General features: G+C 35.4%; 1 protein-coding gene and 1 long non-coding RNA gene across 3 annotated transcripts; one reads left to right on the top strand and one right to left on the bottom strand.

The window, feature by feature from the left end:
• Positions 1-26,351: 26,351 nt before the first annotated feature.
• Positions 26,352-29,240, bottom strand: LOC145621553 (uncharacterized). Of its 2 annotated transcripts, XR_014108439.1 has the most exons (4): positions 29,132-29,240; positions 28,649-28,744; positions 28,447-28,554; positions 26,352-26,704 (listed from the first exon to the last, which is right to left on the bottom strand). It is a non-coding gene; the product is annotated as an uncharacterized LOC145621553 (long non-coding RNA). The 2 variants fall into 2 exon arrangements; XR_014108438.1 differs by having other exon boundaries at positions 28,649-29,237.
• Positions 29,241-36,582: 7,342 nt separating this feature from the next.
• Positions 36,583-68,189, top strand: LOC145619054 (two pore calcium channel protein 1B-like). Its single transcript, XM_081673653.1, has 24 exons — positions 36,583-36,898; positions 40,575-40,718; positions 40,871-40,978; positions 41,072-41,167; positions 41,998-42,128; positions 50,223-50,283; positions 50,486-50,652; positions 51,828-51,933; positions 52,039-52,116; positions 53,683-53,744; positions 57,345-57,417; positions 57,551-57,616; positions 57,714-57,857; positions 57,973-58,030; positions 59,136-59,243; positions 59,689-59,752; positions 61,611-61,779; positions 62,290-62,354; positions 62,510-62,600; positions 64,259-64,345; positions 65,402-65,479; positions 67,628-67,662; positions 67,757-67,862; positions 68,025-68,189. Exons 1-23 carry the CDS (start codon positions 36,785-36,787, stop codon positions 67,860-67,862), a joined length of 2,211 nt encoding a protein of 736 aa, XP_081529779.1. The 5' UTR covers positions 36,583-36,784; the 3' UTR covers positions 68,025-68,189.
• The last annotated feature ends 3,900 nt before the right edge of the window (positions 68,190-72,089 follow it).

Genomic DNA, 72,089 nt, shown 5'->3' with positions numbered 1-72,089 from the left:
CCGATTAGTTTTTCATTTGATTCGATCTGCAATCCCCATGTATAACAATGTTCATTCGTATTAACAATGAGATTAGAAGAGAAAAATAGTTAAGAAGACAAATCAAGTGTTACAACTAAGTAATACCTAATATCAAAGTGTTACATTAAAGTGTTACATAATATTAATGTGTTACAAAAAATGTTACCTTATACCACATTGTTAAAAAAGTATTACGTAAAAATCAAACAATCTTGAAAATTTTAAAGTGTTACCAATAGGTATTACTTAAAAGCTAATTTTGTAGTAGTGCTTGAAGAGTTCAAAGCAGAGCACTGTTGTATACCCAATATCCGAATATGTGTATTAAACTATAGTAAGATAGTTAGAGAGGAAGTTCGAATTAGAATGTCATGTGACTAACAAGTCACCTTTGCCCAAGAACTGATGTGTATCATAAATGGCACACATTTGATGAGCATTTAGGTCCTTTCTATTCTCTTTTCATAGCTTTCACGCTTAATAAATGCTTAGTTTTATGCTTTGTTGCTTAGTTTTACCTTTCCTCTCTTATTTTCTAGATTTTGTGCATTTCGTTGGTTTTCTAGCCTTTTCTTCTTTATTTGCTCTATTTTCGTGGTTGTAGGTATTGAACAAGGTTCGGGTCTTGATTTTGGTGATCCACTATGGTGGAGGAAGCTTTTGGATCAAGTTTATGGCAATCGGGAAGCTCAAGATGCAAAGAAGTGGAAGTTTCAAGTCTTGGCTCTTCTCTTGTGCTCGCTTGCGGTGCTCCCTTCAAAGGGAGTGTGTGCCTACCAATATTAAGCCTTAGCTACTGCCACTCCTAGTGCTCATCACCATCATAAATCATGTGTACACCCCTTGTGTTTGAAGAGTTGAAGAATCGAAGAAACCCAGCTAGGTGCGACCGCACGCGCGGATGGTGCGGCCGCACAAGAGGGATGTGCGGCCGCACACCATGCGTGTGCAGGCGCACACCATGGTGGTGCGGGCGCAAATCTCTTGTTGTGCGGCCGCACCGGCGTGGGTCTTTTCCGATCGGATTCTGACGATTTTCTCTCTCTTTATATACCTTTTTTAACCCAATTTTTGTAAGCAAGTTTCATAATAGAATTATATCATATTCTTAGCTTAGTTGAGAGCTTTTCTCTCTAGATCTAGGGGTTAGTTTTAGGAGTAGATTTTAGAGAGAGAAAGTGAAGAATTTCAATGGTGATTGAGAGATTGAAGATTTAATGGTGACAATCGTATTGGAGATCTACTCTATTATCAATGAGCATTTCTAAACTCTATCTCATTTATTGTTTTGTTTAGTATTCATGTTTGGATTGTTTGATTTTGATTGGATTTTGATGATTTGATGATTGATGTTTGATTAGAGTAATTGTTCTTCTTTGATTGTTGATTCTTTGATTGTTGATTTTTGATTACTTTAGTTGTTTGTTGAATTGATGATGTTGCTAGAGTAGTTGTTTGGTTAGGGATTTGATGAAGCTTATATTATGTAATGTATTGATGTATATTGGGGATTTTGATGGAGTTTATGATGTGATTAAATTGGTTAATTGATTTTGTGCATGTGTGTGTTTGATTTAGGCTTGATCACCCTAGCTATTCACACTAAATTGCATTGTAAGTTCACATTGATACGGACCATTGATTTGTAGCTTGCATTTACACGATTGAGGTGTCTTGTGATGTTTCCTAGCTAGAGTTTATCGTAGTTGACGCTAGTTAGACCTCTAGGAGAATAGCTTGATATGCTCTTTTGGTTGCATAATTGATCTTCCCTCACATTGCTTGACTTAGTCAACTTCCTAAACCAATTTGCATTGTTCATTGTAATTATAGATGAATCCTAATCCCTGGCACTTTATTTGTTTGGTTTTTTTGTCTTAGTAGTTGTTAGTGTCCTCTTTTACCCTTCGTCTTCGACCTAGCTTAGGCACATAATTGGAAGCACTCAGGCATTACCGTTCCTTTGGCTTCGACCCTTGAGTTACCTCTATACTTGTATTTAGGTTTGTTGAGTGTTTATAAATTTTGTTTGGCTTAGGAGGATTAGTCCAACGACCTAATTTTCCCATGTCAAGAACAAAGAAGCTAGGGTCACATCACAAAATCCAAACAAAAGGATATGAGAAATCACCTCAATTATGAGATCATTGACCAGCGGAAGGTCATGTTCTGCAAAGTTTTATTATGAGTGAGAAATCACCAAACCCCTTCCATAGACTAAGGTATGAGAGTCAATTTAAAGTCTTAGGATTGAAGCAAGTTATGTAATTTAAGTTGTGTATGTTTTGAGATAACATATTACATGAGAAATGCATCAATTTGCAGAATTATGTTTAAACAGAAATTGTTATTTCTCTTATTTAATTATGGTTTTGGAAATTAAATAAAATGTCCAAAATAATAATGAATTGATGGGCTCATCAGGTTGATGACCTTGTAAATTGAAACCCCACAGGTGAACAAAATTCATATATTATTAAAGTTCCTAGTTTGAGATCATTAAAGTGGACGTAAATGATTTCAATAAATGGACTAGCATGTAAGATTGATTGGATAGTGCAGTTTCATGGGCTATAGGGGCATCATGATGCTCGGTCAATCACTTGGATATGCATGAATGATGCATGATCAAACTAATGACCTACTTTGAAGTTCAAGTATAGAGCTTCCGTATATATTATTGGATTCCTTTGACATGAGTGGAACATTGATTTCATTCAATGGATGTTATGACTGTGTACACTCAAACGTCTAGCCATAACTGGAGATTGTAAAGGGTGTTTCCTAGTCATTTCAGAAGTTGAGTGGGAGGCTTGTTGTCACAAGATTGGATAGAGTCTACCTATTAAATTAGGAAATGTGTCATGGCCGCTTGAAGAGGGAGAATTCAGAAAATACGTGGCCGCGTTCAAATGCATTACACAGTAATCAATTGGTTTTGTAATTCTAACTCAGATTTCAAGAAACGATTTGTAGATTAATATGATCTCGACATGTGATGCAATCATATTATCAAATCGACACATATATTGACTTAAGGAATTTGAATATTGCACCCTTGTCCTAGACAAGTGGGAGATTGAAGGAGTTATGTCTTCGTCGTGTGCAATTACTAGATTTATAAATGGATCAAATTATGGAGATAATTAAGTTCGTACATTTGGGTCGTTGTTAAGCCATAGCTAGAGGTACTAACGATCATTGGACTAGTAAAATAGGCTAAAGCTCAATTGGACGGATCCTATAAGGTCACACAAAGGGCCTAGATCGAGCACGAGAGGACGAGCAAGGCCCATCATGGGCCTCATCCCCTATAGTGGCCGTCCATGAGGAGGGGTTTGAGAGGTTTTGAACTTCTTAACCTAGTCTAATTATAATATGATTATAAGTAGACTAGGTGCCTAGGTTATTCAAGAGAACAGTTTTACTGTTAAGTTGAAACCCTAATTAGCAAACACGAAACTAGCCCTCTCAAACTCTATCTCTCTCTCTCACGGCTCTCTCTCCTCCTTCGGCGCCGGTGTGGTGGTTCGTGGTGGTGGTGATTCGTGGTGGTCGGTCCTTGTCCCGAAAAGGTGGTGATCGCGGTTTTCCTCAATCACTCGACCAATCTAGTATTGGTGGACGGCTCGTTCGAATCTCGTGGACTAAGTAGGAGCAACACTTGGGGCTCTATTCTCTCCCTAATTTGCCTGTCGAATAGCTACGTGGAATTCACGCTACAAAGGTATGATTATGTGTCTTGTGTGTTATGCATGTGATTCTTGGGATTAGGTGCTTAATTGAATATGATTCATATTATTTCCGCTGCATAGTACCTATAAATTCCAACATCATCAGCATCAATTGAAATCAAACTAAATCAATCAAACAATCAATAAATTTGAACAATTAACAAAACAATTTAAATCAAAACTATAGATTGAATTAAGGTAAAGGAAATTCTTACAAACTTGATCAAAATCAAAGAAATTGTACTTGAAATCATCCAATTGCAACATTCATCAAGTAACAATCATTAATCTTCAAGTTTCTCTCTGTACAAAACTAAGAACTAGAGTTTCTCTCTCTAAAAAAACTAACCTAAAACTAAAACTAAAAACCTCTCTCTCTCTAAAATTAGAAGGAAAAACTATATATAATAAAACTAAGAAAGAGAAGGTAGTTAGGTCATCCAAAGGAACCCGTACAGGCGTGGCCATCACCAAAGAAAATGCGCGGCCGCTTATAAAAGGGTACGGAATAGAGACCCCAGGAGCCGCGCCTGTAGGGAATATTTCAAGCATTATGATCCCAAACTTGAACCCCACTGTGATCATACACTAGAGTATGGTGGCGTTCCAAAGGGAAAGAAGAGTGCAAAAGAGTCGCCAACAAGTTTTAGGAACTTGTAAACCCAAAAGACAATCCAAAAGGACCATCAACTCCATAAGGTCTTGAACCAAACAGGGTTCGGGGATGAGGGTAAGAATCCAATCTACAAAAGAAAGGACCCGCCCTATAAAATAGGCCTCTACTTTGTTCTGCTCGTATTCATGTGCGCTTTTCGAATAACATGCAAACATTATATTAAACCTACCCTGTTTATCTATGTTGGTTGAATATTAATGCACAAATAAACTATTATTGGCGATCACTTGAATTAAAATCACATTAGCCTAAACAAGATTATTATTTATCTTATTAAACGTGATTTCAAGTACAAATTCCCTTTAGCAATCATAAAAGGTGTGATCAAGCAATAACAATAATATATAAATAATATCAAGCAATATAATAAACATAATCATAATAATGAAGAGCATGTTAATAATAAAGCTTAATAATAGCAAGATCCTAGGCATGATACTAACAAGATTAATAACAAACCCTAGCATGTCACTAAGCAATAAAGATCAAAGCTTTAAACCTAACATGGCACTAACATGATATTAGAAAGAGTAAAAGCACCCTAAACATGAAACTAGAAAGCATTAAAAACATCCTAACATGATACTAGGAATTAAACAATAATAAACACGCTTTCTACATTGAAAGAGAGTAATAATATTACATACTTTGAAGTCTCGTACCTCTTTCTAATAACAAAATACATAAGTTAGTAAACTTCAATGAAAATAATAAATCAAAGAATTAAATTAAATTATTGGAAGAAAGAGTTAAAAAGTTTAGACTGGATTTTGGACTAAACCCTCGGAAAAGTATAAATCTTTCACGTCTAGGGCGAAGACAACTTCGAACTTGGCTAGGTGATTCTAAGTCTTGTGTATGCGGTATTTTGTTTGAAAGGTTGGTTTAGAAAGAGAGAGAGAATAAGAATTGAATAATTCTTGAGAGAGAATAGAGAGAATTGATGAGAGTTGATGAATAAAAACAGAGGTCGAGGACCCTATTTATAGGAAAATAGTCCGGAAAATCATAGAATTTGATAAGGAATAAAACTCCACTCTGTCGCCAGAAAACTAGACCTGTCGCCAGAAAATTTTTCTTGTTGCCAGGCGACAGGGTCTGTCGCGAGGCGACAAACCTGTCGTTTCGCGACAGAGACAATTTTTTGCGGATTTTGTTTTTATCATATCTTTTGATCTAGAAATCCAAATAAGTCATATAATATGTCGTTGGAAAGCTCTAGAAGTATACTTTATAATGCAATTAGAATCAGATTAAAATCTTTTGTATATAAAAAGATATGGCCGAAATAGTGAAAGAATATCAGTTTTGGATAGAGTTTCGTATTTCTTTCATATCTTTTTTGTTATAGCTCGGATTTAATATTATAATATATCATTGGAAAAATAATTTCAAGATCTATCCAACCATATTAGATTTGGATAAAAAGTATGAGGCACAAAAATAATATCTGACTATCTTTGAACATGTTTAAATCCGAATAGAATTAGGAAAGTTTTATATTTAAATCAAATTCCATGATCTTATCTTTTCAAAAAAGGATAATTAAGATATTTTAGAAACTTATAGAAGATTCTAATCAATCCTAATTAGTTTAGGAATAGGATTAAACCTTTGGACCCTTCTCATGATCATTGGGTCGTAGGTAAAATCCGGTTTGGGCCCAGTTTAGTATTTTGGCCATAACTTTCTCATTATTCATCGGAATTGGGCTTATAATATATCGTTGGAAAGGTCTTTTCAAGCCCCATCCAACTACACCATTATTGGACCCTTATCATAGACCAAACTAAACTGGATTGGACGTTTTTACAAAATAGAGTGGGTTTTCGAAAACAGAAAGAAAGATTTTTAATAAAAACTAATTGCAACACTTGACTTTTCACACTTTCACCTCATTCGATTATGGTTTGACGTGAAAGGTATTCATCACTAGGTTTGGTTTTGGGGAGACACAAATAGGTGTCTACAGCGCCCCTCCTGCTGCTCCCATTTTAATGCGCGGCCGCTTATAAAAGGGTACGACCATCACCAGGCTGCGCACCCGCGCCATGGTCGTGCGCTGCGCCCGCGCTTGGGAGAAAGGCAGCTTCCTTCTCTCTCAACCTTGCTCTTCCTCGTGCGGACCACTTGATGATGTTTATGAACACGAAAGGTGGCAGTCTTAAAATAGCCCCCACGGTGGGTTCAACACCAAAAATGGTGCCCCCACCGCTTAAAAGCACGGGCTAAGACTCTTATATTTTGCACCCACTTCAAACTTGGACTTCAAATGGCGGTCACAAGGCATCTCAAGCGTTGTAAGGCTAGGAAAGGAAACTCAGGAATCCTCAGAATGTGATCACAACCTGAAAAATGAACCAAAAACAAATAAATAAAGGGAAAACTCGCATAATAAACTAAGAAATGCAAGAAAATAGAAAATCGACTAAGAGAAATGCAAACTAAAGAAATAAAGAGCAAAACCAAGAGAAAGCTAAAGAAAAGAGATATAGAATAGCATGAATTTTACCCTAAAGAGGATCAAATGAGTGCCATAAATGACACTCATCAAGTATCACCTAAGGAAGAGCATGTTCCAATCTCCTTAAAGTTAGATTTCGATGTTACTAACAACGCTACGGAATATGAAGCATGCGTGGTAGCCTCGAAACAGCCTTGGTATTGGAAGTAAAGAAACTTCGAACATTTGGAGATTCTTCCTTGATCGTCAACTAAATCTCTAAAAGATGGAAAGTAAGGAGTGAAAGCTTGGCCCATTACCAAACAAATCTTGAAACTCTCACTAATCAACTAGAAAAGGTAGAATAAGGATATTTACCTCGAGAGGAAAACCAATTTGTTGATGCGTTGGCAAGACTAGCCTCAATGGTTAGAATTCCTACGAAAATCGAGCAAATGCCTTTAACAATAAAAAAAAGAGGCATAAAATAGCTTACATTCAAGCTATAGAGGATGATGAACTGGTCCAAGAAGAAGAGGAAGAAGAGGAACCTTGGTATACGGACATCCTTAATTATGTCACCAAAGGAGAATATCCTCTCCATGCTGACAAAAAGAGCAAAATGAGCCTTAAGACTTTTGGCTTCCCAATATGTGCTCATAGACAACGAGTTACACCAAAGGGCACCTAAAGGTCGAGCCCTTCTATGTGTAGGCAAAAAGGAAGCCCAAAGGGTTATGAGAATAGTCCATGAAGGAGTATATGGAACACATGTAAATTGCAAAATGCTAGTCCAAAAGATAATGCGAGAAGGGTATTATTGGACTACCATGAATAGGGATTGTCATCAATATGTAAAAAGATGCCGTAAATGCCAGATATATGCTAATTTACAACATGTTCCTCCATCTCTCCTCTACACCTACACATCACTATGGGGAATGAATATCATTGGAAAAATTACTCCTCCCGAAACAGGGTGTCATGAATACATCTTAGTGGCAATTGATTACTTCACTAAATGGGTTGAAGCAGCGTAATATGCAAAACTCACTGAAAAACATGTAGCACTCTTTATCGAAAGAAATATCATTTGTTGATATGGAGTCCCACATGAAATGATGAGTGACAAAGGAACTCACTTCCAAGCAGAATGTGAAGAATTGCTCCAAAATATGGTATTCAACATCATCATTCTTCTCCATACAGACCTCAAGAAAATGGTGCAGTTGAGGCAACCAATAAGAATTTAAAGACTATCATCGAGAAAATGACAATAAATTACAGGGATTGACCTGACAAACTCCGCTTTACTCTCTAGGGTTATCGCACGTCAATTCGCTCATCAACAGGAAATACGCCAATTTCCTTAGTCTATGGAATGGATGTCGTACAACCTGTAGAGCTAGAAATACCTTCCCTACGCATCGCGTTGGAAAGTACACTTGATGAAGTCGAATGGACTAGAGCAAGATATGAGAAGCTAATTCTACTTGATGAAATGCGACTAGAAGCTCTACATCATACTCAATGCTATCAAACTCGTATGGCTAGATACTTTAATAAGAGGGTCAAGACAAGAAACATCAAAGTAGGAGACTTGGTGTTAAAATCAAGGAAAAATGTTTTGGATCCAAGAGGCAAGTTTAGGCCTAATTGGTCTGGACCATATATTGTCAAAACTATCCTATCATGAGGTGCCGCAAAACTAACTGATATGGATGGTAATTAATTTTCAAACATGACAAATATTGACCAACTTAAGAAGTACTACCCATAATTACTTGAGTAGGACACTCAAGAGAGCTACGTTAGGCCTGATTCCTTAGGAAAGGAAACGTAAGCAACCCTTAGCAGGGTGCGGCCACTTTAATTTCTACAAATTTTGGATCCTAGCATCGATGATTCAGAATTCAAGACCAGCGCAACATAAAAAACTTGTCGCCTGACGACAGAACTCAGCGTCTGGTGACAGACATTAGCATCTAGCGACAGAAACAAAATTGTAGCGCCAGTTTTCTGCGATAATCAAGGGGAATTTCGGTGTATTTCGGAAATTTTCGACTTCCGTCTCGAATGATTTTCAGAATGAATGTTTTCATTGCATTAAAAAAATTTAAATGAAAATTTTGATTTAATTTTAAAAGCTGAAAATTGCATTAATAAAATAAAGTAAAATTACATTATTGATGGAATTTAAATAAAGCTTAAAAAAATAAAATTGATTTAAATATTAAATTTGTCTAATAAATTGAAAGCAAAGCAATGCTCTAATCTTCCTTCTCCTTTCTAGCTCTCTTCCAGTTCTTGTTAGTATCTTCCTCTTCATCCATCACTTTTGCTAGTAGACATCCTTTAGAGGATCTACATTCAACCTTTAGTATGGATAGTTTCCCCTTCAGCCATCACTCCAATTTTCTTTTCTACCCACACTTTCTTTTCTGTAGAGTCAACTTTTCTTTTCCCTATACCTTTAGTAGTTCTTTTCTTCTTAGGCATAACAGAAGTCTTAAATTCAACTCTTTCACATAGGCGTTCCTTAGAGGGTATTTTCGTGTCTCCTAGGCGATTCTTCACATTGGTCTTATTTTGAACTTTGTTCTTGTCCTTTTTATATCTACCAAGTAGCCAATGCTTCACATCCTTAAACAAAGAAGGTGGAACCTTTTGGGTAACAACTTCCCATAAAGGCCTAGCACACCAATAATTGTCAAATCTCTCAACATCTTGTGAAACAAGAAATTCATGAGGGTGACGAAGATCACTAGAAAAAATAGTTTGAGCAAGGCCATATTGTCTTTTGAACCTAGAGGGGTAATAAAAGGTCAACTTTGTCAAACTAAGAAGACGGCAAAAGGGTTGATTGTTGACACCAATCATCTTCTCGATTCTCCACCAAGGAACGACCCACTTGATGGAAAAATTACAAGATTCAAAGATTCTACTCCACTCCCGACGGCCCATCTTTATGGAAAAGCGTTTCTTTCGACGTGCAAAGAAATTTAGTGTATATTTGTCAACATTGTCAGGAAGATTAATTAATTCTAGCATCTCCATTAGCCAAAACTGCAAAAAATTCATGGCAAATAATTAGTATTACTATACAAAAATACATATTTTGATTTCTGTAATCAAAAAAATTGTTTTTCTACCTTTAATAATTGGAGAGCGTCGAAGAGGTGCTTTTGGATTTTTCTTTAATTCATCTAAGCTAAGCATAGTCTCTCCAACAATTAGTGGCATTGGATTTCTCCTAGATTCAATTTGTTCCATCACAGAGACTAATATTGCTTGACCCTCATGATTATTACCATTAGTGAAAAGATATTGATTAAGCATGCAAAAGATGAAAGCTCTCCTCCTATAAACATGAAAAGACTCAGAGCGTGGTATAATGACGTGCAAATTCTTTCAAATTAACAACATTCCCGTGCACAATATTTTTTTTAGATCCCTATCCCTAAGGTTAAGGAAACGCTCAAAATCTTTATAGTAATATTCACTCACTTTAGGAATTACAGCAAGACCAAAAGAAGGGAAGCGTAGGATGGCACCAAATTCTTCCGGTAAAGGACTATTTCATCATAGCCTAGTATAAAGCAATGAGTGTCCGGGTCCCAATATCCTAAGGCGGTATGAATAAAATCTATATCAATATCTACCCCCTTAATACCATAAATACCCCCCATGTGGAAAAAGTCAAGTTCTTTCCTCTCCTTAGCAGTCAAAGACCGACACCACTCACGAGTAAAATCGCTAATACTCTTATACATGACTGCTTGTTGAGAAACTAAGATTATGATTATTCTTAATCTGTTCGAATTATACAGAAATCAGCAGATTAGGGGGCTATTTATGCACAAAACTGGTATAGTTTAATCCCAAAAGGATTTGGAGAAAATGGCTTGTCGCCAGGCGACAGGTGTAGCGCCTAGCGACAAAGCCTGACGCTTGGCGACAATGGTCAGCGCCTGGCGACATAAAGGCGGTTGGCGCCAGCATCACCCGTTATGTAAATTGCGTCGACTATGACTCGAATTTGTACAATGACTTTACGGTTTTGACCTCTTGTTTCAAAGCCTTATCCAATTAAATTCCAACATTACCTCACACATCTTTTTTTTTTATTAATCTGGGCTTAATTAATTTTGGTCTTATTTTAGTCAAAGTTTATTTTATTTTTCATTTTTTTCTTTTGGGGATGAAAGTAGAATACCCTCCATTGATAATAAAAATGATGGAATTTTTGCGCAAAATTAGTCACAATTTTCCACACACTCACATGCGCATAAAATGAAAAATAAAATGCAAAGATAAAATAAGCATAATAAATAAAAAGTTTGTATATACGATGTGTCTAGTATAGAAGTCATATAATACAAACTAGCAAAGTCCTACAAAGTCAAAATAAATAAGTGTACAGGTACAACTACGGTGCTGGAGGACGCAAATGAGGAGGAATGTTTAATGCGTCGAAGAACAATACAGACCGAGGAGTATGCCCCTCACCAACTCCAAGATCGCTAGTAGTCGGGATCAATAAGTTAGGGCCAGCCCATCCAAGCTCACCCTAATACTGAATCCCCAAGGCTGAGGCTGCTGCGGCTGCTACGACAACGAGCCAACCTTGTACGTCCCACCACCCATCAAAGGAGCCGATGTTATGCCTCCTTAGCCTGTCGGCCTAACTGATGCACCCTCAGATGAAGAGCTCGAAATCTCCAACCGCTTAGTAGGAGCCGTATCTGACCGACCACCCTGGCTCCCAAAAGAAGCACGACGACGTCTCGAACCGGATCTTTCTCTCCTGGCCTTGGGTCTCGACCGAATACGTGACGGAGGAATAGGCTACCCCTGCAAAAATAAATCAATTTGGATACAGAAAACATGATAAATCAACATGAGATGAAGATGAGAAAAATAGCTTGATCTCTCATTCTCACCAGCTGATGACGAAAGGCGTCCATACCCCTCGCCATCAACGTCACCACCTCGTGAGAAAACTATCAAGAGACAAAATTAGTAGCAGTCAAAGATAAATGCAAGTAAACAGTAAACAAATAACTCACCCAGGTCTGATGTTATGGAATCAACTACTCGATGAAGCGTTGATCCGGAGGAGTTAGAGGAATCATCTCCTCAACCGAACCATACATCCCCTGGTAACTGATAATACTAGTGGAGGAACAAACTCTACAGGCGCAGTCTGGCAAAATAAGTCCAAGTAATTAGAATCTACTTGGGGGCTATCTAAAAAGCAAATACAAGAGATAAGGGATATACCTATGCCTCCTTCGACAAATAGGGCGGTGGAGCACAACGTGGCAGCGAATCCTCGCTGTAGCTCCGCTCCAGGCGGCACCACCCCGCCAAGGTATACCCGCATGCGACTTACTCACCAAATCTCTCAGCCTCGCCTGATCAAACATATGCTTAGGTGGGCGAGCAGGAACAATGAAAATCTGTGAAGAGTGCTGAATAGGCACTCTCTTACCTAAGTACACCACAGCATCATACATCCTCTAGAAGTACTGAAGCTCAGTAGTGTACTGTGCTGGAAGAGCAGGAATCTCCAAATCGGCCCATGTCCGATACTCCACAGCAGGCTCCTAAAAAACGTGTGTTCATAAGAGTAAATACTACCAAAAGGTAACAAAGAGACAAGTGCCGAGAGAGCATACCGAGAGGATCAAATCTCGAACGCGAGCCATGGTAGCCTGGTTGTTAAGACGACCTCCCCAACAGGCAGAAACTAGGAACTGACGAGGCGAAGGTCTCGCCAGCGCGAGAGATGGAAAGTACTCGTAGAACCAGATCTACAAGACAAAGAAAGATCAGCAAACGCTAATACATACCTAAAGCTAACTCTATTAAAGGAGATAAAGTGTACCTCTACGACTCTCCAAAATCTAGAAAGCGCGATATCTCCTGTGAATGCGCTGTGACAACAAAAGAGTCGCAATCCCATCAGGAATCGGCGTAGGCTAAGCTGGCCCTATCATAAGATTCGACCATATAAAGGTCGCGAAGAGAGTGCAGGTAGTAGAGAAGCACTCGATACCCCTATCAGGAGAAAAGGTCCCTGACAACAAAATTAGAGCAAAGATGCGCACCCGCTACTCTTTGGCGGTCACACCATTCTGGAAGGCCACCGCAAGGGTAGATCGCCAAATGCATCGAGAGCTGATCTGCGTCGGCACAGCCTTGCTACGGGCCCGAATGACAATAGGACCCAGCAGCTCTAGTACCATCGGAGAATAGACGGTGATCAACTTTCGAACGGGAGAGCGGCTGAACAAAACTCCAATTCCGAGATGAGATTGAAGTCGACAGGGTTGATAGTCATCTCACCCCAAGGAAAGTGAAAGGTGTTGGTGGTGTCCAAGAAGAACTCCACCAAACCTCAAACCACGTGGTGGCTCGACCCAAAAGAATACAAAGCCTGGGTAGCTCAAATTAAGGGAGTCAAGCCACAAAACTCCCATAATCGGTGCAAATCGTCGTGATCACGGAAGAAGGTGTCGTACATGGAGCCAATCATGTCGTTGCCAGAGCCATGGCTACGAGTCCTCCCACCACAAATCCCGCGCCGGACATGCTCCGAGATGTGGAACTAGGGAGCAAAATACAGGGTGCGTCCATCCCACTCCAGGAACTCCCCTGGAGTAGAGGAGCTCCCCCGACAGGCTCGTCCTCCCGGTGAGCCTCCCTAGAGCGAGAACCGGAGCCACGTCGTCTGGACAAGCTGTATTATGCAGAATGACAGTAAATTAAAGGTTCTATAATATCTAAGGTTCCCCTAGCCGCATGATACTATGTTCGTCAAAACAGAGTACGTAGTAGTAATAAAACAGAGCATAATTTTAACTTCAGCATGAATAGCATTTTCAAGCAATCAAAAAATTTCTTGCAATACTATGACAAATATTGTGACAAATAGTACAAGATTAGCTAGCAAAAACACGAAGAACGAGCCACATTGTTCTCACGAATTTACGAGGCTCAACAAAGGCAATTTGCTCATTTCTTCACTAAATTGAGACAAACAAGTCTCAAAACAATCCCAAGGCAATGCATAAGCATGATCAAGCAATTTTATAGCATAAAATTCAACGAGCAGAGCAAATTAAGCAATCTAAGGTTCAAATTTTTCCCAAAATTCGTGAACAAACATGCACAAAATTTAGCAAAACCGAGGTGAGTTTGAAGAAAACTTACATAGATCAGGAAACTAGATAAAATAAGCTTCGATTTACAACAAGTTTGAGCGAATTTGGATGAGAAACGACCAAGAACAAGCAAGTTGAAGTATTTCGCAAAACCGAAGGCACGAACAGCAGCAGCAGAAACGGCGAAGGAGACGGTTTTATTTTGAAAAATCGACTTCAGCGCCAGAAGACAGAATTAGCGCCTGGCGCTAACATCTGTCGCCTGGCGGACAGAGCGAATGCACAGCGATAGATATTTTTAGTGAGCGCTGGTGCAGCGACAATGTGAGTGGCCCCCATATCAGATTATGTGGACCTCATGCAATAATTTTGGGTTCCTTGGTACGCTAGTTAGCCCCTTTAAGCAATTTGACATGATTAAGTAGTCGGCTCGATTACAATCGCAATAAATAATCGACCTGACAAATGATCGTCTCACTTAGCTTAAAGCGCCTAAGCGTTGGCTCATTGCAAGCACCGAAGTAATGGTTCGCAGTAGAACAAGCGCCAAGGTACTGGCTCATTCACAAAATACGTCGAGGTACTGGCACACCAGCAATTTTAACAAGCGTCTATATAACAAAGATTCAAGCAAAGCATTGAGGATCAACAAGCGGTGATCTTCGATAATCTTCTTTGGAAGATTATCACAACCCTAAAGATGACGAAGTAAGGTCACCTTTGACGATGTTCCAAGGTATAGAAAAGATTGTCTATTGCGGCAAAGTACTACTGCGGTGAGGTATTGCCACAACCTTAAAGATGACGAAGTACGGTCACCTTCGACGATGTCCCGAGGTATAGAGGAGCTATAGCGGTGAGGTACTGCCACAAACCTGGAGATGATGAGGTATAATCACCTTTGACAATGTTCACGAGATATTGAGGAGGATAGTCACAAAAAGATTGAAGATAGCGAAGTAATGTTACCTGCAGACGATGTTCCCGAGGTATTGTGGAAGATTGTCACAAATAATCGAGGATGGTTATAAGCAACAGTCTTCGATGATGGCGTTCACGAGGCACTGTGGAAGTCGTTACAAAATGCAGCAACAAAATCGGTTACTCTAGAGATGTGTACTCGACGGTGCAAGATACGCGTTTCTTAAAACTCTTATCTGGTTTAACTAACGCTAGTTTACAGGTATTGGCGTTACAAGAACGATTTAGGGTCGCAGAACGCTTCTGCTACTTTGACTTTTGTTTTCGAAACTTGCATATCTCCAAACTCAATCAAAGTGGGGGCTTCTGTAGACACCCAATTGTGTCTTCCCGAAACCAAACCTAGTGATGAATACCTTTTATGCCGCTTGATTATCGAATAAAGTGAAAGTGTGAAATGTCTAATGATGCGGTTGTTTTTATTAAAATCCTTCTTTCTGTTTTTGAAAACATTCTCTATTTATAAACAATAGCCAGCCCAATTTATTTTGGTCCATGATAAGGGTCCAATAATAGTGTAGTTGGATGGGGATAGAAAAGAGCTTTCCAACGATATATTATAAGCCCAATTCCAATGAATAATGAGGAAGTTATGGCCAAAATACTAAATTGGGCCCGAAATGAATTTTATATGCGGCCAGAGATATAGAGGAGGGCCTATTAATTATTACGCCTAAAATTGTTACGATTAACTTTAATCTTCTAAAATATTCTAGAAGGTTCTTTTTAATTCTAGTAGAATTAGGATTGATAATTATTATTATTATTATTTGAGTTTTACTTAGAGTAAAATAAGTGTTTTTATCATAAATCTGATTTTAATAGATAAACACGGAATTTGCTGCTTAATCATATTAAGAAGAGGATTCCGCGTTAAAAGCGCGTGGTACTTTTTAATTAGCACGAGGCGATAAGCCTGTCGCCAGGTGCTAATGTCTGTCGCCTGGCGCTAAGGTTGTCGTCTGGCGCTAACCCCTGTCGCTAGGCGACAGGTGGTATTTTATTCCCAATGGAACTTGATCTCTTTTCTATCGGTTTTCAAACTATTTTCTTATAAATAGGGTCCTTGACCTCCGTTTCAATAACCCAAAATTCTCTAATTCTTCTCTTCTCTCTCTTAAGCGATATAGATTATTCTTTCTCCCTCTAGCTTTTCTAAACTAGCTTTTTCTCAAATACACCATACCTCACTCATTAGTTCTAGACACACCAAGCCAAGTTCGAAGTTGTATTTGCTCTAGAAGTGAAAGGTTGATACTTTTCTAAGGGTTTAGACCACAAATCCAAATTCTAACTCTTTACTTACTTCTTTAATTTAATTCTTTGATTTAAGATTTTATTGAAGTTTACTAAATTGATTTAAAATTCTAGATTTTATTGAAGTTTACTAACTCGTGTATTTTGTTATTAGAAAGAGGTACGAGGCATCAAAGTGAGTAATTTTTTTGCTCTATTCTTGTAGAAAGCATGTTTAAATTTAATAAATATTGCTAGTATCGTGTTAAGATGTTATTAATGTTTTCTAGTATCACGTTTAGGGTGCTTTAGTATCATGTTAAGGCTAAAGCTTTTATCTTTATAGTCTAGTGATATGCTAGGGTTTGTTATTAATCTTGTTAGTATCATGCCTAGGATCTTGCTATTATTATTATGCTTTAGTGTTAACATAGTTGTTATGATTATGATTATTGTTATGATGATTATTATAGTTATAATTGTTATTATTATGTTGCTTGATATATATTGTTGTTATAGCTTGATCACGCCTTTTATGCAGGTTTAAAGGGAATTTGTACTTAAAATCACACCTAATAAGATAATTAATAATTTGGTTTAGGCTAATATGACTTATATTCAAGTGATCGTCAATAATAGTTTTATTTGTGCATTAATATTCAACCAACATAGATTAAACAGGTTTAGGGTTATCCTAATGTTTGCATGTTAGTCGGAAAGCGCACATGAATATGAGAAGAATAAAGTATAGGCCTATTTTAGGGCGGGTTCAATCACTTTTAGATTGGATTCCTACCCTCATCCCCGAACATCCAGTCATGGTTCCAGGCCTATTGGAGTTAGGGATCTCATAGATCGTGAAGGGGTGTAACCTTCACCCTGTGAACGGTTTATAAGTTCCTAAAACTTGTTGGCGACTCTTTTACTCTACCTTTCTTCCCTTTGGACGCCACCATGCTTAAGTGTATGATCACAATGGGGTTCAAGTTTGGGATGCTTGAAATATTCCCTACAGTAAAGGATCCTTTTCCTTAGATGCTCATGGCCCTTTAAAAGCCTATGACTTTACATTTAGGGTGTATTAAGGTTTGAATTCTTGATTGTTTGGAAGACCTTAAATTAGAATTGATTCTATCATCATGCTTTTTTGTAAGAAACAAGTAGGAGTCGCCAATGAGTTTTAGAAAATCTCATAAACCTCGTTCATGCCTTTCTCCTAATTAGAGTTCATGGGATAATTAGCACAAATCGTTAGTTTACCCATGCCTAAATTGGTCTACATAAACCATAAATGAGTTCGGGAGCGAGGGTACCAAGCTAACGTTCCCTTTAGAGGGGAATCGTTATCCTAGCCATAGTGCGGCCTCTACTAGCTCTTCCTTTTTCACAATTTCATCACCAAACAATATATGCAACGCGATACCTAAAACTAAGTTAGTTGATTTTATTTACATGCATCAATCACGTAGGAATTACACTGCAAAGTCGTTATTCTTTATTTAATTCAAATTCGTGAAAAGAACAAAATAAATAAGATTCGCCTTGGCTTAAGTGATCAATCAACAATTAATTATTCAATTATATTCTTATTTAACGCAAGATACTATATGGAATTAATTAATTAAAAATCCGTTTAAAGTGATCAAACAACACTAATTAATTAATGAAAGTTGTTTTAAACAATAAAATAAATATGATTGATCTAAGTGCTCGGGATTTTACCACTTCGCTTTGCTAGATATTCGTTTAGAACACTTATGGACTCCTTCTTGTTCGGGAACCTCCACCGTAGTAACAAGTATGATAGGGGTGAGTGTTTAGAACAAGAGGGTTTGGTAGCACACAAGTTCCCAAGGTTTCTGCCATAGATTTAGGTTATTTTTTTTGTGTTTGAGCCTCGTATTAATCCTCTATTAAAGGGAATGGGTGCGTTTAGGGTTTTGAGCATTCTGCCGCAGTAGGTGTTGCGCGCATCTAGATGAGTTGCGCATGGCATCCCAGCGCAAGTGATTTGGTTGCGCTAGCGCAATTGAATGTCTTGCGCGTGGCATCATTGTAAGATTCATTTTTATATTTTTATGAATTTTTGAATCTTCCGCGAGCACATCACTAGTAGTTGCGCTGGGTATCACGCGCAACTGAATTAGTTGCACGCGCCAAACTAGCGTGACCCATTGAGATGCGCGCGGATTTTCTGCGGCATCATTAATTTTTACCTCGGTGCCTCTAAATCCGTCATTTTTAGGTCTTAAGTTCGGGCTTAATCCTAATTATGATCGGGATTAGTTAATTAGACCTTATTGCATTTGTTTTTGGGTTAGGCTATTCGTTTTTGTGTCTTTATGATTTAACCAGTTATCCATTAGTGTTCTTTAAGTTTATTCATCACGAAAACAACTTTATTTATCGTCATTGCAATTCCTATCGGGACTGGAGGCCAAAAGTAGATGTCTACACCCGCCTGATCAGTATTACGTTCCACCTGTTCCCTGGAACGGATGTACCTGAAAACGAATAACCCATCTTTGGCCACATATGTTTCGACCTGAGGGTCGTCATCATCCTGGTCTGTAAAGACCTCCGGCTGAGTTTTCAGTTGATAACCTGGTTGAGGATCAGGGAGCGGTACAAACTCTTGAACCATCGTTGAGGTACTCTCCCCACAAACGGCGCCAAATGTTTTGGGTGATTTTGTTCCTCGGAAGAGTTACGACTCGAAAACTGGTCCGGTGGTGCCTGTACCTGCAAAATTAAACAATGGAGACTCCAGGTAGTTGGAGCTCCGCCTCCGACGATCAAGTTAATTAGATTACGTAGGAGAATGTGAAAGGTGCGGAAAGTAAAGTGAGATCTTCTCGGATTCCGAGATCAGGTGTTTTCTCTGATGAGGGAGAATGTGGGGTTGCAATTAATGATTGAACGTGCCCCTAAAATAGGGGATATCTCCCTATTTATAGGGTCGTTGGGAAAAGTGCCCTCTCTTAGGTCACCCTGACCTAGATTTGGTAAGCTGCTGCGCTTTGCGGCTTTCTCGAGAATTGGGCCTTGAAGGCCGCAATTACACCTGATATTTGAGGCTGACACTTGTCAACTGGTGAGTGGCCCATGTGGACCTATCTAGGCTTGACACGTGGCCCTATCTAATTGGTCCACGTGTCTAGGGTACTTTTACCCTACACATTATTAATTTATGTATATTTTTTTATTACTGTATTATTATGGTTCTTTTTATTATTCTTATATTTATTATTATAGCTCTTTATTATTATTTCTGTTATTTTTATGGTCGTGCTTGGCGTTGATATGTCTATTTTATATAGTGATTTACCCCCGTCCCTTGGTCATGATTAGTAGTGTTTTTAGCTCTTTCGAGCCACTTTTATTACTAATTGGTGTTTTATAGTGTTTTCGTAGTTTTGGTTGAGTTTTGTAGGAAATTGCACTTTTGGAGCATTTTCCCGGATTTTCGAAGAGCGACTACGAGCATTGGAGGAACACGGCCACTCATTGAAGCCCAAAGCCTGTTAGAAGAAGCAAATCGGTGATTAAGGGCTCAGTAATGGAAATCCCGAGGCATTTGGACCGAGTTCAAGGACCAAAGGAGGAAATCCAATTGGGCCAAGAATTATAGCCTAATCGAAGTCCAAGCATAATAGCCCAAGAGAGCCTCGCCCGAAGGCGCGCCCGGTCGGGCGGGGCGAGACAGCATCGCAGCAGCAGCGCTCGGTGGCGCGCCCGACCGGGCGCGAGAAGAGGAGATCAGCAAAGAAGGCGGGCCCGGACGGGCAGTGTGGCGCCCGACCGGGCGCGTGTTTTGTTTATGAGTTTAAGCTCCGATTAGTTTCGTTAAGCGTAGAATTTCTTGCATAGTATTTATGTAATTTAATTAAGCAAGTTTAGGACCTTCTTTTACATACTCTTACTACTTTTCTCTCACTCTACTTAGATTTTCTCTCTCTCTAAACTTTTACTCTTTCTCTTGTTCTTAAACTCCGTTTGTAATTCCGTCGATTCGGTACGATTTCTATATATTAATTTCAATATTTTTATTCCTTCAATTTCTTATGACTTGTTTAATTGCTTTGTTTAGTTTATTTTTAATCATGTCTGAGTAGTTTTCTTTCTAGGGTTTATGGGGATCTAATAAATAATATGAAGGGGTAATTTATGGTTGTTGATTGCCAATACATAATTAATTTCCTATTGATTGATTTAATGCTATGCAATTAGATTAGGCCTGGTCAAGTATGTAAAAAATAACAAAGAAAGTTTCTTTTTATGGATAGTTATAGGTATAGCATAGAATGGAAACTCAATGCATTGACTTTTTTGGTTTTTAATTGGATATATATATAACTATACTATATCCCTCGTTCGTTTTAAATTACAACGTTTGAGAATATTTTTTAAAGCAAACTTTTGAGATTTTATAATCCGTACTATTTACACACATTGCTTTGACTGTAATTTGTGTTTTATACATACGTCATAAAAAAATATACTCATGTGAGTTTTGCCTAGCTTAAAATTCTACACTAAAGTACAAAAAGAAAACCAATGGTTTGGAATTAAATATTATAATTACTTCCTTATCCTTTCCTAACGTTTTTAATCTCTTTGAGTCTTTGTTACATAAATTAAATTAAGTTGATTTCCATTACGCACATCCCAATCACTCTCTAAATTATAACAATTAGATTATAAAAAAAATTAAATAGAAAAAAAATAAAAACACAAAAATCAATATTATACATAATAGTGTTGCACAAATTTTAGAAAAAAGTAGTGTAAGTAGGGTTGGTTGGAAATCTAGAGAATTAATAAAATAGTATTGAGTTCTTACAAAAAAAAAATGAATTATTGCAATTATTATGAAACGAACGTAAAAAAAAAAAAAAAAAAAAAAAGGTGTAGCGCTTATTGCAAAACGGAGGGAGTACAAATTAAGACGAAATCTAACAAATCCTACATATATAACTATACTTTTTTTTCTTTCTGTATAAAGCACAGTATAACGTCATAAGAGAGAGTATGTATAATGTCAAGACCTTAGTTTACGTTGCAAGTAAAAGTGGATAAATAGGTTGGTATTAAAATGTAACTAAATATCTTTGTATAAAATATGTAGTAAAATAAATTTGAATTTAGTCTTATACATGTTTTATTAATTTTTTAATTACTCTCTGTTTGTGTTTTGTAAGTGTATGTCACGCTCTAATTGACACATAGTAATAGACAATTTTATTGATTTAAATAAATTTTAAGATAAGTGAGGTAGTTGGTATATTAAAAACTTGAAAAATGTGGACTTAAGGGTATGTTTTGTTCACCTTATTTTCAATTATTTCAGGTATAATAAGTTCAGATCAGGTTTGATAAGTTTTGATAAGGGTTACCCAAGTACAAATTACACCTAAAATAAGTTTTAATAAGGTCTAATAAGTTCATATATGTTCAGGTCAGTGAAAATCAGATGAATAGACACATACTTAATAGTTTATTAAAAAGTAATATAATGAATGTGAAAAGAAAGAAATGATAATAAAAAAAATAGTTTGTGGGTGGGGATCATGAGAAGAGATAGATGATATAATTTAAATTATAGCTTCTGCCAAAAAACAAAAATGTAACACTTAAAACAAATGCGGCCACATTAGGTAAGTATAACCACTTATAAAAACACGGAGCGAGTAGACATTTTAAAAACCTTATACTCCTATCGTCATCATTTAATTGCAATATTAGATGTTTCACATCCGCTTGTCACTATAACTTTATTTATGTTAGGAATATAGGAAAATATATTATTGTGATATATTTTCCATATAGATATTATGATATTATATTTAGGATAATAATATATCTTAGTAATATTCTAAGATAGATTTATGAAAATTTATATGATAGAGTTTTATATTGTGTATGTTATCTTTTGTAGGATATAAATATCAGTCAAGATCATCAATGCAATTCAACCCATTCTCTCATTAATAATTTTACATGGTATCAAAGCCAGATTCACGATATGAGACCTTAAATGACTAAAGTTCACTAGGCCAAGAGTTGGTCCATGTGAGGGGGAGTAAAGAAGCACTCTAGCACGAAAAATCACATGAGACAAAGTTAAAAAAAAAAAAAAAAAGGGAGCTTACATATGAGGGGGAGTGTTGACGAAAAGGCCTACCAAGTGCTATCACATGTAAGTGTCCCACATTGGTTGAAGAAAAGAGAGTTAATCAATTATAAGGCTAAGGGGTTACTCCTCCTACTGCCATATGGTTTTGGGATGGAACCTCCTTGGACTTGTGAAGTGGACTCTTTCTCTTGCTTTGCGGGTGCGGCCCAGACTCGTATTTAATATATTTTTCATATTCCTAACATTTAAAATTGTAAAAAAAAAACTTTATTTACATATTATGAAACGGTGATTAATATTTTGAAACTAAGCATTGAGATGGTGTTCACAAAATTAACATGACTATGATTTTCTTAACGTCACAAAGAATATAAATTAATGTTTATCATGACATAAAACAATTTTTTGTAATAGTTTTATTGAATATACTTCTTCAGTTTCATTCCCATGTGTTGTTTTATAGTAGAATTTAACACAATTTTCAAAGTGATTGGAATAACTATATTTCTAATTACGATCCCAAAAAATTGTTAAAATTTTGATATTTGAATTTTAAAAATCAAGACAAATCTGAAAGATCCCTTAAGATTATGCTCTATTGACAACTATATATATACTATATTTCGTATGTGTATATAATAATCTATATTATATACTTTATACTTCCTCGATTTGTTTTCTTCTAAATGCAACATACCCTTTTTTTTTTTTACAAAAATTGATTCTTAAATAAAAAGTCAAACGACATAGGAAATAGAAAAGAAAATCATCAAACATAATAGCAAATTCTTCCTCATAAGAAAGAAGAAAGACCTCTTTTTCGAAGAGAAAAAACCTCTTAAAGAAGAAGAAAATCCCTTACTTTTGAGAGAGAATCATTCTTCCTAAAAAAGGGAGAGTTATTATAAACCTAAAACAAAAAAAATCAAGGCGAAAGGCATACATAAAACAGAGATTGGGGCTTTTCCACAATAAAAAAAAAAACCGATGGAATTGAAGCCCCTCTAAATTCAACAATGGAGGCTAGGGTTTTTAGAAAGAGGAGAGAAGGGAAACGGAGTACATATGATGTTGACAGTTTACATGCAACATACCTTCTTTGCACATAATTTAAGGAATATATTAAACAATGTAAACGTACATACTATTCTATACATGTTATATATAAATATATAGATGCATTTACAAAAGTGATTTTTTACACCTAATTACGAATACATACACTCGATAATAGATTAAAGAGATGAGTAAGTATAATTTGTTTTTAAAGTTGGTTGACGCGTGCTACGGCGATCCAACTTGTATTATAAAAGCCAAAACATAATTTTAATTTTTTTAATTAATACAAGTGAAGTTTGGATCTAAGTCGAATAATCTAGGTATCCCTAACCTTTTATACGGGTCAACTACATTAAAAAAAATAAATAAAGAAAGACAAAAAATAAAAAAAGACAAAAAACGACAAAAAAAAAAATGATATTGCAATCTTAAGAAACTCTTCTTTCTCCATTTTTTATACTTACAGGTTACAACACACATTTTTTACCTGTATACTCACACTGTTTTATAATGTTAGTCTCATTTACGTATATCGATGCAAATTTTTTATTGCAAATATTTTTAATTTAACAATAGCAAAATTTATAAAAACTACTTCCTCCGTTCTTTTTTACTTGACCCGCTTTGACTTTTACACTATTCACGACTCCTTCTTTGACGTTTTGTGAATATATAATATGTAATGAAAACATATTCATGTAGGTTCTTTTTGAATTCGTCTCAATAAATACTATCATAATATATTTTGCTTATTGAGAATTAAAGTTATTGATCGTTAAAGTTTTACATTGGCAAGCGTGATACAAAAAAAAACAGGTCAAGTAAAAAAGAACAGAGGAAGTAGATATTAATAATGCATTCATCGAGATGAATAAACTAAGGTCTTGTTTAGTTCACCTTATTTTTACTTATTTCAGAAAAAACAAGTTCAGATCAGATCAGAAAAAATAAGTTCAGATCAGATCAGAAAAAATAAGTTCAGATCAAATTATCGTTTCATGTGCAGTTTTTTTATCGCTAAATATCTTTAATTTCTTAATGAAAAAATTATGAAAATCACATATTAATAAAATACACATTATTACGAATCTAAAAAGACCTCACTCGATATATTTTTTTTCGTATAGATTATCGTATATTTAAGGTCAAGTTTGGTCAAATATAACATTCAGTTCAGATCAGATCATACCAGATCTGATCAGATCAGCTTATGATGCGAGTCGAGCTCAAGTTCAGCTAAGCTCGACTCGAACTCGAAAGCACAAAACTGAAACTTGACTCGAACTCGAAACTCGCGAGCTTAAAAGAATGGAGCTCGAATCGAACTCGAAAACCTATTACTTAAACTCGACTCGAGCTCGAACTCGAATTGAACTCGAATTTTTTATTTTTTCAAAGTGAAGTATTATACCATTAATTAAAAGCATTTAGTTTGTTTTTTTTTAATTTTCTTTATCCAACAATTATTTTAATCCTTTAATCCAAAATATGTATGTTTCACTTTGTCAAAAAAATGCTTCGTATATGTTTCACTAATCACTAGCAGTTAGGGGAAGACAACATTCTTGGTAGACTACAATGTCTACACTCTACAAATTCAAAAATACAAAACCATATGAGAGATTACAACCATTTACAAGCCATAATCAAAATCCTCCTTTGTATTTTCAGAATGCAGGTTCCTTCATTATGGTGTCGGCATAAAAATTTCTTTTGCTTGGTCTTCATTTTTTCTCTGCAATAATATCAATATCTAAGTTGTAATTTATATATATAAGAAGAGAGTTAAAGCCTGAAAAATGACTTAAAAGAAGTCCTTCACCTTACCTTGTTTTTTGATTTCAACCCATGTAATGATCTGCACCAATCGCCTGAACATAACAGCATCTGCACTGTATCAGGGGCAAGCTTTGATCTGTAGGGATCTATTACGCGACCATCAGCACTTAAAGTTGCCTCGGAAGCAACTGTTGTGATTGGAACTGCTAAAATTTGTGCTGCCATCTTAGATAAAATATGAAACTTCATAGATCTTTCCTTCCACCAAGCCAAGACATCGAATTTAGAATCATCAGTTATGAAAAGCCCCTCATCTAAATACACCTCAAGTTCAAATTTACCAGGCTCTGTCATTTGCCCGGCCCTAACCACATGCAAAAGTTCTGACAAACCACTTGTAGTAGTACTATCAACATTAAGATCATTTGAAACAGATTCACATTCACCACTTTGTTCAAAAGAAGAAGAATAAATTCTTACATACTCATCATAAAGTTCCTGTAAAACATCTCTAACTTTACTTATGTTCGCTCGAGCTACATGTGACGAAAACATTTTGGGGAATGTAATTTCTAAAACTTTAAATTTTAATATTGGGTCCAGTACTGCCCCTATTGACATTAGCATATTACATTCACCCCAATATTTGTCAAACCGTTGTTTCATGTTTTGGACCATATTCTTAACAAAATCATCAGAAGTCTCTGACTTTTTATCTAACAAAACTTTAACTCTGTGCAGCTCACTAAGAAACAAGTTACACTACTACATTTTCGATCTAATTCAACCCCTAAATTCGTTGCACTAGGTGTCAAAATCCGTGGCATTAGGCCTAATGCCACGGCCATGTACCGTGGCATCTGCTGGCGTTGCAATAGGTCTACTGCAACGGTAGATGGTACCTAATGCCAGGGCACCAATGATCCGTTGCGTTAGATCAATACCTATTGCAACGGCAACATTATTGTCGTGGCAATAGCTAATGCCATGGTGCATATACCCAAATGCCACAGTTCCCTATACCTAATGCTACGATTCTCTTATACTCTAATAATAATAATAATAATAATAATAATAATAATAATAATAATAATAATAATACAATTAAAAAGCAGAATTTTAACAAAATTAGAATTTTATTAATATAAATTAAAAGTTTGTACATTATTTATCTATTAGGAACATCAAATTAAATTATCACTAGTTAAACTAAAAAAAACAATTAAAAATTATAACTAAATCATTTTATCACCCAAACACTATTTGAAGCAATTGTTTGGACCGCAATATGCAAAAACCAAGTTTTGAAGCCGAAGAGAGTAGTCATCATCTTCCATAAGGCAAAAACACCAACATCAGGGACATCGGCACATTCAGCAGCAATATACCGCTTGTACATCACCCGTATTATGCAGCAAGGACATCATCAGCAATATACTATAGGTCAACAAGGACACCAACCAATAGAACCTAAACATGAGTTACAAATTACACATATTAGATTGTATTTGGTTTTGAAATAATCCTGAAAATAATAAATTCAAGGTTAATTAACACAAAAGACGAGGGGAATTGAAGGAATTATATTCAAAACAATAACTAACCATCTATTATTTCATGATTTCCATCTAATTTTTTTTAAAGCTAAGCAAGAATTTTTATTATTGGAAAAGAAAATTGTGAAAAGCACAAGAAACCTTATGGACCAATTGAAAATTAAAATTTTAGAGGGGTCATTTTCTAAGAAGGTATTGACCAACTATGCTCCATAAATAACAAGTCTTAATACACAGTCACTCAAACTAATTATCATCATCATGGCCTTCTGTTTCCTTAGGTAAGAAATACATGACTCTTTTTTTATTACAATCGTGATAAACTTGAGGAATGACATTAGGCATTTGGTTGTCTACTCGATTGCATATAAAACTCAAACAGCTATGAAGGGAGGTGAAAATAATTACAATTGAGATAGATAAAGAGAGGTAGTAAAAAGAAGCAATTATGTCAACAAAAAGAATCACTTATGTCAACAAAAACATCAGATATAGTCCCACATTTTGAGTGGTGCAATGATAACAGCTTTTGATTATAAATTGTTGTTGTTTATAACTCTCATTCATATTGAACCAGAAACAACAATTATATAGGATCAAAATTCAAATTGCATCAACAGGAAAGTGTATGCAATTAGATCAAGTGTGAATTGCAATTTTTTAAGAAGATTTAAGGTCAGGGTTACCTCTTGAACAAGGTCCCTAGTAGCAGGTATTCCCATAACAATAGTATACACTAGATATGACTTGCGCTTTCTTAACCTCTTACAGACCTCCATAACAAACATGTAGATAATAGTCATAATACATGAAAATCATCATTCAAAATTCTGCCAGATTAAAGTAACTTCAATTCTATCATGAAAGTGTTGCAAAAAATGGCAATTTTGTGATGCCTAGATTAGTTAATACTCATTACTTTCTACCAAATATTTTATGATCCTAATGTTGAATATGATGCTATTAATTTTTTTTTTGTAAGTATGTAGATTATTGATATCCTCATGAGGCCCTGACATCATATCAAAGATGTATTTTGTTATTTTTGTAGCTTATGTTCTTTAATGGATGTTAATGTTTGCATACACACATAGTAAATTGTAGTCTGAGAATGATTAGATTTGTTGTACTTCGTATAAGTTTTCATAAGGGCTGCTCATGTTTAATACATAGCTATAATGAGAAATACAACAGGCATTAAGTAAGGGATCATTTTCTAATAAGGAATTGACCACCTAGGCTCCATGAAGAACAAATCTTAACACACAAACACTCAAATATCGTCACGACCTTTGATTTTCTTAGGTAAGAAATACATAACTCTAGTTTTGGCTACAACCATGATAAGCTTGAGAATTACGTCAGACATTATCAATTTACCCGTCCAAAACCCTGAAATTTGTGTCTTATCTATTCCCTTTATTCCATAATATAGACATATACTACTAACTTTTAAACCTTTTCCAATTGTGATTAGAGACACAATTGGAACCTTAAAACATATTTAAATCATATGTTTACTAATCTACAAGACCAAACCTTTCATGATTTACTAATCAAATCAAAATTTTACACTAATTAAATCATATTTCAGTTATAAACCTTAAACCAAACAACAAAAGTAAAAAATAGCTTTAAAGGATAAGAATTACATACCAAAATCGTTGAACTGATGCTTCAGCAAGTTCAAAAACTCTGCATATTCTTGCAATCCATCCTCTGTCTTATGTAATTGCAGCACCAATGGCTGCCTCGTCACAATTCCTACCATAATATTTTAAATTCACAACCTTCAAACTCAAAAAATGAAAAATAAAAATAGAATTTCTCAATTAATGAATTATAAAAAAAACCTAACCTGATCCTCTAGCAACAAAATCACGGCCAACAATACTCTCAAGAACGGAAGATTTTCCAGAACTCAGAAAAATACATCTGGAAAAATACTTCAGACCTGCAAACGTACAATCTTCAATTAAATATTAACATTGGTAATAAAATAACATATCCAATACCTTTAATTTGCTTTATAATGCACAAAACAGTTCCTTTAACACCAAGTCATCGAGAAATTAATACTTGTAACAAATAGCACAACATTGGTAGATAGTGAATTGAAATCGGGCGAGAGTAAGTTAACAAAGGCTCTCTTGACGAAATGAAAGCAAACTTGACACTGAAAACTAAGATTGAATTACAACAAAGGATAAAACAACCTAAACTTCAATCGTTCTTTAATCAAATTGGGGCTTTCAGGGTTAGGGTTTTTGCCGCTTCAAAGGGAAAAAGGAGAGAGAGAATGGCGGAGTATGATGAAGTGAAAATGAATGGTGTGGTTTACCTAAAATTAAAATTAAAAAAATTCAAGCGGCATCAATCGGACGGCGCCACTAAGTGAAGGAAGATAGAGGAGAGAGAGAGGGTAGAATGGAGGAGAGAGAAAGGGTCTTATAGATCGAGAATGAATGAATCCCTTTTACAAGTACATTTAAATGGTATAGATAGATATGGATAGTGAGCGTTGTATTAGACACACCTATTACAACGGCTAATTCTTAGCCGTTGCGTTAGACCCTGATCTTAAGCAACTATTGCGTTAGACCATGCTGATGCCACGGTAACTTATATAGCCGTTGCAATAGCCTAATTTTTGGCGTTGCATTTGATCGAAAATGTAGTAGTGTTAGAAGTTGGGTATTCAGAACCTGATATGATATTTGTGGTGTCTTTAAACACTTTTAAGACTTCAAGCAATTTTTCAATCTTTTCCTACTCATCATCAGTTGGACAACAATCATAATTATGATCATGTAAAGCATATCTAGGAAATACCTTTCTAAATTTGATAGCACAATCCAACATATCATATGTTGAATTCCAGCGAGTCTTGCATTCAAGGACAAGTTTTCTCTCTTTCACGTTGTATTGGCATACTAGTTCACCAAAACGTTTGAGTCTAGCTTCACTTGAATTCAAGTACGTAGTCCACGGTGTCATGTACTTTTTCAATGACGCTCCTCACTTGATCAAGTCCATGTTGTACCATTATGTTGAGGATATGAGCACAACAAGATACATGACACAACCGTCCTTTGCAAAAAAGCCAACCATTGGATGCCAAGTTCTCCTTTAAAATTTGAATGCAGGAATCATTTGCAGTTGTATTGTCCACTAAGATTGAGAAAATCTAAAAAAAAAACAGAATTATTTGATTAGTTTAAGACATTAAACACATAAACTAATTTTTATATGTATTAAAATTAAATATAAAATTTCAGAATGCTTACTTTTTCTTCAATTTCCCACTCCCTGATACAAGTCAAAATACAATCAGCTATGTTAGGACCTTTACGTGGAGGAGGCAAGTGGACAAAGTTAAGCACCCTTTTTTGAAGTTTCCAGTCAGGATACACAAAATGAGCCGTCAAAACCATATATTCGATCTTTTGTGGTCTTGATCGCCATAAAACTGTAGTCAAGCTAATTCGATCCACCTTTTTCAACAATGATTTTACTTTCTTCTTCTCAGCATCATAGAATTTAAAGGAGTCACTTCTAATGGTATGACAAGACACACTAGTCCATTGTGGAATTCCCCTTTTCAACATCAAGTTAAATCCTTCCTCTTCTACGGTAGTGAATGGATGTTCATGCATTGTAATCCAATGTACTATCCCCTCTCTCATCTTTAACATGTCTAATTTACCATCATGTAAAGCACTAACAAATCCAGTTTGGTTTGCACCGGCACTTTTATCAGATGGTAAAAAATTAATCAATTTCTGTTGCTTGAGGTGTAATGCCTTTTTTGAACAACTATCCAAGTGTCGAATCAAATGAGTAGTACTTTTAGATTTCAAGATAGAAAGATGAGAATTACAATACTTACACCTTACTTTCCATTTCCCTTTTATAATTTCAGGTTCAAGATAATCCTCCCACACTTTTGATCTTCACTGTTTCTTATAAGCTTGAAAAGGATTTTCATCCTCGGCCTCTTTTGTTGCAGTGTTATATTCTTCACCTTCATTATATTCTCCAGTTTCTTCACCTTCATTAAGTTCCTCTGATTCCCTAATTTCATCCTCATTATTTACATAAAACTCTTCTACGGTTGAAGTTCCTATAGGTGTTGAAGTAGACATTCTACACAAAATAGAGTAGTAATATAAAATTTGCATGCACAAAGTCACAAATGTTGTGGTAATTAAATTTAAACAACAAAGTTACATGAGGAATAAAAAATATTAAACAATTAAACCACAAAAACATATTTCCCAAGGTTTTCTTTTCCATCATTTTTGAAATGTGAGTAGCATAGTACTCTGCTGTCTATCATGTTATTCAAGAATCGATTCTAGGTCTTGGGGTGACATAAAAGGCTACAGTGCTCCAAATTCACTAGGCGAAAGAACAAGTTGGCCACCGGTTCAAAACCGGTCCACCGGTTCAAAACCCGCCTATGCCACCGGTTTTGAACCGGTGGTCATTTGGGGGGTGGCAATTCCTAGAAGAATGGCATAACAAAACTAAATGTACTCAATCATTTTAAGCATATCACCTCCTTAATTAAACAAAGGAAAATTTGACTTGTGCTACCTCACAAACACATCAATTTCACTTTTGCTACATATCAAAACTTTTATTTTATTTTGCTACCTAACACTTGCCCCTTTTTTAAGTTTTTCTACCACTTAACGAAATCCGTTAAATGGGTCCATAATGACACGTGTCGTGTTATTATTGGCCCAAAAAAAATAAAAATAAAATTTAAAGAAAAATTAAAAAAAAAATTAAAAAAAATAAAAAAAAAATATAAAAAGGAAAAACCTAAACTACACAGCCACCACCCCCTTCCCCCCACCTCACCGCACCCCTCCCGGAAACCACCAGCCACGTCGCACCACCACCCCCTACCCACCGGAACCCTTCCCCTCCCTTTCCCGCAACCGCCTCGCCCTAAAAAACCGCCGCGGGGGTGATGGCTAGGTAGTTTAGGTTTTTCCTTTTTTTTTATTTTTTTTATTTTTTTTTATTTTTAATTTTTTTTTTAAATTTTTTTTAAAATTTTTTTTTAATTTTAATTTTTATTTTTTTGGGCCAATAATAACACGACACGTGTCGTTATGGACCCACTTAACGGATTCCTTAACGGATTCCGTTCAGTGGTAGAAAAACTTAAAAAAAGGGCAAGTGTTAGGTAGCAAAATAAAATAAAAGTTTTGATAGGTAGAAAAAGTGAAATTGATGTGTTTGTGAGGTAGCAAAAGTCAAAATTTCCTTAAACAAACTACATTAACCCACTGAAAACCCTAAGTTTCTAACTTACTAATTGACTCACAAAATAGCAAAAATCAACTATATATACATCGAATCTACCAAGAGAAGGATTATTATGAAACTTTTGTTACAAAAATAAAAATAAAAAATGAAATAAAGGGAAATTTACATGCGTTAAGGAGGAGACAGAGACGCAGTGATCGAGAGTTGCGGCAATTTGATTGAATTATGCTTCTTTGTACTTTGTTTGATTGAATTACCAAGCTTGTAGACCTTTTAATCTACTATTTGATTGAATTTTAGTATAGAAAATAGAAGAGGAATGAGAACATGGAAGGAACTTAAGGAAGATGAAAATGACAGACTTGAAGATCCTTAAATATTCAATAGGAAATGAAAAGGCATTTATATTTTTTGAGGAAAATGAAAGGAAAAGACCTTTTTTAGGTATTCCTTATAATACAATGTTTTTTTTCAAGAAAAAAAAGAGTAGGTTTGGCCCATTATTCCTAATTATGAATATGAATATGAATATGAGTTTGGCCCAATATTAACAATTATTGGAATAATTGAATAAGAAAATTAAGTTAATTTTATATATATATATATATTTTAAGGAAAATTTGACTTTTGCTACCTCACAAATACATAGATTTCACTTTTGCTACCTGGAAAAAATTTTATTTTATTTTGCTACCTGACAGTTACACTTTTTTTAAGTTTTGCTACCTGGTGTAACTCTGTTACTGTTGACGTTAAGGGGCCCCACTCCAACGGCTATTTCCCACTTTCTTTCTATTTAAATGAATTGTGGCAAATTAATTAACTCAATCTTCAATTTTTCACTCAGATTAATTCAATCGATTCACCAAATCAATCTAATTCCTTTTTTTTGTTTTGAGAAATTTGTCGTTTGCTAGGGTTGTTGCTGCCATTCTTGTTGATTTCTTCTGCAAAGCAAGGTGAGTAGTTCAATTCCCAATTTAATTGATGATTGGAAATTTAGGGGTAGGTCGATTCGCATTTGATACTCTCAATTGGGCATGATAATTGTATTTGGTAGTGGTTAGGATAGTATCTGCAGCTGAATTTGGTTTGTAATAGGTTTATTTTGTTGTTAATTGCATAGTTGATTGTTGGAGTTAATTAGGGTTCTTGTTTGACAGCCAATTTAGGGGTTTTGAATTGGGATGTGATTGGGTTAAATTGAGGCTTATTTGTGATTGTTAACGTCATTGTGTAAGTAATTGTTGATTAATTTGTTGTAAATGCATGCTGCAATGTCTATGGTTAGGTTTTCTCCCTCTAAACAGAGGAAGTGTGATTGTGGGATTCCTATGGGGAAGTTGACATCATGGACTAGAGAGAATCCTGGTCGGAAGTTCAAAGCATGCAAATTTTATGATCCCAAGACGGAAACAAGGGGTTGCAAGTGTTTTGAGTGGGTTGATGAGGAAGATGGCACTGATTGGCAACGCGACGTAATCAATCAACTGTTGTTGGACAAGAAACTGATGAAAGGAGAGATCTTGCAGCTGAAATTTGAGCTTGAAGACTTAAGAGGCCAAAGAAGGTGTTTGCTAAATGAGAATGACAACCTCCTATTGAAGTGCAATGCTCTAAGTTCTGACAGAAGGATGTACAGCAGTGAAGGGCAAAAAATCAATCTTGGTGGATGCAAAGCTGCAGTAGGTTGTGTTCTTTGTGTTGTGTTAGCTATAGTTGTTGTATTTGTATGCAAATGAGATGATGCCATTGTGTTATGTACGAACCTTTTGGATGTATGTGGTTTCCAAAAAAAAAAAAAAAAAATTCCACAATGATGTACTAAGTCTAGGTTGTAAACTCTCTATATGTAATGAATGAAAGCTGAGAAGCTGTTATTAACAAAACAAAACAAAAAAAAAAGATATCCTGCTTTTGATCATATCCAAAGAAGCATAGTTAACATGCAAAATATTGGTTCTAGTCATATCCAAATAACATCAAATGTGCATACAAAAGACCAAGTCTGCACTTGGCACAAAAAGTAATATACACACTGACTTATCCTGCTCATCACAGAGCTACTGATGATGATTAAAAGTGGAGTTTACTGTCATTACAACTTGAACTTAAAAAAAAAAAACACCAAGTAGCCTAATTCTTCTTCTGCTTCCCCTTTCCTTTATGGCTAGTCTGTTGCTTAGGTAATGCTGCTGTTGTTAATGCTTGTGATGCTTGGGTGCAGGCTGCATTGTCTTGAGAGGTTGTATGTTGTGTAACAGTGGCAGGCTGTTTGGGATTCTTGGTTGCAATGCTGTTAGGCCCAGGAGTTCCACCAGTCTGTCATACATAAACACAACAAACACACATTAGTGACAACATACAAACAAGTAAAGTACACAGAAACTGTAATGTGTGAGTGTGTGAATTTCTGACCTTACTAGCAGCCCTTAGCTCCTTTTTCCTCCTTTACTCAATGTTCCAAGGATCATTTAGAATAGGCTTGGTAGCTGGACCCTTAGGACTGCACTTTGGCTTGTTTGAACAGGTCTTGGCATAATGACCAACCTGTCCACAATTGCTGCACTTTTTTTTGGTTTTTCTGAGTTTTTGCAGGTCTGTCAGCTTCTCCCTCACCTTTCTCCTTCTTTCTCTTCTTGGACTTTGTCCTTCCAGGCATTACTCTAATTGCTAGAGGCAGTGGCTCTCTGAATCCTTGCTTTTCCCAATGTTTAGGTCCTGACATTGGCTTCACAGGCTCCTCATAGGCATACATGTAAGTCTGCCTATGGTAATATATATCCACAAAGTCCTCAGGGTCCACTCTCTTGTCCATTAAGCAAATCTAGGGCTCCTTCTCTTTGTGTTTGGATTTTCTTGAGTTTGAGGGGAGATGGGCTTTGAAAGTGAACTAATCTGTCTTTGCCTAGGCTTTTTTTTGGGATGGCTTAGATCCAGTTGGAATGTGGGCTGAACTTGACTTGGAGTTGGGGTTTGAAGTTGTGTTTGAGTTGGGGTTAGAACTAGAGTTGATGATGTTGGGGTTTGGGTTATTATCTTCAACTAGAGTGCTTTGTGGGTCCTGACTAGGGGAAGGGTCATTTAAAACAATGCAAAATACCTCCAAATACCCATCCCTATGCTTAGCTTCTATTAAACCTTGAAGGTCCTCAACAGTTTCTAACTTCCTTTTCCCAGTCATCCATGTCTTACCCTTCTCTTTGAACCAAAGCACATAAATGTTAGGCACTTCCCATCCCATGTCAACAATACCTTGAGCACACAAGTACCTTAAATAGCCAACTGTTACCACCTCATAGGAACTTCCCTTTTCCAATAAGTGAAGCCAGCCTCATAGACTAGGTACTCCACACCATTTCTTGTTTTATACACAAAACCCCCAAATATTCTAAGCTTAATATCAACTAAATCACCAACAAAATCATCCTCAGTTGCCATGTGTTAAATCTACAGCACATTACCAATAAACAAATACACTAATCAACCACTAATTACAGCAATGTTTAAACTAACCAAGCAGGGCATAAAGTAAGACAACCACTTTACAAATCAGACATGCAGCAATTAAATTAATCAATTAATTAGGTCAAGCAGCATAATTTATCCTAATTTAATCAAAATCGCATAATTCTAGGGTTTACTGCAGATTCCCCCAATTAAACCTCAATTTACAAAAGTAAAAGCACAATTATCACCATTTTTGGACCACATTTTGAGGATAGGAGTTGCGTACCTTATAGTCGAGCCTAGTCAGAAGAATCTTCCAACAATGGTGATGACGAATCGCTCCACCTAGACTCCTCCCCTGCTTTGCTGTTCCAGTTAAATCCTTCCACGCAAGCTTGCTCAACCTCCAAAATGAAGATAAGATTTCAATAAAAAAAGTCACCTTGCTGACAGATGAGAGAGAAAGAATCGAGTGAAAAAAAAAGAAAAGCTTCAATGGAGTCAATTTGAGGAGTTGAAAGAATTCAATGGAGTGAGAAAGAGAGTAAATGGGAGGCAGGGGGTAGATTCGTGGAGAGAGAAGAGAGAAAAGGGAGGTTAGTTAGGTGAGTGGGGTCCACTTAACGTCTACAGTAACAGAACCGTTAAATGGTAGCAAAACTTAAAAAAATTGTAACTGTCAGGTAGCAAAATAAAAAAAAAATTTTCCCAGGTAGCAAAAGTGAAATCTATGTGTTTGTGAGGTAGCAAAAGTCAAATTTTCCATGTTTTAAATATATAAATATAATAATGCATAGTGTATTATAAAAATCGAGTATCTCACGAGCTTTTCGAGTCGAGTAAGGAGTTGCTCGGCTCAACTCGTTAACATTTCGAGTCGAGCCCGAGCTCGAGTCGAGGTTTGACCGAGTCGAGTCCGAATAACTTGCAAGTTGTCTTGCATCATAAGCACCCTACACTACTTACACCAGTGGAGTATTAAAAAGTGGAGGAAATATTTCGGTATCCAAGTGTCAGATCCTCAATTGTAAACCCGTCATATCAAATGACATTTTCATATCAAGAAAATTCAACGAAATAATTAAATACGAAGTAGTACAGTATATTCATATTGATTGATGCTTTTCTTAATAAAAAAAAAAAAAAAAAAACAAATACTCTAGTGTTGAATCTCCCATATATTTTTTTTCAAATCTCCTTCATCAACTGTAAATCTACAATATCAATCAGCTTCTTCCTGCTGAACCGAATTGGAAAAACAATGGATACGCCATTTCTGAAAGGAGAAAGTAGCAGTCGCACGCCAGTGTTGAATCGGAGGTCTGCAATTACTCGTGGCTCTGTATATGAAAGGGCTGCTGCTCTTGTTGATCTGGTACTTCTTTTTCCTTATTTATTCATTTTTTATTGTTCTTGATTTAATTTAAATACTTGGATTTTAGATTTGAGTAGTTCAACGAGCAGTATTGTTTCCAATTGTAGAGATGATTTGCACAGCAACAATGTAGGTCTGTTGTTTCATTGTTTGATGGGTGATTAACTTCTATCGGGGGTTTACGAATTCAATTGAATTGAATTAAATTATATTTTTGATTTATAAAGTTCTACAAAGCCTCAAAGGTAGTTATGTAGCTGAGTAGTCGCGGTAAACTTTCCCAACTAAGGTAGTTAGCAATTAGCATCACTTTTTCCAAGATTGAATCGAAGTATATTTTTGATCTATAAAGTGACACAAAGGTAGTTTGTAGCTGAGTAGTCGGGGGAAAACTTTACGGAGTACCAACTAAACTGCTACTTTGTAATTAGCATCACTTTTTCCGAGATTGAATCGAAGTATATTTTTGATCTACAAAGTGACTCGGGTAGTTCTGTAGCTGAATAGTCACGGTAAAACTTTACTCCCTCCGTCCCTAAATTACATTCCTCTTTCTAGCATTAATTCCTCACATAATAAAGAGAAAGAGGAATGTAATTTAGGGACGGAGGGAGTACCAACTATAGAGTTAGCACCACTTTCTCCGTGATTATAAGAAGGCCAAGTGTTAGATTGTGATTGTTGACTATTTAAGGCCCAATTATATTTATGTGGTATGGTCTTTTAAGTTGAAACAAGATCTGGCTAATGAATCGAGATGGATTAAAATGATGTCTAGTTTTAGGTATGATAAGATAACTTGAATTCAGTTGGAAAAAAGCCTCGTATGGGACGAAATTACATCACAATTAAAGTTGCTTCACTGAAGTTAATCAGATTTAATAAGTTCATACGTCCTCCGTTTTTTTTATACTTGCAACAATTTTTACTTTTACTATTCATTTGCTTCTCTTTCACTAGCATTGATGATCTATAGCTAAGATAAAATATAGTCATATGAGATCTTATCAGATTCGTCTCGATTAATACTACTATTTTAATATCAAATGTTATAATATTTTACATTCCGGTAAACTGATTAAAACAATACATCGGCTAGCTTGAAAATAGAATTGTTGCAAGTAAAAAAAAAGAAGCATAAGTTATGATTTTTAAGCAAAGAGAATGGGCCTAAAGGGTAGATTATGCTAAGATGTTGTGTATGTGTGGGTTAGTATTTAATATAGTGAAGTTTTTAACTACTTTCAAATTTAAAATAATAAGCCCTTGTTCCAATGCCTAATTACCCCTCGATCCTAAATTCTTCCCATTTTGACCGTACACTTTTGTTAATACATTAGTTTGACTACATCATTGTAAAAAAGTAATAATTGGATATTAATAACTACTCATTAAGATGAATCAATGAAATCCTACATGTTTATGTTATGTTTTATATATTAACAGTACTAGTTGGATTTTATGAACATTATTGCTAAGATTTCAAATATGAAGAACAAAATTGACAGGATTAGTTGACTTTCATATTTTTTGTTTAATAACAAAAAATTGTTGTGTAATGTAGTTGCATATTGTTTTTAAAAGTAAAATGTTTGGGAATCAAATCAATAGCTTAAAATAATGTAATTTCTACAAAGAATTTGGGATATTAATACAAGATGTCTATAATGCTAATTTGTTTACTGTAAATGTTGTAAGGTTAGCTATTTGTGTATATTATTCACATAAATACATGTATAAAATTTATTATGGAGTTTATTTTATTTTGAAACACTAAGCATACATATTGTATTGGATTGTGGCTAGGTTTTCACTTTTCATTTCAAAGATCACTGGGTCAATTCCAACAATGTTCATATACTTGTAGAATTATAGTGTATTAAGACCAAAGATTTTAAGATTCAACTTTAAAATATTTTTAGATGGTGTCTTTTCATTAAGTTCTATGTGTTATTGTAAAACTTATTGTCCAATTTTGTTAGAAAAGTTAATTGCATCTTATTATTTTCAAATAAAGTTGTATTTTCTATTACAACAATGTCAAAATTATTTTATTGAATTATTTACTTCCTTTTATTTTTATTTTATTTATTTATTTATTTATTTTTATACTTAACACAAATATTTCATGCCTACTGAGACATACTTGTATTTCCATAGCAATGCAAAGTTTGAAATATGAAACTATATATTAAGAAAAATCTCCGTTTTAAAAGTATTGTATCACTTTCATCGACACATTTGTCGAGGCATAACTTTGACCATTAATATCTTTAATTTGTTTATTAGTAACAATTTTAAGAAAAAAATTTAAATTATAAAGATAGACATTTTAACTTTTTTTTTGAAGCATTTTACGTAATAACATTTTAACTAATCTAATGATATAATTGGTATTACGTAATAACATTTTTCCATTCTATGGTAGTAAAAAAAATTAAGTCAAAGAGGGTGTGTATATTGTAATAGTCAAAGGCATGCAAATATTAAAAAGTGGAGTGAGTAAATCATCAAAGATATTCAAAGTAGCATATGTGAATAGTACTAAAGTCAAAGTATTGTAAGTATAACAAAAAAAAGGAAGAAGTATATAGTTACAAATTCGAAAAGTCTGGCTTGATCAAATGAAGAGCAGTGACTTGATCAAATGAAGAGCAGTGACTGGGTTATTTTGTGATCATAGTGGGCTTGTAAGTTTGAGAGAAATTTTAATAGGATGGTTATTAGACCACTGTTGTAATACAGGCTTAAAATATTAGGCATTTGAGAAGGGGCATATTAAGAAGATGAGCTCAATAGGGATGCCTCATGCATCGAGATGGATGTGTGGCAACATTATAATGGATAAAATTAGGAATTTAATATTTGGAGGAATTTGTAGAATAAGTGTTATGAAGGATGAGATAGGGGAAAAGCCATTATGTTAATTTGGGCGATTAGAGGACGCACTGCGAAGGAAGGTAAAGGGAATGGATGGTGATAATTTTATAAGTCAAGGGACGCCTAAGAGGCTAAAATAACTTAGATAGAGGGAATTTTAAACAACTTAACCTTGCTAGAGACTCCAGTGTAAGTTACAGAAGAAAGGAGGAAATACATCTTTCTAGATAACCAGAATATATACATTCTTAGTTCATGCAACTTATCCCATACTTATTGGAGTAAGACATTGGTGTAGTTGTACTCTGGCACCAAAATACTTCTTCATTAGTACATACAAATTCAGTTCACTCTAGCATCCCAAAATGATGGATTAATTGTAACGATTTGTTTCTTTTTTTTTAATTATTTTTTTTAATTTTTTAAAAAAAGTCAATTTGCTTGTTGGAGAACCAAAAAAATTCGGATAACAAGAGTAATTGATACTTAATACTTGTAGTGCAGAGTGATGGGTTTGTTTTTTTTTTATTTTTATTTTTTTTTATTTTTTTATTTTTATCTTTAATACTTCTCATTGATCTATTTGTGAGATAATTTATATTTTTTGTTCATTCTTGTCCTCCCATCTTAGGTAGTTATATGTGTACCATTTATGTTTTCCATGGAATTTTTCCTATCTTAAAATTGGGCTCTAGATATGGTTTCGATTTCACATATCAGTAAAATATTTTGTCTATTAACGAATTGTGACAAATTCTGCGGTCTAAGTTCTCATCTGATAATGCTGAATTTGCAGGCAGAAGATGGTGTTGGTTTACCAGAGGAGATTCTAGATGATTCAAACTTTGAAAATCTAGCAAAGTTGTACTTTGTTTATACTCGCTTTGATTTTCTTTGGACGCTCAATTATTTCGCATTGATAGTCTTAAATTTTATTGAGGTGACTAGTTATTTACTTTAATCTCTTCTATATTGTTTTTAGTGTTTTTGATATAGGATCACTAGGGAATAACTTAATAAATAAAAAAGCTGTGACTGGTGAGGATTTTCAGTTCTGAAATCTGGCTTTTCCTGTGCTCAAAACCTTTGCAGAGACCTTTATGGTGCGGGAGATACAGTGAAGATTCTTGTAACGATAGGGATTATTTTTTCCTTGGTCAACTGCCTTACTTAACCGGCATTGAGTCTCTTATAATTGAGGTATGAATCTCATTTTGACCCATGTTGCTTATATTGAGGACTTTAACGTCTCAAAGTTTTTGCAAATTTTTTGGAACTTCTATCATTTTGCAGGTTATAACTTTAGTATTACTACTAGTCCACATATTATTTCCAATTGCATATGAAGGTCCACTTATCTATTGGAAGAAGTCTCTAAATAAATTACAGGTACTTGTGCTTCACTTTCACATGCAATCTCTTCTTGTCAATTTTGTTTCTCTACTCTTTCAGTTTTTCTCAAGTAAGATTGAGTTCTACTTATGACTAGTCAATATTGTCATTTAGAGATTTTAGGTTCTCTTTTTTTTTTTTTTTCCCCCAATTAATACTACGTTTATTTATCGTTTAAACAAATAATGAAGCTCCTATTACAGCATCAATTACATCAACACACAATGGTTAACAACGTACGATAAGCGAACTTACCAAAATACTTATTTATCAAAACGTCATCAAGAAATACCCACCTCATCCTGTCTTTTATATATTACCAACGCAGTTGTAAGGAGATAGATTCGGCAGTTATCCCTTACTTTGACAGATCTTTTTTAGGTACAAGGACAATAAAATTTGAACTCATATTTGACTAATAACTGAAAATCATGAAACTCCACCAGAAAAGCCAGCAATTTAATGGCTGAAATCCATCTGTAGCTGAACACGATTATTCAGCCGCTTAAGTAGTATCTATGTCACAAGTCTCCTATCAGCGGAATCACCTTTCTTATTTATTAACTTAATACTTTGGGAATGATACACTATGGGTTTTAGTATCTATGTTATGTGCTCCTCAAAATCCATATTTTTTCTATGGAGTTCAAAAAAACATGTTTGTGGCCTTCTCCAAGCTTATATGGTATCCTCCACTGATAAAGGGTTTCATCAACATCTACCCTAATTTGGCTTTGGCTTAGTTTAAAAGAATGTTTTATGACTTCATGTACTGAGACTGCATTCTTTTATTTGATTTTTTTAAAATCTTTTAAAAATCTTTTCAGGTCATATTCCTTATTGTATTGGCAGTTGATGTGCTGATATTTGGGCTCTATCTATCACCTTTGGCTTTCAACTCCCTTCCTTTTAGGATTGCTCCTTACATACGAGTCTTTTTTTTCATTCTTTATATCAGGTATTACTTGTTTTGCTTATACTAATTTCCTTAAATTATCATTACAACATAATTTTGTAAGACTGTTGTGCTAAAAAATGTAATGCACTTAAAATTGGTTCTTGTAGCTTCTTCTTATGGTGTGTACAAATTTCATTGGTTACTTTTGTTTGAAATTGCTATACTGTGAGATAATTGTAAGATCCCGCTGGCCAAAATCTGATATATAATATGATTTGAGCAAAGGGGGTCCTTTTGTATACTCATAAACAACTTTTTGCAAATTTATTTACTTTTAAACAAGCATAGTAAGGGAAAAACGAGTGCTTTCCTTTTACACTTTCCGTAGGATGTTTGGTTGTTTTCTCAATCCCAAGTCCTACTAATAGTTTGTGTCCACACCGTGTTTGGGTCGCATTGACACAAGTAAGGCTAGATTAAGTGACATGTACAAGGCGATCTTTATCTTTGCGATAACTTTTCTTGCTGATTCACGGCTGCTCTACCGGATTTTTCTTCTGCTCATGGTGGAAGAGATGGCTACCAAATATGTTCAATTACGCATTTAAGAGGAGGAAGGGAAATCTATTGACCTTGGAGCTATAAACCCTAGCGATGAGGACAACAAATTCTCTTTGATGCTCGTCAGAAGATTACTTTCGGATTTTCTTATTATGTTGAGGCTTTTAAGAAGGCTGTGACATTGTCTGGCAGCCCCAATTTGTATGCGTTCCAATTCTTCCACTGGCGTGTTATGGACAAGGTGCTGAAAGGCTGACAGTGGTGCTTCGACAATCAATTGGTAATTTTGAAAGAGGTGGATTAAGATGAACAACTAGATCAAGTGACCCTTACTCACTCACCTTTTTGGATTCAATTTAAGAACCTCCCTTTTAATTGCCGTTTGGATGCCCACGTTTGGGCTATGATGGAAGGTTTTGGAGATGTTTTGGAAATTTTGGAGGATTCCTTAGGTATTGAAAGGTATCGAAGGGTCAAAATCATGCTTGATGTTTTCAGATGATACGAGATAAAAAGGGGAGGGATTTGCGAGTGGATTTTGCTTTTGAACGCCTTCCTTTCTTATGTTTTGCCTCGAGAATTATGGGTCAGTCCGAAAAAGACGGTTGCGCTCAAAGTATAAAAAAGCTCTAAGGCGCATTAAATCGAGAGCGGCTCTGCAGCGTCTAGGCGCGCCTCTTTGAAGTGAGGTGCACTGTATGGCAAGTTAAAAAATTGGCTGAAGTTTATTTAAGGCGCTCAGGTCTGACTCGTGCACTTTTGGTGCGCCTAACCAAAATTGCCTTGCGTGGACCATATGAAGCGCATACCCCTCATTGCCTTGTGCCTAAGCACGCCTTAGGCGCGCTTTTTAACACACTGGTCGTGCTTTAACACAAGAAGTGGAGGTGGAGAACTTGGGTTTGGGTTGGTGATTGGCTCTCAAAGCTACTCCGAAAAAGGGAAGGGCAAAGGAATTTGAGGAGGTGGAGAACTTGAAGGCCAAGAAGAGTTGTAATTGTTACTAAGCCTGCGAGGAGGAGGATTTTGTGAGTAGAAAGCAGAGTGCCAGTGCTGTTCCAAACCTAATCAGAATCTTAAAGTGGCTTGTGTGGAACAATCTGACTTAGTTCTATCTTCGCCAGCGAATAAGGACAAAGCTAGCACTATCCTAGAGTTGACCCTCCTCTTTTTGCTGAAAATAAATAACACTATGTTCCCAAAGTACTCCCCCTCACCACTTTTATCTTTGGGCCCAGAATCCTCATGAGGATTTTGGTCCTAAGGTTTTGAAAAGTCGAAAATATCATAAAATTGAAAGAAGCGGTTCCCAAAAGAAAGAGGTGAGTTTGACCAATGTTCATTAGAAACGTGGCATAAATATGGTTGTTTGTGTGGGTTTAGAAGACACAGGAAAACACACCAAAGTCATTGTTTCTGACATAATGGACACACACATTGTGCCAGACGAGGGCCAACCCCTCAAATGATCACTTATGTTGGAATTGCTAAGGGATGGCAACCCTTGGGCAGTTGGTCACCTCCTTAGATGGAGAAATTCTTTTGCCCACCGACATTATCTTCTTGCCGAAAACTATGATAAAAAAGAAGAGAGGGGAGGATTTGAAGAAGAGGCTAGGCTTTGCTCATGCTTTTGGTGTGGCAAGTAGAGGGAAGGCGGAAGGTTTATGTTTACATTGGAGAGAACTTTACTTTGATTTTTTTTTTCCCAAAATCATATTTGTGGTGATGTTGTGAAAGGTGAGCCTTGATATTTCTCATGATATCAATGTCGAGGTGCTTAGGCCTTTTATAAACGATGAGCTTCTCTCTACGCTCAAGATGCAATTTTGTACCAACGCTTTTGGCATATCATCAATGACGAGGTTACATAATTTGTGAGCAAAATTTTAAATGGCACTACTTCCTCTCGATGTGTTAACAATACAAATATTGTTTTGATCCCGAAAGTTCAAACCCCCACTATTACGTCTGAATTTAGACCCATTGCCCTTTGTAATGTGCTTAATAAGCTAGTTTCAAAAACGGTTGTCATGAGATTGAAAAATTATGCTTCCTCATATTATCACTGAAAATCATAGTGCGATTGTTACTCATCACTGCTAATGCTCTTGTTGCCCTTGAGTTATTTAATACGATGAAAGAACGAAGTAAAGGGAGGCAGGGTATTATTGCTATGAAGCTTGACATGAGTAAGGCATATGAATGGGGTTTCTTGCGTAAAATGCTCCTTAATATGGGCTTTGATGGACGCTAGGTGAACTTGATCATAGACTGTGTTTTCATTGTCTTATAATCTTTCGTTACTAATGGAGGAGTTTGTAGGTCGGTGACTCCTACCCAAGGTCTCCGATAGGGCATCCTATTTCCCTGTATCTTTTTATTCTGGTTTTTCTCTAGAATGTTGTACAATAAAGTCCGGTATCGACAGATTCATGGGGCTAAAGCTTGGTACGATGGGTCGAAAATTTCTCATCTCTTATTTGTAGACAACAATCTCCTCTTTACAAGGACAACTCGATAAGAATGCTCAATTATCGTGATATTCTCAACTAGTATGAAGCAACATCGGGCTGAAAATTAACTATGAAAAATCGGAGGTGCCTTTTAGTAAAGGGGTTAATTAGCACTTATCAAAAAGAGGAGTTTTTGAATCTTCTGGGTATGCAGCCGGTCAATAATCATGAGAAATATCTTGGTATTCCGACGATTGTGGGTAGGTCGAAAAAATTGGTAATAGAAGCCTTAGTTGACAAAATTCGGAAAAAGCTTCGTGGGTGGAAGGAAAATCTTTTAGCCGAGGCAGGAAAGGAAGTACCTCTTTAATCGGCTACTCAAGCAATTCCGACGTATTTGATAAGTGTTCATAAATTGCAAGGGTCAGTTATTCAAAGAATACATGCAATTATGGAAAGATTTTGGTGGGGTTAACGAGATGTAGAACACAACATTCTCTGGAAAAGGTGGGAGATAATATGTTACCCAAAGTGTTCAAGGGGATGGGGTTTCGTGACCTCGCTGTTTTCAATGATGCGTTGCTTGGATGACAATGCTGGCGCTTGATTAAGGCCCCCGAGTCTTCGTTTGGAAGAGTAATAAAGGCGACGTATTTTCCAAATTGTAGTGTACTCGATGCTTCTCTAGGCTACTCTTGTAGTGTCTCTTGAGAAAGCATATGGAGCTCAAAATCTTTAATTAAAGAAGGAATGCTTTGAGGGTTGGATTTGGTGACAAAATCAACATTTGGCATGATCCTAGGTGGTTGTAGGTGGAAGCTGGTTTGTTAGCAGCGACGGAGTGGAAGGCTTGATTCGGTTCTAGACTTAATTGATGTGAAGAGAATGGAGTGAAATTGTGATTTAATTGAAGAGAATTTTAATGATAGCGATGTTCATGCCATTCTTGCCATTCCCCTTAGCTCCAATGGACAATTAGAGAAGAGCATTTGCAAATGATGGATGCTATACTATCTAAATAGCTTATCGCGACAATTTTCATCAAGCATGGTGTAAGGAATCAATGTTAGGGGAAGGGTATGTTAGTCATAGCCTATTAGTAGTAGCTTGGGGAATAAGACAGAGTTTGTAATGAGAGTTTTTCTATAAATAAGCCTCATTAAGAGGAATAATTAGGTTAAATGTTGTTGAGGTGATGTTATTGGGAGAGAGTGAGCCTCTCGAAAGCTCATATTAGGAGAGAATCCACCTCTCAAAATTGGAATTATCTTTCTATTAGTGTAATTCAGTTATTATCAATATAATCATCATTGTTCTTCCTTAATTTCTGCCATATTTAGAGCTGAACCATGCTAATTCCTAGCAAATGGAATCAGAGCCTATTAGGTTAAACCATGCTAATATTAGGGGAAGGGTATGTTAGTCATAGCCTATTAGTAGTAGCTTGGGGAATAAGTTAGAGTTTGTTATGAGAGTTTTTCTATAAATAGGCCTCATTAGGTGGAATAATGATTTGGTTGAATATTGTTGAGGTGATGTTATTGGGAGAGAGTGAGCCTCTCGAAAGCTTATATTCCGAGAGAATCTGCCTTTCGAAAGTGGAATTATCTTTCTATTAGTGTAATTCACTTATTATCAATATAATCATCATTGTTCTTCCCTAATTTCTGCCATAATTATAGCTGTAATCTGGTTAGAAACCATGCTAATTCCTATTATCGATATTTAGAAGACTGATGTAATCCCTAAGGTTCGTCATTTTCTCGGGCGCCTTTATATTGGGACGTTACCGGTGCGAGAATTGCTTAAACCAAGGAATATACTGGAGAATTCATTGTGTCCGTGGTTTGTGGTGGAGGAAGAATATGTAGGCCATGTTATTTTTAGTTACGGAAGAGTGCGGAAGCTGTGGGAGAGCTGTGGCTGCTTGGATTAGAGGGATTGATTCGATGTGTGATCTCATAGTTAGCTGGAACTCTTTTGAGCCTAAAGTAAAGCAAATAGGCATGGTTCTGGCTTGGTGCATCCGGAGGGAGCGAAATTTAAAGGTTTTCGAAGATAATACTACCCCAAATGCTATGATTATTGAATGTATATTTCGACTAGTGGAGGAAAATATGCAACAAGCATCTCCAAGAGTACCTTCCCTCGCTAGCCCTCAAGTTAGAAGAAGTGGTGCACTCCCCCTTTAGGTACTATTAAAATTAATGTGGATGCGTCGTTGCAGGTGGAAGGATGGGTTGGTTTTGGGATCGTAGCTAGAAACCATGAGAGGAGTGTTCTGGTCAAGGAGGAACAGGGCCTTCTGGTCCTCTGAAATTGCCAAGCTAAAGCTGTCTCCATGGCTTTGAGTCTTGGTAAAAGGTTTGGTTTGGAGAATGTGGTTATATTGCTAACTGCTGATTAATCGTTTCTCCAAGGGTAGTTGACGAGGGGAAAAACTAGGTCGTTGAACTAATCCTCCCTAAGCCAGACAAAATTTATAATCACTTAATAAACCTAAATACAAGTATAGAGGTAGGTCAAGGGTCGAACCACTAGGAATGGTTATGTTCAAGTGCTTTCAATTATATGCCTAAGCTAGGTCGAAGTCTAAAGGTAAAGATGTACCACTAACAACTATCAAAACAAAGAACCAAAAAAATAAATCACTAGAGATTGGGATCAACAGATAATCATGACAATTGTAGCAACTTGGGCATAATATGCAAATCAATGGTTGCAAAGACTAATGGTAAGAGCAATCAAAAGAGCTCAACAAGCTATCTCCAAGAGCTCTAACTAGCACTAACTACGAGAGACTCTAACTAGGAACGTCACTAACCAAGCTCAATCGACAATTGCAATTCCTAAATCAATGGTCCGTATCATTAAAAACTACAATACAATCTAGCATAATTCTCAAGGCCTATCGAATTACACACATGCAAACTTTCATCAATCAATTCAATCTCAACAATTAATCAACACAGTCCCCAAGTTAAGCACAATCAATCAATCATACAAGTTTCACCCTATCCCTAGCCAACAACTACTCTAACATCATCATCAAATCAACAAACAATTATAGAAATCAAGAATCAATAATATATGAAGAACGATTGCACTAATCATAGATCAAACATCAAAATCAAATCAAACGAACATGAATTATAAACAAAGCAATAAAATGAGATAGAGTTTAGAAATACTCATTGATAATAGGAAGATATTCAACACCACCATTGAATCTTCAATATTTCAATCACCATTGAAGTTCCTCACTTTCTCTCTCTAAAATCTATTCCTAAACTAACCTTAAAACTAGAGAGAGAAATCTCTCAACTAAGTTAAAATTATGATCAAAATTCAATCTAAAACTTGCCCCAAAATCGGGTTACAAAGGTTTAAATAGGAGGCGCGAAACGAAACCGAGCAATGCAAGTACCCAGGGAGGTGCGCCGCGCGGGCGGCGTGACCGCGCTGCTGGCTGTGCGCCCGCGCCCGTGGGTTGCTCGCCCGCGCTTGGCTTCTTCGGTTCTTCACGTGGCTTCGTGCGTTCGCTAAGGTCTTCGAGTGAACGCTCTGAATGATGATGATGAACACCATGGTTGGCATCTTCTAAGGCACTTGATAGTGGGTTCAACACCACTCCTTCATGATAACGCAACTTGATAGCGCAAGAGCTAGAACTTGGAGAATCCACTTCCTTGCATCTTGAGCTTTTCAGTTGCCATGACCTTGCTCCAAAAGCATCTTTCACCTTAGTAAATCACCAATATCAAGACTCGGACCTCGTACAATAACTACAACCACGAAAATAGAGCAAGTAAAGGAGTAAAGACTAGAAAAACCATAGAAATGCACAAAAGCCACAAAGTAAGAGAGGAAAGGTAAAACAAAGATCAAATGCATAAAACTAAGCATTATTAAGCATGGAACCATGAAAAGAAGGTGAAAACAACCTAAATGCTCATCAAATGGGTGCCATTTATGACACCCATCAGTAATGTATTCCTTTCAACCGAGGAGATATCCTAGCTTTGAGTTCTTGCTTTAATTATGTTTGTTGGTCTCATGTTAAAAGGGAGGACATTTTTGTAGCCCACCATGTCGCTAAGCTAGGTCCGTTTGGAGCCGAATAGATTCGGGAGAATCATTGTCCCCAACCAATCGCTCCTTATGTTCTTTTAGATTCCCTATCAATATAATGCTAGCTCCGGCTTTTCTAAATAAAAAAAATAAAAAAGTGACAATTCCAAGCATCACATAAGAAAATGATATGGATTCATATTACTTTCTTACTAGAGCTAGATATGTTCTAGATTTAAATCAAAAATCATGAAAAATGGATTCTTTTATTATTTATTTTTAGTACTGCATGAACACAAACTTGGCTTTTGGTTTAGGCGATGAAGCAAAATTTTACAATATATGTAAAACACACATATCATTTTTACATTTTGATAACGATTATATACTACTATTTCATAATGTTCTTAACATATCTACTTTATTCTATTTTTGGCAACTCCCTTTTACCATTTTACCCCTTACCCCAAAATATTTTTACCTTTCTACTCACTTACACCCACCCACTTTACTACTCCTCTACTTCAATTTACTTCAAATTTCCTTTATCTTGCACTCAACCACCTTTTTACTCTTTCTCTCCGAAGCCTTAATTCTTGTGCAAATTGTGTTAAGAATATTACGAAACATAAGTAGTACTAAATTACTAATTATGAAAAAGTTTCTTGTTACATAATTACTCTGTTTCATATTATTTGACATGTTTGTCAATGCATAACTTCAAACATTAATATCTTATTATTTATATTCAAAATTTTTAAAAAATTGATATTAGAATAATAGACGTCGAGACATATCTAACAAGACCTTAGATGAGTGTGTTTTTCAAGGATAAATCATAGAAAGAAGTCAAAGTAACTTATGTGAATAATGTCAGAAGTCAAAATGTGCCGACAAAAAAGAAGTGGAGGAAGTAATTTAATTAATAGTTTGTTTAGTAGTGGTGTCCTTGCATGTAAACCAAAGTTTAAATAATATGCTTCTTTGTAACTGCAATGTTACAGTGACGTTTTGTTATAATGAGAGTCAAACTTCTATTTTCTAAATTCTGATTTTTTGTTTGTAGGGAATTAAGAAGAAGTGTTGTCGTTCTAGTTGGGATGCTTCCTACGTATCTCAATGTCTGGGTTAGTAATCCAACATATGGCATTTCTGCTTGTTTTATTAACCAATTGTTTTTATATGATCCTAAATCATGTACGCCTAATAGTTCTATTGCAGTTATCTTCTAGGTTACCTATCTGCTAATTCTTTTGAATGCCTTGTATTAAATCCTCATCACCTCTATATTTGTCAATCTTTTATTTAATACAGCATCAATTAATGCAGGCACTCACACTTGTGTTTCTCTTGTTCTCAAGCTGGATAGCTTATGTTATGTTTGAAGATACTCAACAGGGAGCCGAAGTTTTTACGTCATATGGTACTACATTGTATCAAATGTTCATTCTATTCACAACTTCCAACAGTCCTGATGTTTGGATTCCTGCATACAAGTAAGATTGACTTCTCAGATTGGTTTACTTCTTTATAATCTGATATCTTATAATAACTAGTAACTCTCTAGATGCTGCTCTTTTGCCGGTTTAATGTGTATAAGTTCATGAAGCACTCATCCTGTACTATACAACCAAACTTGTTAAAACAAAGTATTAATTTGTAAACTTTAGATCTTGTTTTTTGGGTTTCCGACCAGCAAGTAGTAACGATTTGTGAAATGCTAGGGCTTTTAATCCTAATTTAATGGTGATGTGCTTTGTATGCAAATGTCTAAAGATGAGAAAAAATAATTTAAAGTATTGAAATAAATGGCTGTCTTGTATCTAGTAGGTGCGTGGTTTGCCTTTGTCGTTGGTTTAAATTTTGTGCCTAGGCTGTAGGGATCTTTTGTGTCTTAGTGCATCTCGCACCTGTAGAATCTAAGGCTCCAATAGCAATAAGAAAAAAGAAGAGAGAGTTTAGAAAGATCATGATGGTTTGAGGGGCTTTTAACTTCTTCTTTCTGTTTTTGTTAGAACTTTATCTTTAATATAGAATATTTTCAGTATCTCTTTAAACAACATTGCATTTAGACGAGATTCTAATTTTTTAATTCTTGAGTGAGCCCTGAAATGTGTAGTTAATCCATGAATTGTTACTAATTTGATAAAGGGAAAAAGAACAAGGAATTGTCATGTAAAAAATATATGTTCCTCCAAGGCTCGGATATCTTTCTCAGAATTGGAATTAGCTTATTTTTCTTAGAAGTATAGGTATTTATCTCAGCTTCACTCATACATGGTTCCCAATGAGTCCTCCTGCTTGATGTTATTAGTTTTTGAGAAAAACATACCTTTGTGCAAAGGATTATATTGATTTGATGTCAACAGGTAATTTAAAATTTTAACTATAAATTAAATGAATCAGTAAAGAAAAATGACAAAGGGAAAAGCACATGAGCATTAGTGTAGTTTCTTTTATTATATAGAGTTTTTAAAAGCTGGTTATGTAACATTTTCATGTTGGTTTGGGGCGATTGGTTCGTATTCTTCCTGTTTCTAGTCTTGCAGTAAGGTCATCAAGAATTTTGATTACGTTTTATTCTCTTTTTGTATATTTATTTCGATTTTTTTGTATTTACCGTCTATGATCATATCTTTTTTGTTGCATTTTATTGTGTTTTCTACCTCAGGGCTTCACGTTGGTATTCCCTGTTCTTTGTTCTGTACATCTTACTGGGTGTCTACTTCGTCACAAACTTGATTCTTGCCGTTGTGTACGACAGCTTTAAAAGTGAGGTGTGTTAATCTGCTTTATAATTATTGCCATTATCTTATTTATTTATTTATTTATTTGATTATCATACAATGCTTCACAATGTCGTGGAATTATTGGTTTTGCAGCTTGCCAAACAAGTTTCTGAGATGGACAGTATGAGGAAAAATATACTGCTTAAAGCCTTTCGTTTGATGGATAGATATGTAAGTGTAGTGCCTGTATTTTTCTCCATTTAATGTGCTGGAAGACTTGAGAAATATAATTTTCAATTTTGGATGGGAGTAGGGGATTCGTTTCATGGATAGATCCATTTTTCTACCCTGGATCCAGATTTGACCCAGATCTGAAAGATGGAGATCCAGTTTCAGATCTCACGGGGTCCACCTGATCCGGGTCTCATTTTGCCTAATTTTTTACGACTAATTTAATGTTCAAGTCAAAGAAATGCATTTCAAGTTTTCGTCAGGGATAATTATGTTCAATACTTATACACTTGTTTTACGAAATAACATAACATAAAAAACAATGAAACAAGTACAAATGAGCAAACAAAAAGAATGTTGATGGTTAGAGTTAGAACCATTACAAACAATAATGTTCGAGTCAAACTTATTTTATTCGGAAAATTAAAAAACGGGTTAGCGAATCTCGATCCAGATATTATTGTTAAACTTGACCCGGATATGTTTTTTTCAACGGACCTGGATATGTCGGGTTCAAATTTTGAAGACCCATATCCGTAAAAAAAAGGGGATCCACAGATCTGGGTCGGGTCCAGATTCACTTTCATCCCTCTCCTCTCCATTACATATGTATAAAGGCTGGTAAGTAGGCCAATCAGCCGACCTAATCTATTAGATCATGTCTTTGTTCAGTGTTCATGCATCCTTCTCATTTTGTAGTATGTCATAAACTCAGGATATTATTTCCATGTTAGGTGCTCATGTTACTTATCAGCAGAGCAGTGAGAGATCATTAATGATTTAAAATAAAGAACAAATATTAGGATGTGCTACATGAAACTCTGGCTAATACCGTTTATAAAATATATGATGCTTGCCTTTCCTTTATAATGTTATTGACCCATTTTTGGATGTTTCCATCATGGGCGAAGCTAGCCTTGGCTGTTAAGGGGTCCAAATGATTATAGCAAAGGTCAGAAAACTTTAACAGATGAAAAAAAAATGATTACCTCTCTGCCATTGATATTTAATGGGCCACTTGGGCCTTTCAAGTGGGTGGAAGGGGGGGGGGGGGGGTAGTGGTGGTGGTATGCTTTTGCTCCAACTATGTCTCGCCTCTGGCTTTCCATCTTTCTATATAGTCCAGACATCTCTTTACCTCTTTTTAAAAATCCCAAACAGTCTCATGGTCTTGCTCTTTTAATTATATAACCATATACTATATGTCAAATGAAACAAGCATAGATATATGTAGCTTCCTGAGTTACGAAGGCGTTACCTGTTAGGTGCTGCTTTTTCAGTGAGAAAAAAAATAAATTAGAGTACAATGGTAGATTCAGCAAGAGTAATGTTACTGCATTATTCCTTTTAAATACACAAGGGGGTGGATTGCATGGTAAAGTGTTGGGGCTGATCTACCACTTTTAAATTACTCTGCAATTGCTAGAAGCCTAGAAGTTATGTGTATCTGTCTCGTAACCTTCCATCAGTGATTTTACATCTTTCATGTTACTATTTTTTTTTTCCCCTAAATTATTAGCTTATTATTGCCGTGTAATTCTAAAGCATCTTCTCTAATCTTTGCAGAATCGTGGATTTCTTAATCAAGAGCAATGTCTTTGTCTATTTGAAGAATTGAACAAATATAGGTATATCTTTTAACCCTTTAGAATGATTTTTTTCTTCTTTCCTTTGTGATTTGTACCTTAGTTGGTGGACTGGTGGTTATGCTTTAGTCTTGCTTGGGAATATCACTAGCTAATTTCAATTTGCGTAATATTATTTTCTAAATGTATTTTGTAGGACAATTTGACAAAAGAGACCTTTTTAAGTCGACCTTTTGTGAGAACGTTCCTTTCATATATAAAAAAAGTGGTAAATTAGGGCTTTAAATGGTTATTTTTTTGTTTCAATTTGCGAAAGGGGACCTTTAGCCAGATTTTGAGCATTAACTTGATATTTTTGGTGTTGACCCTCACTTGTGCAGCACATAACTTGAATTTTGCCTGAATTCTTGCCCTTTTTCCTCCCTAACTATCATGCCAAGCAATCCACCTTCATCTTACCACCATTTCATCACCATCACACCACTTTCCCTCCACCATCACCATACCTAGGGGTGATAATGAGACTGAGCTATTCGTGAACTGTTCGAGCTCGGTTCAGTCAAAGCTCGGTCAAAGCTCGGTTTGACGAGGCTCGACTCGAGTTCGAGTTCGGCTCGAAACCTTAACAAACTGAGCCGAGCAAGTTAAAGCTCGGCTCGAAAGCTCGTGAACAGGCTCGATTAAATATAAACATATAGTGTATTTTTAGAAAAATATAAACTTTTTTATTTTAGTTAAAAATTTAATTATGAATATTTAAAAATCTGATTAAGATCTAAAAATCAAACTATAAACCAAATCTAATAACATGCATTTGTTTATTTCAGCCCAAAAATAAAAGCCCAGCGTCACATACCTTTAGGCCTTTCATATATAAACTAAAAAAAAACCTAACTCCTTTAGTTTCTCTCTCCTGCACTCCCTGCCTCCCCAAGTCCCCAGCTTGCTTCTAACATGAGAAGCTTTTTACTCTCTCCTCTAATCCTCTATTAATCTACTTCCATCAGATAAAACATTACATCTCCATCTCAATACCAACCCAACACCGCTCCACCGACATCCTCATCGTCACCACTAGCCAAGACGCTCAATCATTACACCTCGTCATCGTCTCCTATATCAATCTCCTTAGCTTGTATGTAAAAGTAAATTGTAATCAATTAATCGGATTTTGTGTGTATGTAATCTGGTTTGATAAATTGAATTTAGGAGTAGAAATTAATAACATTGGAGTCTACAACATTTTTATTTGATTAAATGGTTTAGAAAAAAAAAAAAAAACAGGCTTTAACCGGGCTGTATGGAGTCACGAACTCGAGCCGAGCTTCGAACCTGCGTATGGAGTCACGAGCTCGAACCGAGCTTAGATTTCTAAAGCTCGTCGAGCTTCGAGCTTGAGCCGAGCCTGCTGTGAGACAAACGAGCTCGAGCCGAGCCTACCACTATTCGGGCTCGGCTCGAAGGTTTAGCACCCCTAACCATACCTATCCTCTTTCAACATTATTTTTTCCAATTTCTTCCATCCCACCATTGAACCTCACCTGAACCAAATAAAATCTATTGAATAAATTAAACCCTTCTTTTCTATCATGAGCTACATGAATAATTGTAATGGATTCAATAGTTGACCGAAAGTCGATAAAGAATACCGAAGTAAGATAGCAGGAAGCTTAATTCATTTTAATTGAAAATGGCAATGGTCACAAAAGTAATAGCTTGAGGCTATTAATCTCCAAATAGCCGCTTCAGGAAGCTACTCTCTCAAGTGTTCTTCTCACAATAATCACATACCCTCCTCCCACCATTCACATTTATTATACATTACAAACACTACTCAAAAAGCATCCTAGTCTTAATTGCTATATGTCTTGAGAATCAGTCTGCTCTTGTTTGTAGCCACTCCACCAAGTAATACATTAAACTTCCTTGTCTCCTTCCTCTAACGGCCTTTCACCCTGCTGCTGACTGTTCTGCTGTTTGTCTCCTTTGCCATAGTGTTTCTTCCATGTCTACACTTGAGTAGGTGGCTGTTGACTTGGCGGGTCAAGTAGGTTCATCACAAATATTTAAATAAGATTAAAATCACAATCAGTTGGGGATAAAAGGGGTGAGAGAATGAGAGAGTTGCGTGGGTGGAAGCTGGGCAGCAGCGGGTTGCTAGTAGATAGCATAATGTGGCTACAATTGTGGGTTTGAAGAGAGGATAGAGGTAGAGTTGAAAGAGAGAGTTAAAATAAGTTAGAGAAGAGAGGAGTCTATGGGCGGTATCTAGCAGAGATGGTGATGGCATGTAGTAGGTGGGAAGGGGCGATTAGCGGTTATTTCAGGAGATAAAGGAAAGAATGAGATTTGGGGTGTGAGAGTTAAGGCTAGGGAGGAGGAAGTAGGGGATTTGGTGTGGCTGTGGAGGATAGGTAGTGGTGGGCTAGTTGGCATGGTGGTTGAGGAAGAGAAAGGGCAGAAAACAAAGTAAAAATATGTAAAACAAGTCAACACTAGAGATTTGTCTACATCCCCCTTTACAAAATATTTTTTTTTTTATTAAAGGTCCTAGTTTTCACCCTTTTTTATGAACGAACATTTTTCACTAAAGAGATAGTTAAAAGATTAGTTCTAACAAAATTTTTTCATTGTAAACACTATCCCTCCCTGTGTTCCTCTGACTCAAGTACTGACACGGGTACGTGTCCAAGTGTTCGACTTGGCTATTTTGTGAGAAAATTATGTGATTTTGATCTAAACTAAATGTCATACTCATGTCTAAATGCCGAGGGTCCAACCCTGGTACTTGAGGTAAAATGAAGAGTTTGAGTAACATCAGTGTTGAATTTTAAAAAAATGGGTGTCTTGAGGGAGTGTGGGTAAAAATTCCCATAGTGGAAAGATTCGCCAAAAAAAAAAAAAAATCATAATCTTGGGAACACCCTTATAAGGAAGTAAGAATAAAAATATACAAGTAAAACAAGATTAGAATAGGGCCATTCAAACTTTTAGGCGCCATGTGCTAGATTAAATAAAAAATTGTTATTCAAATGCTAAATGTGAAAGAGGGACAGAAATTAAGGGTGGATTATGTGCTTGAATTTATAAATAAAACCCAATAATAGTTTTGGCCATCTATAGGGAAGAATAACGATCTAAGTGATTAATAGCTTATGTGGGGCGGATGCATTGTCCCCGGAATGAAATTAGTCAGTCAGAGATAATTGGGATTAGTTATCATAAAATGACTTGGAATTTTATTTTATGACTAAATTACTTATCAGAATATAGAAAATGTTGGTCTTTTTCCTTTTCTTTCTTTTTGTTTTGCATCTAATGCTATAGATTATTAAAAAATAAGTACATGTTGATGATAAAAGGGATGTAATTCTGTACTTAAGCACCGTGTTGGAGATTCTGCATCGCGTCTATTTGTAATCAATCTCAACTTTGCTTGTTTCTCTTTCTTCTTGATTTTGTCAGTTTAAGAATTAGGTCCTACTTTTCAGCTTTGGTCATGCAGTTTCTTATTGATCTGGAGTCAACATACTGTATCTAATAAATCAAAACACATTACTTTGGCATACATCTTAAGAGTCTTAACCTGTTTTCTTGATTCTTCTGTGGGATAAATCTTGTGTAAATTGGTGCTATTTTCAGGTCGCTGCCAAAAATATCAAAAGAAGACTTTGAACTGATATTTGACGAGTTGGATGATAGTCATGATTTTAAGGTTGTTTTTTTATGGTACTAAATTATCATTTTAAGTTGCTCTACATGCTATAATAGATATCATTAAATAACAGTCGTGATGGAAATTTGTTCTTTACAGTAACTTGTTTACTACATTCCTTTTTGTTGAGCAGATTAATGAAGAAGAATTTGACGATCTATGTCATGCCATTGCAACAAAGTTTGCAAAGGAAGATTGTGTAAGTTTGTTTGACCTTTGGCCAAATTATAATATGGATTCTTATATGACCAACTCACTATTTTTCTGGTCATATGCTATATTACCTTCTCATGCAGCCATCCTGTTTTGAGGCAATGCCGTCAATTTACTACTCTCCTTTCTCTGAAAAGTTGAAGACCTTTATTAAGAGTGATACTTTTGCAAACATTGTTGTTATCATCCTTGTGATAAATTTGATAGCAGTTATCATTGAAACCACGGTAAAAATAATTCCTGAAGCTGAAGCACTTTCATGTCTTTATGATTTCTTTTTAACTTTGATTTTTATTGGTGATGCTTTGAGTTTATAATGCATTTATGATGGTAACTGTGCAGCTTGACATAGCTGATAGTTCAGCTCAGCAACTCTGGCAAGTGGTAGAATTTGTGTTTGGTATGCACTTGAACATCCTAAACGAATTATGTTTAATTTGGATCCTATGTGAAATTATTGTGCCAAATGTTCAAGTAAATTTTTGCAGTGTAGCTTCTATTGAACATGTCATTTTATAATATGAATTATGGGCTTACTGCATTGGAAATCAGTGAAGTTAGAGAAGTTAGAGATTGATAAGTAGACATAGGAGTACCATTCCTTACTAAACTTTTACAAAAACCTAACATTGTCAATAGGCTTACAAATATCTTAAGAGTTTTTGCACCAATATGCTTTCAAGCTGTCACCAGGCAGTATGGATGGAGGTACAAATGTATGCAATATTATTTTAGTAGAGAGACTGCTTCGACGCACAAGATAGTCTTCTAAATTAATTGAAAGAATAAGTCCTCCAAAAGATTCTTGATACTTCTATTATGAGCTGAAGACACTAATGTAGACTACTTTTTTTTTTCCTTACTATTTCTCTTTTACCACATTAAGGCTCTGCTCTCCTCACCTTATTTTCACTAAGCCCATCCACTTAAAGGAAAACGGTAGCTACATAGATTTATTTTAAGCCTAATAAATCCAGGTATGATAAGATAAGGGCTATTAAGTTCAGATAAGTAAATAAGGTCTGATAATTACAAGTAAGATAAGGGTAGATATATTCACAAAAGATAAGAGCTAAAATAAATTCTGATAAGATCTAATAATGCGTAATAAGTAGGTCCAAAAAGATAAAGTAAGGGTTAATAAGTTCATTTCAAACAAGATAATACAAGTTCAATGCCAATAAGATAAGTGAGATTCAAGTGAAAAGAACACTATCTAAGTCTCAACCTCTCTTTAACCCAGTACTTTATCATACATCTTGCTCTCGTTTTCTTTGCTCATAACTTTTGTTATTCTACTCTTAAAAGGCTGTAATTAAGGGATTAATGACAACTGTAAATTTTGCACATATTATATAGCTCACTTATACATATACTATTACTTAATTGATCATCTATCATAACCGTTTTTATTCATCCATATATGTTTATCTAAACTGCAAACTGTCTACCTTTATGATGGTTTCCTAAATAATTGGTAAAACCCCCTTTTTTTTTGGTAACAGGCTGGATATATGTGCTTGAAATGGGTTTGAAGATATATGCACATGGTTTTGTGAATTATTGGAGGGATGGTCAAAACCGCTTTGATTTTGTCATAACTTGTGTGATAGGTAATCTTCTGATGGTCAAACTTGTTTTGCTTCACATTTAATTTATTTCTTTATCTATCATGATTTATCTGTCATTGCATTTGGGCACCTTCCACCCTGACCCTACCCCTAACCCTTAGTAGGAGAATCTGCCGAAGTTTTAATTGCATATCTCAAGGTCACTTCTGCACAAGTGGCATGCTTATCAAATAAGCTGTAGAACTTCAGTTACTTGATGGCTGTTGATGCCCAACATGTATTCTGACAGAAAGATTTGGAAAATTGGCTTCCTGACCTTACAACTGAACAGAGCTGAAACATCTATATTTAATTTTGGGCAGTCTAAAGAGGAAATATTGTGCTGTGACTGTTTTCTTCTGGATCAAAGTTACTTAGAGATATGATCTTGTAATTGATCAACTAATTCAAGCACTCTGCTTCCCTTCTCCTAAATCTTTTTATGCAGTTGTTGGTGAAACAGTGACCCTTGCTACACCAGAAGGTCAAAGCTTTCTATCCAATGGAGAATGGTAAAATTTTAAGTTTCCAGATTGTGAATACATTATTCTGCATAATATTAGCCCTAGTTGTACATTGGAGTTTGGAACATATTAGTTTCGCTATGCTTATCTTTCATTGAAATCTTTTTTCAAATCTATGTGTTATGCTTCTCATATTATCTAATCAGGCTGGATGCTCTGTATCTTGTTTTAAGGTCATTGGTTCAATGTGTTGGGATCTTATATAATAAAATATGTGATTTTGCGGGGAAATAACATCGAAGGATCTACACGTGTTGATCGTGAATTTCTAAAAATTGATTATACCTTTGTAGTGTATTCTTTTTTGCCGATCCAATCACTTGCAGTGTGAGGACATCAAATGTTGTCGTTCTATTGATATTCACACGACACATATTGAATCGTGGTTGAGTTTGCTAGCTTAGAATGACGAAGAAACAATATACAATCTACTTGTGGTGTTTAGCTTTAGGGTTCTTGCCTTGATAGGAAAATGAATGCAAATGTATGTTTCTACCTCCTAGGAAGCCTAAGGTTAGATTCTAAACCCTAGAAAACCACCTTAGGGAAATCATGCACACAGCCACACAAGTTCCAAGATCATCAGATCAGTGGCGTATCTAGAAATTTTTTGTTATGGGTTTGGAGTCACTAAACACATCTACAGTAGTAAAATCTACTACAATGGCATAATCCAAAATACATCCTATAAATAATAATATGGGTGTGCACATGTAAAAAAAAAAAAAAAAACAGCTTACGAAAGATATACAATTGAACCCGATGTGACATGACTAGAAACTATAATTTTTAAGAATAAATTAGAGACATGGGGAACTAGGAATGGATTCCTTTAAATGTGGTCGAACTTCAAAGAATTAACATTTTTGGGGTAATAGGTGATTGGGTATACGGGTAAGCAAAAGAAAAAACGGAAGTAGACACATTAAAAAAAAAAAAAAAGAGCTTGGCAATTTCGAACCCACGACCTATGAGTTGGGTAAGTCAAGCTCCTACTGCTGCGCTGCTGCAATAGCTAACATATTTTACTTAAATAGTTTTAGTGTTTTAATAATTAAAAAAACTTTTCAGATTTTTCCCAGATCCGATATGGGTTTAGTTGAGATCCGCCACTGAAGACCATGCACATTTCCCTAGACCTCTTTATTTTGGTGTGTGACTATTGGGCTTTTAATCCACCTGTACACTTGATTCGTTCTTTGCTATTGTGTGTGACCCAATAGATTCAGCTAGGAGTGTGTCATAAAGTACTTGCTGAATTAGATGATTGGAAGTGGTTTACAACTAAATATTTCAATCACTTGACATAAATTAACTGTCTGTGATTAAACCTTCAAACTATTTATCACCTTGATTGAAGGACAGTATTCTAACACAATAATCTCTGTAATCTTCATATGCTATGGTCCGCCAAGAGACACTTGGGTTTCTTTTATTTTAGAATTTAATGTACTAGTACCACTTTCTTTTTATTTCTTTTTCAAATTCATGACTGTTTATTTTACACAGTAAGTGCTTAAGATGTGGGGCTGATCTTTTGACCTTTAGATGACTAGATGAGTGGGGTTTAACTATATATTATGAGTATCTGATGGGGCAGTATATATATTACATACCAGTTTGTATGGTTTTATTCAATTTGACGAACATTTTAGATATAATTGATGTATGTGTGGTGTACTGGGTAGTCCGTTTCTAGCTGAAAGAAGTGTAGGATCCCTTTCTATTGTTCCTGATCTTTTTGTTCCCTTTCCTATGTGAAGTTATTGTTATCTTCCTTGCAATAAAGCTTTTTCACAATATTGAATTTTGATGGATTATTGTTTTCTTCCTAATATTTAAACAGGATTCGTTATCTTATCCTTGCAAGAGTTTTACGTTTAGTAAGACTGTCGATGCGAGTCAAACGTTATCGGGCCTTTGTAGCAACATTTTTGACTTTGATTCCAAGCTTGATGCCTTATCTGGGGACTGTTTTTTGCGTCATGTGCATCTATAGCTCTCTTGGTGTTCAGGTGTGTAATTCTGTCTGCACTGAAATTTCATGTCTTCTGATCCATCTAATGTTTGTGATTTCCATCAATCTCTAAAATATCAGTTCTGAAGTATTTATTAATTTATTTATGTTTAGATTGGCTATTAGGTTCTGAAATGTAAACGATACTTTAGTGAGTGTGAGTTTTTATTGCTTAACATATTATTCTATTATCCACGAATGGCATTTCAGAATCTTTGCCAATACAGGTATTCCTTTTATAAGCAATATTGTTATAGCTTCATATATATCCTTTTCCTTACAACTGATATATAAAAGCTACCTTTTTTATTTGTTCTTTATGTACTGGAAATAAGCAAATTCAGCATGTCCTGTAGAATATTGTTTTGTCCTTTTTCCTGCTCCAATGGTTTTCTATTTTTTTTTTTTTTTTTTTTTTTTTTTTTTGATAGATTTGCCTCTGTATATCCCACTGCAGCATCTTCTGTTGGTTCCCTTGCATAATCTCATACTCTTTCTTGTTTGACAGGTTTTTGGCGGGATTGTTAATGCAGGGAATCCTTTACTAGAAGGATCTGATCTTGCTGAAAACGAGTATCCTTTTGCCATAATTTGTGCAGAACTTTGGTCACTTGTTTGAAAGTTGTGTGATTCTATATGTTAGTGGGACAGGAACTAGTCATCTGCTATTTTCCTTGCCTAAATCTTCATTCATACTTTGTATGTATTGATTATCTTAACTACAACAGTTATTTGCTCTTCAACTTTAATGACTATCCGAATGCTATGGTGACAACGTTCAATTTAGTAGTAATGGGGAACTGGCAAGCCTGGATGCAGGTATCACTTCTTTTGTCTTCCATGTTTTGTTAAAGAAAAAAGGCTGTCCAGAATTCCTTAATTCTCAATTTTCAATAGTGTAGTGTAACCGTTCCATTTGTGGTGCATTTATATGTCTTGTGGATGATCCTTGACTGTCATGGTGATAGACTTAAAACGGAAATGTCACTCTAGATTTATTTCAGTAAAGAATCTGATATTTATATGCAACTTTTGGAAATATGCCAAATGCTTTTGTCGGAAAGTGATAAGGTGATTATTCTTTGCTCAATTCTCAATAGTTAAAGCAAGAATTAGATAAGGTGATTATTCTTTGCTCTTGTTGGAAAGTGAAGAATTTATAAATATATAGCCAGATTGCACCAATGGAACTCCAATATTCACCGAACATATTGCCATAACTTTCCCAAAATGCTTATTTCAGACAAACAACTCCAAACTTATAGCTTCTATTTTGCCTAAATGCCTCTCTCCTTGGAAAAATCTTCTGATACGAATTAATTGAATGATATTATATTCTAGTTTGGATCGTGAATGATATGCTAATGTACCTATAAAACTCAAGTGAATGGTAAAAATGTGCAAGTCGAATCTAGACTTAATTTATAATCTAAGTAAGAGAAACCATGGTTACTCACTGAGTGAATTTTTCATGTTTCAAGCACATTTATGAGTTATGACTACTTGTTCTAGTATAAATTTTATTTATTGTAGGAAACTTAGTTGTTTTCTTATCTAATAATTTGTTTGAATGATAATAAAAAAATCACTTGTTGCAACTCGTGATCATCTTTTAGTTGTGACTAAGAAGAGACCCTTTATTCTTGAGATAATTAGAGTTCTCACCTTTAAATTTTAGTCACAAAGCTCATTGAACATTGAATTCATCAATATAATTCATAGAGTTTCTTGCTAATTCGGATTAATATATGCATCATAAACTCAATATGAAAGGCCATCGAGCCAATCGATGCAACAATGAAAAAAGTGAATGCCTATGTTTTCTATGAAGAAAAAGCCCTTAGGGAATAAGGGTACCTTAAACTTTCACATATTCTAGTTTGAATGAACAAACACTTATCAAGGGCATTGTAAAGATAATATTTCATGTAGCAACTGCCCATGTCCTCGTGGACACACAGCAAGTGAGTTTTCTCCCACATGGATTGCCCAACTGAAATTGGGATTAAATGGGTGTGCGGCAATATTTCTTACAGTTGATTACAATAAGAAATACTGTCAAAACACTTTAATCATGCACTTATGTAAAGCTGCTTTGTTGATGCAATAAATGAGGTCATGTACTCAGCATGTATTGTTGTAAGTTGTCACTCACACTAGGTTACTTAAATATGTTGCTACTGCTGTAGCTTATTATGTTCTCGTTAGTTCTATCATAAGAATGACGGGATTTTTGAATGAGCTATGTTTGTTATGTCACTTTTTTTGTCTTCTACAGATTATACTAAATCACTGATTAGATGTTGGTTAGCCCAATGACACTTTTTTACTTTGTCTTTCAAAGTGTTGGAAGGTTATAAGGTAGATCACGATAAATCTAGGATAGTCATTTATTGATGTACCATGCATATTATTATTGTATGAGCAACAAAAACTGCAACATACTTAGTATTAAAGGGAATTGTTTATTTCCTCAGACATACTGGGACTTGACAAGAACTTCATGGAGCCTGATGTACTTTGTTAGTTTTTACCTCATCACAGTGATGCTTATCTTGAATTTGGTAAGTCGTTTTTTTTTTTTGTTCTCTTTTGGTTTTTACCTTTCTCCACAGTGTTGCTTATTTTAAAGTTAGTAAGAACTAGCCTCAGCTCTTTTTTGATACTTAGCATTCCCTTTGGTTTAAGAACATTGATCAGCGTGTGCAATTTGGTACAAACTTATTTATTACACCTGTAAGATTTTGTAAATAACTATATGGAAAATCACTTTTGGTTCATGTGGTCAACCCCACTTATGGGATTAAGGCTTTGATTGATTGATTATTTATTACACCTCTGGTTTTATTTCAGCCTTTCAAGAATAACTCATTTGGAGTTTTGTAGCAATTCTTTCACGATTCATAACATCTTGTAGCTAATTTCTTCTGATGCCCTACTTCACTCTGCCTTTTACTATTCAATCTCTATAGGTGTGTTATTTACGTTATTACTAATTGTTGACAATCCAACTCAAGTCGTTAATCCCCATCTTTTTTTGTGCAACACATGCTTCTCTCCAACAATGACTCATAGTTCAGCTTACTCTTGTTTTCTAAATCCAACAAAGTCGTTATTTGCCTTTTTTTTATTTTATTTTTTTAATGTTCTCTGCGCTGTTGCTATATTCCATTGGTTACAAATTTGTTGCATTTTTATCTAATTACCCCTTACCCTGAACAAATTTTGGCCAACTTACTTTTTCCCACATGTTACCCCCCCCCCCCCCCCCGACTCCGAAGTCTTCTGCGTGCCTTATTCCACCCTCAAAAAAAGGATTTTCGTAGTTTATCCGCCCCTTTTTTTTAATACAGATTTTTACACCGAACTGCAGAGCAACACTGTCTCTCTATCTTAACCTTATAAAGCCTTTAAGAACAGAAATAGTATTGCATATGCAGTAGACCTTGATTTTAATGTTCTTAGAACATTAAAAAGTTAAGTCCAATGTTTGTTTTATGAACTAAATATGGCTGTGTCCTATAATTTTATTCTTTCCTATCATTGGTATGTTGATTTTTCTCGGTATTTTATATTGTTACTAGACTAATGAAAAATGCTATCTTTGATTATGGTTTCAGATCATTGCTTTTGTGTTGGAAGCATTTTTCTCAGAATTAGAGCTTGAGGAGTCAGAAGAAGAACCTGAAGAAAGCAAGGTCAGCGTCATTCACGAACTAACTGATCCTTTGAACTTCTTTCTTACTGTGACACATTCTACTTTTTTGTGTCTATATAACATGGATAAGAAGTTAATAATTGCTTTCAATTTATATTTGTTGAGGTACATCACTATATGAGCTGGTTAAATATACTCCCCTCGTTTTTGTTATAATGGTTGAATATCATGTTATGAATAATTAGGAGAAAGGATTAGAATGTATGAGAAAAGTATAGGCTTTGGGGAAAATTGAATGATTTACGAGAAGAAGTTTAAAAATAGACCGAGTGGAATGTTGAAGAAAAGAACAATTAAAAAAATTTAAAACAGTTTAGTGGAATGTTGCAAGGAATTTGAAAAATATTAGAATATATATGCATTTGAAAAGGTGGGTCATCTACCCAAAAGTAGAATGAAATAAAGAAAAGTGTAATCATTACTTTTAAACACCCATATAGAAAGTGTTACCATTATCATGAAACATAGGCAGGACTTGTTAAATGATACCTCAATGTTCCTTTTTGTTTTTGTTTTTTTTTGTTTTTTTTGTTTTGTTTTTTGTTTTGTTTTTTGTTTTGTTTTTTGTGTTTTTTGTGTTTTTTTTTTATTTTTTTTTATTTTAAGACAAACACGGGAAATTATATTATAAAATCAAGCTACGCTGGGAAAACGAAGTTGTACAGATCCAATCGTTACTAATGCTCGTATCCCATCTAGCCGCTAGGTAAGCAATAGTATTTCCCGCCCGTCTAACATGAACACAACTAAAATTAGTAAAAGCATTACATAATCTCCTCAAAGTTCCTTATTGTTGTTGCCATTGTCCAAGTCTAAATTCTGTTGTCAAAGGTAGTGCTTTGGCCACTTTAGTGTTGTCTTATTTTAGATGTAGCAACAAATTTAAGAGGTAGGGCTGCACATTGTTTTTACGACTTACATTCAGGGGGTAATTCATTAAGGGGGTAATAAAAGTCAAACTAAGCAAAATGAATGTGAAGATAGGGAAGAAGGAGATAGTGATGGTTTGATTGTAAGATGATTATGTAGTGATGGTATGGTGTAAGGTGCAGAACGAGGAATCAATACCCTCATTTTGGCAGTAATAGTTACATTAGGGGAAGGGTGGGCAACTATTATCCTCATTATGAGAGTAATAATTCCTCCATCTCTCTCTTTTCCTCATGGCACAACTAGTTTATTTCATTTGTGAGCACCATGTCTCCTATAACACCATCTTTAATTACTTTTGTTTTTTCAAGTTTGACATTAATTACCCCCTTAATGTATTACCCCAATCCAAGCATGCCCTCAAATGAAATATTCAAGTTAAGTATCAGATTTCTAACTATTTTCATTTTGTTGGTGAAAAACTGAATTTTGAATTTGAACTTTTGAAGTGCTCTAGGGTTTTGGCATGTCATACTTTGTTTCTAGGATGGTTGTAATGTTGAAAATTACATAGAGCATAAATCTCGATTTTCGAACTGAACTATTCTTTTAGACTATAAACAAGAAATATTTTTAGTTATCGTGATTAGGGTTAACTTGATCAAGCAAATGTAATCTTCCATATTGAAAAGGTTGCTTTACTCTCGACAATACTTCACTTCTCAATTCTGGACTCTTTTTGAAGGCTTAATTCAATGCTTATTAACACCATACCTGCAGACTTCTTTATTGGGATCTTACCAAAGTCCTTTGTGACTAGCTTTTAAGTATAGTTCCAGACTTGCCTTTATATCCGCCATGCCTTGCATGTGTAATCAAAATTTGGCGATGATGTTGATCTCTTGCTGATCTTTGTCCTTGAGTTGATTGCATAGTGACCACTAGTTCACGACTACATCGGATGAAAGTGTTACCTTGCTCTTTTAGCTGGTAACTGTTGATAACATCTGTAAAATTACTGAATTTGTTCTACATTATATACATATTCTTAACATTGGTTGGTGATTACGGGAGGAAATTTTGAAGGCAATTCCCATTTGCTGGCTGTTCTTATTGCCTGAATGATTACTTATATGCTGTACAGCACAATGGTACTATTAACTTATGAAGCTGCTGCTTTATTTAACCTTGCGTTTGCACCTTGCTCTAGAGTAGTATTAGTTGACGCTAACTATCATTGTTTTATTATTGTTTCCAGGACAATAGAAAAAAGTATCATCGTCGATATACTGGGTATGTATCTACGAATAGCCTATTGAAAACTCTTCTATTTCAGAAGCAGACAGAATGCGTAATTATAAAATAATATTATTTTGATTTGGTACAGTCATAAATCACGAAGCCAAAGAGTTGATATACTACTCCACCGTATTCTGAGTTCAGAGCTGGACAAATCAGAGGCATGTGAGGCTTCGGGGGCTTCTGAAGCATAGGTCCTTTACTCCCTTAAGCTTCCTTTCGATTTTCTTATTTCATATGAAAGGATCAGGGAAATGGACGTGGGATTTTTCAGTTTATCTCAGATCTCATTGCCTAAAATTGTGATTTGTTATATTTCCCTGTAAATTTGAAATTTGTCCTAAATTTTAATGCAGAAGAGCCTGCAGACTGTCTCTGCTGTTAATTGAACAACCAACCTTTGATGCAAAAGGCAACATCTTACCATTGAATAGTGAATAATCTGGAAACATGTGATGTATGTAGTTCCGACGATGCTTCTAGATTCGTCTATCTATTTTTCAGCGTCAATTTCTGCTGGACATGATGACATGCTATGATTCTCCCTGCTTTCCCCTCATGCCCTGAACTATACAGGCAGTGCTCTATTTTTTTTTATACTGTGATAATCTTGATGCCACTTAGAAGGACTTTGTCTTGACAATGAAAATGAGCACCATCTCACCAAAGTAATATATGAGCAATCTTTAAAGGAAAATTTATCAAGAACAAGCCAATCTTTAGTTGGTTTTTCTCAAAATAAGTCAAGCTTTTGATAAACCTAAAATAATTTGACTTTTATAGGATATTTTCTCAAAATGAGTCAAAACCTGTTGGAGTAGCAGGTGACCGGTTGTCTAGGTAAATTATGCCACATGTCTAATGTAGTTGGTCCATGTTAATTAATTTATTATTAAAAAAACTTTAATATTGTTTTCATACGCATTAAGTAAAAAAACTTTAAAAAAACTTGCGTAATATGAACGGATTAAGGATACCGCCAAACACGTTTAGCTTCCACTGCAAAAGTAAATATTGCTACTCAAAACCTCATGTTTGATTAGACATTTCACTGCATGTTTAAATTCTTCTCTCTTATTCTCTAATTCCTACAATCTTGGTCTCTTTTGTGAAAAAAAAAAAAAAATTCCTACTCTCTTATAAATTTTACATTTTTTACCATTATTACTTTTATTAGTCTACTACTACCAAAAAAAAAAAAAAACAAAAACAAAAAATGTTATATCTACGTTCGGGAAATTATAAATTCGGGGAATTATAAGTTCGGAAAATTATAAATTTGGAAAAGCATTGAAGCGTCATTGTAAGATGGAAAAGCATTGAAGCGTCATTGTAAGATCTAACTCAACTTCATTTTAATTTGTTATTGTTATTGTTATTGTTATTGTTATTATTATTGTTATTATTATTATTATTATTATTATTATTATTATTATTATTATTGTACTCTTGGAAGTTGGAACTACTTAATTATGTAAATTCTACTTTCTATTTTAATTGTGGGTTATTTGGATTGTTGAAATCTGTCTAAGGCGGTATCTGGGCGGACAACGTCGCTCCTAACCTCTCCTACCTGGAATCTCACTGACCCAAATAATCTACTATTATTATATTTATATTTAGAAACTTAATTTATATAAAAACTACTTACTAATTGTTATTATTATTGTTATTGTTACTTTGTTTTTGTTATTTGTATTATTATTGTTTTTGTTACTTTTATTATTATTGACTTATTGTTATTATTATTAATATTAATCATGGCATCAAACCCGAACCCTTCCTCCTCCTCTAGAAAAGCCAAGTCAAAACATAGGGAATCACTAAACCCAAACACTTCAATGCCTTTGCCCCCCCCCCCTAAACATGTCCTTTCCCTCCCCTAACATGCCCTTTCCAAACACTTCCGGATCACAACATGGATTTCCTTGGACCCAATTTCAAAATTTTCAACAAACACAATTCTCACCTCATTTATACGGATCACAACAAGAATTTCCTTTTCCTCCTCCTTCCCAAGGTAGTCAAACACAAGCCTCTGGGTTGAGTGAACCATCCACCCAAATGCCTAACACCCAATTAGAGTGGTGTACCGAAGAGGAATTTTCACAAACCAACCGAAAGAGTGAAGTTTGGGCACATTTTCAATTGAGTAAAAATGGACTAAAAGCCTTAGCCAAGTGTCGGACTTGTAGTAAAATTTTCTCGGCCGAAACCAAGGGAGAGACGGGACACCTTAGTAGACATGCCAAAAAATGTGGTGGACCATCTAGTGATCCAACCCAACCCAAAATTTCTGAATTCTATCCACAAGGCTTCATTTACAATTATGAGAGAGATAGAGATGAACTTGGGAGAATGATAGTACATGCCGAACAACCTTTTCTTTTCGCCGAAAATGATGCCTTCAACAATTACATAAACCGAGCACTACAACCCAAACACAGAAAAATCTCCCGAAAAACAGGTCGATCTGCTGCCATGAAGAATTATCAAGAGTATAAATTGAAATTAGAAAATGAATTGAGTAATCTTCCTAGTAAAGTTTCTTTAACTGCCGATGCATGGGATAGTGGATACGGACTTCACTATTTATGTGTTACTTGTCATTGGTTGGATAATGATTGGTTGTTACAAAAACGCATCATTCATTTTAAAATGCTTGAATACCCTCATACCGGTCTTAACATTTCTCATCATTTGATGGAAGCCATTGATGCATATGGTCTTAGGGATAAAATCATGTCTATGACTTTCGATAATGCAACTTCTATGACATATAGTGCAAATTTGGTTAAACTCCAATTGACCGATGTAATGTTAGATGGAGATGCACTTCACGTTAGATGCATTTGTCATGTTCTTAACTTGTGTGTGAAAGATGGAACACAAGCAATTGGTCCATTTTATCACAAAATAAGGAATGCTATTATGTCTATTAATAGCTCTAACTTGAGATATCAAGAATGGAAAGGTTTTTGTAGGCAACAAAGGATAAAGACTATAAAAATAGCACCGGATTGTGCAACTAGGTGGAACTCCACCTATTGAAATGTTGAGTCGGGCAATCGAGTACAAGGTTCATTTAACACTATTTTATTATGTGAAATTTCCGCAATGTGCTTTACTAGAAGATGATTGGTGATGAGTGACATTTATGGCACTCATTTGATCTCTTTTTGGATGAATTTCATTTCATTTTATAACTTTTTTCTTTAGTTTTGTTCTTTATTTCTTCATTTTGTGCTTTTCGTAGTTAGTTTCTTTATTTTGTGCATTTTCTCGTTTATTCGTTGTTTTTCTCTATTATTTGCTTTTTCTCTTTTGTTTGTAGGTTATGATCGATTGTCCAAGGATTCCCGAGCTTTCCTTCAATGGTTATCATTGCTTTTGATGCCTTGCGCTAGTGCATTAAGCTCCAAGTCAAGAGGGACTCGAAGAGCAAGCTTCAAGACCGGTGCACACAAGTGGTGGGGACACCATTCATGCCTTGTGCTCAAAAAAATGAAGAAAACTTGCTGCCTACTTTGTTCCCCAACACCATCACCAAAGGTGTGTGCACCGGATGAGCTAGGACGAAGAAAGAAGGGGAGCCTACCCACATAGGTGCGGGCACACACAGGGGATGTGCGGCCGCACAGGTGGCGCGTGCGGGCGCACCTACGTGGGTATGCTCCGTGCGCGCCTTTCTCTCTCCTACGTGCGACTGCACCGACGTGGGTCTATTTTTGGACATCATAACCGACTTCTCCTTTGTATATATAGTTATTTCCTTCTATTTTTGGATAATTTTTACATTAGATTTCATTTTGCTTAGTTTTTTTATTGGAATTTTAAAGAGAGAAACTCAAGATTGAAGAGAGAAAAACTCATGGTTTTTGATAGATTATTCAAGAATTCTCCATTGTAATTGATCTTTGATCAAGTTTGTAAGGATCTTTCATCTTTGATTTCAATATAAGTTTGGTTTTAGTTGATTTCATTTGTTTTTCATATGATAGTTGATTGTTTGATGTTTGATTGAAGTTTGATTGAAGTTTGATTGATTTTTTATTTGATCTTTTGATTTCTAATATGTTGATGATGAAATTGTTGATTAGTGTAGTTTTGATCTTAATTTCTATGGCTAGTGAGTAGTTTACTTGCTAGGATAATGGTGAAGCATGTATGAGTGATGGATTAGAGTAATTGGGGATAATTAATGGAGTTGATGATGTGATTAAACTTGGTTGATGATTCATGTGCATGTGTGTAATTGATTAAAGCTTGGCCATTTTTTATTGTTGCACTAGATTGCATTGTAAGCTTACATTGATACGGACCATTGATTTGTGACTTGCATTTTCATGATTGAGGTATTTTGTGATGTTTCCTAGTTAATGTTTAGCGTAGTTGGCGCTAGTTAGACCTCTAAAAGAATA

The sequence above is a fragment of the Chenopodium album genome, chromosome 27, assembly GCF_948465745.1.
Source record: "Chenopodium album chromosome 27, dcCheAlbu1.1, whole genome shotgun sequence".
NCBI classification, from domain to species: domain Eukaryota; kingdom Viridiplantae; phylum Streptophyta; class Magnoliopsida; order Caryophyllales; family Amaranthaceae; genus Chenopodium; species Chenopodium album.
Note: the sequence above shows the minus strand (reverse complement) of the source record. Positions and strands in the feature narration are given on the sequence as shown.

Excerpts from the sequence above, each read along its gene's own strand:
- LOC145619054 (XM_081673653.1), top strand. The coding sequence starts at position 36,785 with ATGGATACGCCATTTCTGAAAGGAGAAAGTAGCAGTCGCACGCCAGTG. Across the intron at positions 51,934-52,038 it reads ACGACAGCTTTAAAAGTGAG|CTTGCCAAACAAGTTTCTGA; the intron begins GTGTGTTAATCT and ends TTGGTTTTGCAG. Across the intron at positions 58,031-59,135 it reads AGTGGTAGAATTTGTGTTTG|GCTGGATATATGTGCTTGAA; the intron begins GTATGCACTTGA and ends TTTTGGTAACAG.